The sequence below is a fragment of the Ceratotherium simum genome, chromosome 13, assembly GCF_057802395.1.
Source record: "Ceratotherium simum simum isolate JZ-2026a chromosome 13, ASM5780239v1, whole genome shotgun sequence".
Lineage (NCBI taxonomy): Eukaryota > Metazoa > Chordata > Mammalia > Perissodactyla > Rhinocerotidae > Ceratotherium > Ceratotherium simum.
Window position 1 is genome coordinate 27,760,416 of NC_141912.1, and position 69,255 is coordinate 27,829,670.

A 69,255-nucleotide genomic window follows, 5' to 3' on the forward strand; every position below is an offset into this window, starting at 1 on the left:
GGCAGTGTGAAAATCAGTTATCAAGTCAGAATAAAATGGTAAATTCTCTAATGCTCAGCTTCTTCGTTTTCACGTTTTGGTTCTCTTGGGCCTAATCAAATGCTCTCTAAAGCTATCTTGCCCACAGACTGCCCCCTTCCTCCAAGTGTAGAGTAGACTGGGCATCAAGACTTATACTTGCTAAGTGCAAACTGGCTCCCATCAGTGGAGTCATACCAAATATTTAAAACAAACATCACTTATGGTTTCAAAACTCCACTATTAGTGTGTGACCATCTTGGTCTTCTTATATATTGATTCCCAAACCAGCTGTGTGCTAACATCTCCTCCATTATTCATGATGAGAATTTTAACCATTAACTCCACAGGCTATCTACTTTTCCCTAAACACACTTTGTAGACCATCTTTTTTTTTTTCTTCATGGTAGTCAAAATTGCAGTCTTGTGAATTCAAGTAAGAAAACTTTTTTTAGTTAGCATAACAAAAAGTATTTATTTTGTATATTTCTAATGGAGTTACCTCTACAAAAGTATTTCAGGATGACCATTTTCCTGCAAATTTTTTGTTGGTGTATCACTGCTCTTTATTATAGAAATATGCTTTTGTTTTGCATCTACTCACACTTCCCACATGGTTTCTGGCTCCAGCAATCTCTTCTCTATTTGCAATATCATTCTAAGACTCTGGAATTCATATATGGCAAGGTTTTCTGGTCACCTTTCACAATAAACGGTTTCTCCATTGTGATATATTCTTTCTTGCTTATCTAAAATCCATTGCAAATCTAGCCAAGTCCCTGTTTTCATGCCAGTTTCCAAGGCTTGTACTTCAAAGGTTTCAGAGATCTAGGGGACACAAATCTAACAAATCCTAATATGAATTATTTGTGTTACAGTAATAAGCCATATGGTTATTTATTTTGTTTGAATTCTTAAACCCATAAAGATGTGTGCATGCTTTCCAAACTTTCTGAACATACTTGTATTAGTCAGGTTCTCCAGGGAAAGAGCACCAATAGGGTGAACATATAGAGAGATTTATCATAAGAAATTGGCTCATATTCTCAATGAATATGGAGTCTGAGAAGTCCCAAGATCTGGGAGACCCAGGAAAGCCAATGGTGTAGTTCCAGTCCAAAAGCCAGCAGGCTTGAGAACCAAGAAGAGCCAATGTTTCAGTTTGAGTCCGAAGGTGGGAAAAGACTGATGTCCCAGTTCAGTGCAGTCAGGCAAGAGGAGTTCCCTGTTACTTGAGAGAGGGTCAGCCTTTTTGTTTTATTCAAGCCTTCAAATGATGAGGAGGAGGACCATCCACATTAGGGAGGGCAATCTGCTTTATGCAGTCTACCAATTCAAATGTTAATCTCATCCCAATACACCCTTACAGACACATGCAAGATAATGTTTGACCAAATATGTGGGTACCCTGTGGCCCAGTCAGGTTGACACATAAAATTAACCATCACAATACTATAGTTTCAGGTATTAGCTAAGCCTTAAAGCTTTTAACCATGCTCTCCCATTTTGATCTCTAGTTCTTACAATTGACAGGAGGAGCCTAGGAAATATTTGTAGCCTTCCTACCCAGCTTACAGATCAGAACAGAGAAGAGCTGGTAGAGGCTGGGAGACAAGAGATAAATACTGGCTCACCATTGTATCCTCAGCACCTAGTAGAATTCTAAATGAATGAATGATTCTGAAAATTGGTTGATTCTCCTTGCTCTCTCATATTAACATAAAATCCTGTGGCACTTACTACTAGAGACCAAAGTGTTCACATTCCTATTTCCAGAAATAGCAAGTTTTCTTCCCTATTTCTAAACAAGGTATGTATTTACAACCATTCATTCAGCAAACGGCATTGTTAGGTCATGTACTAAGGAATCAAAGATGAAGAAGACATTGTCCTTGCCTTTGAAGAGCATGAGAACTGGACTCTCTTCTATCTTCTAACTTAAGATATTCTATCCATGTCTGTCCTCATTTTGTGAGGCTGCCTGGCACCTTGCATGTCTCCATATGTGCCACGTGGACCAGGACTTAACAGCAGCTGATCTAAGCCCTATAATCCACCCAGAATGTGAGAATCGAGTAGAGGACTTGTGAGAAGGTGCCACTTCCTTCCCTATCTCCCATGGCGGCTGTCATGAGATAGTTTCCTCTGATGAGGAGGAATGAGACTTTCTACCTCTCCCCATTTAGGGTATGACTTCAAGCTATAAAACTACTTAGCTGCAGCATGACACCAGCTCCTCAGTAACAGAATGTTCTACCACACGCATTGCCGTCATATGGCTTCTTTGGGTGCCATCCTGTGGGACCCAAGGAGCTGACACATATGGCTACTCCTGCCTTTGAAGTTTATATAAATTTTAAAACTGCTTCAATCTAAAAAGAGCTGTTTGTTTTCTGACCAAATCTTTCAGACTTTCCTTGACAAATTTGGTGCCAAACATGGCACTGGTAAGGACACAGTGCCCCTTTGGAAGAAAGATGTGGCCATGCAGAACAGGATAGGATATGTGATAAGAATTCCTGGGATCTGGTAGCACATGTTCTTGCCTAAGTGGTGGAGAAGAGGGGAGGAGTAAGGGTCTTCCCGCTGTTGTACCTATAGAGCACTGGCTGAGATGCAGGATATAAAAAGATTCTCTGGAAGCCAATAGCATATGCTATTTGCTGATAAATATTTAGAGGTTAAGTCACTGAAGGTAGGATTAAATCCAGCTACCTGATGCCTTGGTTGTTATTAAATTTTTGTTGAGACTGAGTAGATGGCCACTTAAAAATGAAAGTCAGTGCAAATCTTTGCTTACTGGTGTGGAGCTGATCCTTCCATGTCTCCTGGTCTCTCCCTGCCCTATATCCCAACCTCAGTTACTACAAGGAAAGAAGGCTCCCAGTGCTCCAACCACCTATGCAGGATGGACTCCTCTACATCACTCCTGCCCTCCCTGAGCTCCCAGCCAAGCAGACAACGTGCTCTCCTGGCAGTTGCTGTTGTAACTCTTGAAGGGCCTGTATTAAACTTCTTTCTCTGTGTTTCTGTTGGCGAAAAAAAGAAATGTCTAAATTCAGCTGATAGAATTTAAGAAAAACTTGTAATGAAGAGAAAAAAGTTAACCTTGTGAGTAAGGGGTCCTGGGAGATGAGATGGGGCAGGGATGGCCCAGTGAATGACACAAGTGCCTGCCCATTGTTGGGTACTCTTCGGGAAAATGTTTGTTCATGACTTTTGCCCATAGCTAATTGAATTGTTTTTTGTTTAACTGTTCGGATTTGGTGAGTTCTTTTTATATTCTAGATACAAGTCCTCTCTCAGGTATATGGTTCGCAAATATTTTCCCCTGTCTGTAGCTTGTCTATTAATCGAGTCTTTCACAGAACAAAAGTTTTAAATTTTGGTGAAGACCAAATTATTAATTTTTCTTAATAAATTATGCTTTTGATGTCAATTCTAAGAATTTTTGCCTAACCCTGGGCCCTGATGATTTCCTCCTATGTTTTCTTCTAAAAGTTTTAAGTTTTAGGTCTTATGTTTTAGCCCATGATCTATTTGAGCTGATTTTTGTATAAAGTATGAGGTTTAGGCTGAGGGTTTTTTTGCTTTGTTTTTTGGTTTTTGCCTATGGATGTCCAGTTGCGCCAGCATCATTTTCTGAAAAGGCTGTCCTTCCTCCATTGAATTGCTTCTGCACCTTTGTGAAGAATCAGTTGGGCATTTTTGTGTGGATTTACTTGTGGGTTCTTCAGTCTGTTCCATTGAACTATATATGTATATAATACCACACTGTCTCGATCAAGGTAAATAGCAAACCTTAACACCAGGCATAGTGATTCTTCCCACTTTATTCTTTTTCATACTTTAGTTATTCTAGGTTCCTTGCCTTTCCATATAAATTTTAGAATAAGCTTCTCTATAGCTACAAAAAATTCTTGCTGGGATTCTGATAGGATTTATGTTAAACCTATAAATCAATGTAGAGAGAATTGATACTTTTACTATGTTGTATCTTCTAATCCATGAACACAGTATGTCTCTCCATTTATTTAGATCTTCTTTGATTTCTTTCATCAGCATTTTGTCATTTCCAGCATATAGATCCTGTACATGTTTGTTAGATTTATATCCAAGTGTTTCATTTTCCTTGGAGTGATTGCAAATGGCATTGCATTGATTTCCAAATATTCATTATTAGTATATAGAAATAGGATTGACTTTTGCATGTTGATTTTGTATCTTGCAACCTTGCTGAATTCGCTTACTAGTCCTAGCGGTTTTTTGTAGATTCCTTGGGATTTTCTAGGTACACAATCATATTACCTGCAAATAGGGACAGTTTTATTTTTTTCATTTCCAATATGTATGCTTTTCTGTGTGTGTGTGAGGAAGACTAGCCCTGAGCTAACATCCCATGCCAATCCTCCTCTTTTTGCTGAGGAAGATTGGCCTTGGGCTAACATCTGTGCCCATCTTCCTCTACTTTATATGGGATGCCGCCACAGCATGGCTTGACAAGAGGCATATCGGTCCGCGCCTGGGATCCGAACCTGCAAACCCCGGGGCCACCAGAAGCGGAGCGTGCGGACTTAACCGCTACACCATGGGGCTGGCCCCCCAGTATGTATGCTTTTATATCATTTTTGGCCTTATTGCACTGGCTTGTACTTCCAGTATTATGTTGATAAGAGTTCATGGACATCCTTGTCTTGATCCCAATCTTATGGGGAAAATGTTGTATTTCACCATTAAGTATGAAGTTAGCTGTAGGTGTTTTGTAGATGTTCCTTACGAAGTTGGGGAAGTTCCCCTCTATTTCTAGTGCGCTGAAAGTTTTTATCAAGTATGGGTATTGGATTTTGTCAAATGATTTTTCCATGTCAATTGTATGATCATACAATGTTTCTTTAGTTTGTTGTTATGATGGAATACATTGATTAGTTTTTTGATATTGAAACAGCCTTACATATTATAATAAATCCCACTTAATCATGGTATACAATTCTTTTTATAAATACATAGATATGATTTGCTAATATTTTGTTGCGTCTAAGTCCATGAGGGATATTGGATTCTGATTTTCTTTTTTCATCTTGTCCTTGTCTGGTTGTGGTGTCAGAGTAATCCTTGCCTCAAAAAAAGAGTTGGAAACTATACCCTCTTCTATTTTCTGGAAGAAATTATGTAAAACTGGTGCCAATTCTTCCTCAAATGTTTGGCAGAATTCTCCAGTGAAGCCATCTAGGCCCAAAGATTTGGGTATTTTTTAATTATGAATTAAATTTCTTTAATGGCTATAGGACTATTCAGATTACCTATTTCATCTTGATTGGATTTTGGTTGCTTGTACTTTTTGAAGAATTGGTCCCTTTCTTCTAAGTTGTCAAAGTTATAATTATGAGTGTAAAGTTGTTCCTAGTGCGCCCTTATGAACTTTTTAATGGATGCAGGATCTGTAGTGATATCCCTGATTTCATTCCTGTTATTAGTGATTTATATCTTCTCTCTTTTTCTTTGTCAGTTTTGCTAAAGGTTTACCTGTTTCATTGAATTTTTTTTTGAAGAAAAAGCTTTATGTTTCATTGATTTTTTTCTATTGTTTTCCTATTCTCAATTTCTTTGATTTCTGCTATTATCTTTGTTATTTTCTTCTTTCTGCTGCCTTGGGCTTATTTTGCTCTTGATCTTTAGTTTCTTGAGGCAGGAACTTAGATTATTGATTTGAGACTATTCTTCTTTTCTGATATGAACATCTAGTGCTCTAATTTCCCCTCTCAGCTTCTTTAGCTGTGTCTCACATATTGTGATAGGTTGTATTTATTTTCATTCAATTCTATGTTTTTTAAAAAAATTTCCTTTGAGACTTCCTCCTTGACCTAGGCATTATTTAGAAATGTTTTCCTTAGTTTCCAAATGTTTGGAGATTTTTCTATTCTTTCTGCTATTGATTTTTAGTTTGGTTCCATTGTGGTCAGAGAATATACTCAGTATGATTTCAATTCAACCTAAATTTGTTTATTTATTTTTTTTTTTTACAGGGAAAGATTCACCCTAAGCTAACATCTGTTGCCAATCTTCCTCCTTTTTTCTCCCCTAACCCCCCAACAAAGCCCCAGTACATGGTTGTGTATAGTTGTAAGTTCTTCTGGTTCTTCTATGTGAGCTGCTGCCATAGCATGGCTACTGACAGATGAGTGGTGTGGTTCCGTGCCTGGGAACTGAACCCAGGCCACTGAAGTGGAGGGCACCAAACTTTTAACTGCTAGGCCATCAGGGCTGGCTCTGTATAGGTTTTTTAATGGTCCAGTATATAGCCTACTTTTGTGAATGCTCCATGGATACTTGGAAAAAAAAAAGTGTATTCTGTTGTTGTTGGGTGGAATGTTTGGTAAATGTCAATTAGATCCTCTTGGCTGATGGTGTTGCTCAGTTTTATATCTTTGTTGATTTCCTGTGTAGTAGTTCTATTGATTACTAAGAATGGTTTGTCAGCGGAAGTCTCCTTAAAATAGATTTAAATAAGATCCAAAGTGTCATAATGTCCAGGATATTTTAAGAAATCCAGGAGACAACCAAAAAGTACTCATCACTCCACTAACTACGAGAATCTCAACTTGAAGGAGAAAAAAAATCAACAGCTACCAACACCAAGGTGATACAGATGCTGGAATTATTTGACAAGGATTTTAAAGCTGCCATCATAAAAATGCTTCAATGAGCATTTAGGAATATGTTTGAAACAAATTAAAAAATTTTTAAGTCTCAGCAAATAGAAAGTCTCAGAAAAAATTAGAAGATATAAAGAAGAATCAAATTAAAATTTTAGAGCTGAAAAATACCATAACTGAAATAACTCTCTGGGCAGACTCTACTGCAGTATTTTTGAGTTGCAGGCCTTTTTTTTTTTTCAATTTTTTTTTTGTGTGTGAGGAAGATCAGCCCTGAGCTAACATCTGCCAATCCTCCTCCTTTTTTTTTTTTAATTTTTTTGCTGAGGAAGACTGGCCCTGGACTAACATCTGTGCCCATCTTCCTCCACTTTATATGGGACTCCACCACAGCAGCTGTGCGTCGGTGTGCGCCCGGGAACCGAACTGGCAAACCCCGAGCTGCCGCAGCAGAAAGTGCGCACTTAACCGCTTGCGCCACCGGGCCGGCCCCGAGTTGCAGGCTTTTAGCACCCAATTCCTGGGGTCTCTGCTGACACCACAGGATATGTGAGGCAAAAGAAAAAATAAAATAAAAATACCAAGGGAACTCACCTCTGTGTCTTTCTTTGGGTCCCAAGGTTCCTATCTGCCTTCTCTCCAACTTTCAGAGTCTTTTTATGTTTGTTTTGTATATAATGTCTAGGGTTTTTAGTTGTACTTAGCGGGAGAAATAGGGAGAAATGTGTCTACTCCATCTCCTCAGGAATTATAAGTCCACACATTCTTTTTCAATTGTTCATTTGTCAACTGGCTTACGTCTCAGAATGTAAATGCTGTGAAAGCTGGAAGTTTTGTCTGTTTTGTTTACCACTCTAACAACAATATCTACAACATTTTCTGGAACATAACTATTTGTTGAATGAGTGAATCGGAAATTCAGATTGAGTGGCTGCTGAAATGAGAAGAATTCCTGTGATGTGGCTGATGGATTGTTACTGTAGCCATACGTCAGGCAATGAGAGTAAAAGTGTTCCTGGACCCAATTCCAACGTGTGTGTGTGTGTGTGTGTGTGTGTGTGTGTGTGTGTGTGTGTGTGTCTAGGCTTCCCCACACCAGGGTATCTGAGAATTCAACTGAATTCTGACATTATCTACCCAGAGACAGAATCCAATTCCACAGGTTAGGAGGTCAGTCCCCCAGACCACCCTCCACTTCAGATGCCAGTTGGAATTACAAAGGCTATTAAAGGATACAAAGCACAGCCAGATGAAAAGATACATAAGGCAAGGTCCAGAACAAAGGAGCTTCTGTCCTTGTGGAGCTTGGGGCCCAGCATGGTGGCTCACGCAAGTGTTCTGGCTCCCTAGCATGGAAGGTCTCGAAACCCCTTCCTTTTGGGTTTTTATGGAGGCTTCATTACCTAGGCATAATTGATTAACCCATTGGCCATTGGTGATTGATTCAACCTTTAGCCCCCCTCTCCTCCCTAGAAGTCAGGGGGTGGGACTGAAAGTTCCAACCCTCTATTCAAGGTTAGTTCCCCTGGCAACCAGCCCCCATCCTTAGGTGCTTTGCAAACGTCGCCTTAATGCACATAAACCCAGTTGTGGTGGAAAGGGCTTGTTATGAATAACACAACACCCATTTCACCTTTATGGCTCTGAAGCATTTTCAGGAATGGAGAACTAGAGGCCAAATATTATAACAAAAATGTTCCCCTTGCTATTATTGCTCAGGAAATTCCAAGGGCTGTGGGAGCTGTAAGCAAGGAACTGTGGAAGAAGACCAAATATATCTGAGAATATACTGGGTCATCTGAATGATGAAATATATGTATTTCTTATAAATCACAATATCGTATAGTGACTGCATTTGTCTAGTCATGCTGTTCTTGAATTAATAAAAAGTAGGAAAATAAGTTAGATATATTAAATAATTATACTTGTTTATCAAGCACAATATTCCAAAAATAGGGTGTGGGGTGAGAATATCAGTTCTGTGGTGAAATGGATGGGAATTCTTCTACCATCTCTAAGGACTGTTTATGTCTAAAATGACTAACTTATACAGAATTTTTTGTGGGGGAAAAAATTAAAATCAGTATGTTCCAGGCTAGAGAGATTATGTAGATTACTCAACCAATACAATAAAATTGAACTGGAAACAAAAACAGATTAGAATATCTAAATACAATTAGGCTAATTCGCTGTTACAAATCTTTACTGTTATCTTCACTGTATGAGGAGCTCGATAAACGTTCCAACTACAAAATAAGTTGACCAAATAACTCAATGTCGTAAGATATATATGATAGGTTAAGGGTGAAAATCAAAAGCTTCTAAGAATAGATAAATTCAGAGCCCACAGTAAAAGGAAATAAAAAGACCAGTGCAGGAAAATAAGCTGGAAATATTTCACATTTCTACAGTGCAAATACTTGGCAGGGGGTCTGCTGATTGATAAAATTAATCCAAAAGTTCGCATAAGATGAAAATAAATACAGCAGTTTAGCCGTACAAATCAAATCAACAGAGGTCGAGCTGCGGTCAGCACAGAACCCAGGCTTGGATGGACGACGAGAGTTAACTTAGAACGTGATCCAACTGTAAACAATCACGAAGTTGAAAACGGACTCGGGGCACGGGGAGGGTAGGGTGGGAGGCTTCTCCCCTCAGGGACTTGGAAGAAGAGTCATTCAGGGGTCCCTGGACCCCCACCCCCGACCCCGAGTCCTCTGAAGCTACCAATCCTCGGAGATCCTGGAGAGTCTGACACGAAACGGGCCGAGTTGGAGGGCCCAAGGGGCGATACCACCCCGCTCCCGCAGATGCGCACCGCCAGCACCAGAGAGCTCGGTCTTGGCCAGGGAACGGGAACGGCCCAGAACCTAGAGCTCCCACCTCGCCTACCCACCGGGAGCTGCAAGCAGCAGGCCCCCACTGCCGGCAGGTGCCAAGCCTGCTGGCCGCGGCGTCCCCTAGGCGCGCTCCCGCTTCCTCTCTAGGAACCGGGGGGCTGTCTGGACTCGGTGATCTCCTCTCCCACTCAGGGCACCCCGCGACCTGAGACGCTCGCTCGCGTGTGCGCCTCCAGCTTCATGCGCTTCCTTCGCTCAGCTCGGGCACTCGTCCCCCCGGCAGCAGAGGGCGGGGCGACCCCGGCCCAGGTGCCCTCTGCTCGTCCCAACAGAAACCTGCTTCGTCCACCATCCTCCCTATCTTGGGGGTTCTCATAACGCCTCAGCTAGCATCTCTTCCCCTTACCTCCCATTGGCCTAAATGTTCTTGGCCAGGATAGTATTGGGCTTGAGGAGCACAGACAAGACCCATTAAGGAAATCGAGAGGAAGAAAATCCGTGGTGGGTTATTGAACTACTAGGACCACAGAAAGGGAGGATTAGGATGCCTTCCCATAAATGATCCTTTCCAGATGGAAGGTAATTGAGAACCACTGGTCTAGATGCTTCACTTGGAGGAGATCCTGGGGGACCCTCCCCCACCGGAATTTGTCATCATTGTGAAATTGAGGATGAAGGAGTTAAAAGTTTCCCGGATTAGGATGAAACTGTGCCTATACTCACAAGGTTAATGTAGGAAACAAAGTAACCAAGGTTTCTGAGCTTGCCTGGCAGAACAGCAGGAGGACCGCTGATAAAAGAGTAGCTCACTGACAGCTCCCCGCCTGACTAAGCATCTCGCAGGAGAATTGAGAAGCTACAACGACCAATTGTAAGCTTCATACGTCATAAGAAATATGCAAGACAGTCACCCCTGAACAGAGGACTCTTAGAACTTCAGCCCCCAAGGCCACATACTCCCTTCCTCATCATATTCTCACAATGTGCTTTGGAAAAATGCTTAGAACTGCACGAAGGCAAGCTAATCTGTAACCAGTAGAAAGAATAACTTATTAGCAGAAAATTTATTTCGTCTGCCCAAACTGTTCCCTTTGTCCCAGATAAGGAGGAAACTGAGGTTTTCTTAGATTCTTCAGAAATGTTGCATTCAGCAGATCTGCTACCTACCGAAAGGCACCCAACCTTCTGCAGTCATCCATCACCCCACACTCCTGAGCCCGCTCTCCAACCCCATTTGCCTTATATGTCATTTCCAAATCAGCTCCCTTTAAGATGGGTTTTTTAGGGTGATAGTCCACCATCTTCCGATATGCTAGTTTATCACTTATTAAAGTTCTTTCTCTACTACCACATGCTTGGCCTTTTATCTTGGGTGAGCAGGTCGAGCCCTTGCTCAGTATCAATTGGATTAACTCTAAAACACCCAACGTTCAAGTATTATATTACTAGAGAGGAATAATGGCTTAGTTAGCTAACCTTTTAACTAATTCTAATTCACTCAATACTCCCTACTCTTATTAACCACGATCTCAGAGGTTACATGTTGGTGGTTTTCACAGTTTAGTCTGCACACAATTGACCTATGTAGTGTTTTAACATTTTTAAAATTTACTTTCCACTTCATGGAAAAGTTCTGATTTCCTGGTCCTCTTGAAAAATCTTAGGATCTGGCTTCTAGAGGTGGATTGCAACTTGGCGTAATTGTGTAGAACTGAGAAGAAGCAAAGTGTTTTTACCAGTCTCCACCACTCTCTATTGTTTCCTTGACCTGGCCCGCTTCAGTCATTTTTGTTATCTGCCTAGATAGTACTTAGGAAAAAGTATGTGACCCTTCCTTATCTGAAGGAAGCTAGAAGCAGGGAAGGTTGAAGCCATGAAGGAAGGGACAATGAGGATCTTAGAAAGTCTAAAGACAAAAGCCATACTTTTGCCGGGAGCTGGCTATGGGGCTTCTCCCCCACCTTTATTTGGACTCTGGTCTTTATTTGGACTTCCTAATACCCAGCTCAGTAATCTTCTCTCTACTCCACAAACTCATTAAGCTTCTTCTCCTTCAGAGCCTTTTTGCCGATTCCTCTGAAAAGGCTGAAAACCTGTCTCCACCCCAACTCCCACTCCAATCATTCTTTCAGGCCTCAGCTTAATGTAATTTCCTCAGAGAGGTCTGATTCTCCAGATCACGTGAGGTCCCTGTTATAAATTGCCATCACATCATCTGTACTTTTCCTTCAACTCTCTTACCACAGTTTCAATTATATGGCTATTTGTGTAATTTTTTATTTAGTTGTTTAATATTTGTCTTTCTCACTAGGCTATAATGTCCACAGGAACAAGGGGACTATGTCTGTAATGTTCAATTGCCTACAACAAATAACTTTTGAATGAATTCCTTCTTAATTTAAGACGGAAATTGGCTTTAAGATATCTTTAACCAAAAGTCCCATTTCTAACTTGCTTCTCTTGAAAACCCATAGGATCTAGCTCTCTGAGAGTGGATGACAACTTCCAGTAATTGGCTGGAACTGAGAAGAGGAGAAATGTATTAGCCACACTCCCCAGCATCCCTTATTGTTTCCCTGACCTGGCCTGTTTTAGTCATATTTGTTACCTGATTGGATAGTTGTACAGTAAAGTGTTAACTTAGCACACTCAGGTTGCTCAAACTCTGCACATTCTAAGGAAAAGTCCTTCTTTAGGAGGACTGACCCTTGACTGGCTCCTGGGACATAACCTCTGAGCCCTTGGAAGAGCCTGTCTGATAAGTGTTTTTATAAGCCTGAGGCCTTGGGTTGCACTGTATTAGTTTGACCAGATAGTTTATGCTAATAATGTGACTTATGGTGAACACTTGCTTTTGTAAGCCTGAGGCCCTGGGTCATGTTTTATCAGTTTAATCTCTGGGGGCTGGAGAATTAGTAGCTAGGGTCATTCATTCAGGCACTACATGCCTATATAACTGACCCCCAATAAAAACCCTGGACACCAAGTTGCAGGTGAGCTTCCCTCATTGGCAATACTTTGCACATGTTGTCATACATCATTGCTGAGAAGTGCTTCCCCACATGATTTCACTGAGAGGGGACACCACCTGGAAGCTTGTGCTCGGTTTCTCCTGGACTCCACCCATGTGCCTTTTCCCTTTGCTGATTTTTATCTGTAGCCCTCTGCTGTAATAAACCGTAATTGTGAGTAAAACAGTTTTTCTGAGTTCTGTGAGTCCTTCTAGAGAATCATCAAGCCTAAGAGTGGTCTTGGGGGTCCCTGACACACATGGTGTCAGAAGAGGGATTTGTTAGAACAACCCCGACTCACTGAAACATGGCAAATGCATTATTTAGGAAAAGGAAAGAGGACAGGGCAGGGGTTGATGAACTTTTGATGCCTGGATGGCTACTGAGTCATGGTATGAGACAGCAGCTGCTCTGTGATCAGTTATTAGAGGTAAAAGTTACCAATGGGATTTAGAAATCATAGACCCAACTGCTCAGAAGTTGACTCACTGAATATATAAGGAAATGCAAAACAATGACAATCCCTTGAATTCTTGAGTCCTTCTAGTGAATCTTTGAGCCTGAGGGTGGTCTTGGAGACATCTCATACAATAATACTTTAGGAAAAAGCATTTCCTTCTTTACCTGAGGGAAGATAGGGGCTATGCTGGAGATAAGCCAGAGGAAACTCATGAAAATCATCTTGTGTATTCCAATCTCAACCTGCAACTAAAAAATAAATGCTTGTTTATTTTTCCCTCCTCAAAACTATAAAAAATTTCCATGCGTGAATACATATCTTGGGGGTAAAAACTTTCTTTGGAGTCTTAGAAAAGCCCAACAGTATATGTGTATGTTTTCTCTTGAAAGAAGTCTTTCAGAGTGTTCCTTTTGTTTTTGGGAATAGAAGGTGGGTAGGACTTAAACTTAAACTGCTTCTCCTTATCTCTTTCTTGTTTGAGTGGGGATCCAGACATTACTTTTTTGTGTGTGTGTGAAGAAGATCAGCCCTGAGCTACCATCCATGCCAATCCTCCTCTTTTTCCTGAGGAAGACTGGCCCTGAGCTAACATCTATTGCCAATCCTCCTCCTTTTTTCCCCCATTTTCTTCCCAAAGCCCCAGTAGATAGCTGTATGTCATAGTTGCACATCCTTCTAGTTGCTGTATGTGGGACACCACCTCAGCATGGCCGGACAAGCAGTGCGTCGGTGCGCGCCCGGGATCTGAACCCAGGCCGCCAGTAGCGGAGCGTGTGCACTTAACCACTAAGCCATGGGGCCGGCCCCCCAGACATTACTTTTTGAGTTGGCTTTCCATCAGCACTTCTTGTATATGGCTTGAGGGCTAGAAAAAATAGCTAAAGTTTGTCTTATGATATTATTCAAACTTCAACTCACATCCTAGAGAAAACAGGGAGTATCCCCAAATAGGAAAAGAACCTGAACAATCTTCAAGAGTAGGTTCTGATTAGAAGAAAATAAAAAGTATATTGAACTCAGAGATTAGTCAACAACTCATGCTTAACATCAGGCTCAGTACAGTCACGTATTGCTTAACAATGGGGATACGTTCTGAGAAATGTGTCATTAGGTGATTTCATTGTTGTAAAAACATCATAGTGTCCTCAAGCAAACCTAAATGGTATAGCCTACTACACACCTAGGCTATATGGTACTAATCTTATGGGACCACCATCACATATGCGGTCTGTCATTGACTGAAAAGTCATTATGCAGTGCATGATGGCACCTTCCTTTCATTACTGGACCCTTAACTCCAGCCTAGTATCTACATTCCAGCTTTCTAAGAAAAAATCAGATTTCCCCTTTGCACCTGCTGTCCCCATTCATCCAGGTTTCTCTCTAAATCCTCCAACACAGTCACCACCTCTTGCCCACTGGGTGTCCTCTCACCCAGGCCTGGAGCTCCTCGGGCAGGATGGTCAGGAACTGCTCCAGCACCAGCAGCTCCAGGATCTGCTCCTTGGTGTGCATCCTAAGAACTCCCAGAGCTGGGCCAGAACCCCACAAAGCCCAGTGGTCTTCTAATAGCAGAAATGTACACAGTGTGAATGGAAGAGCTCTAGCCTCTGTTGTGAGTCCTAAACTCCTCCACCTTTGTTATGACGGACTCCTCCTGCTCCTCTGAGGTCTTAGGCAATGTGATTGCAGACATTCTGGGAAGTAGAAACACAAGAAAAGGCTCACTCCAGCTTCAGATTCACAGTCATTTTTCAGAGCCATTCTCTTTTCTATTTCCTGGGAGATAACACTTTATCAGGGAAAATTTCCAAACTCTCCTTATCAGTTCCATGCATAAGAGCAAAGGCTTTTAACTGGAGCACTATTCTGAATATGAAGACATTGTGTGTCAAGAATCAAAAACAGGAAAGAAGTCAGTGTTTCAGCAAGTCTTTTTTCTTTCTGCCAGCCCTACTGTGATAGCTCTTGTATATCTTCCCAGCTTATTACAGTTGCTCCCTTCTATGTTAACCGTCTTTGCAGTGATCTACAAAGGATAGGCTTCTGGCAACCATACCGCAACAATCTTAATCCCTCCTCCCTGGACACAGCCAACTAGTTTGGTGTTAAGTTTTTGATCTAAATTGAGCTAAGCATAGTCCCTTTCCCAGCAGTTTAGATTTGGAATCGACTCTCTCTTTAGAAAGGTGGACACACAGCAGTGCCTTGGGAAGCACTGGAACCCTATTTTCACCATCACATAGACTGTGAAGCACAGAAAGTCAGTTGGTATCAGAAATATTGCAGTGGGCCCCCCAGAGGTGGATAACAGTAAGTCTGTTCTTGAGCTTTATGAGATATTCTGGTATCCTTATACTACATTACCAGGTCAGCTCCCATGGGATTCTCTTCCTTGCTACCAAAAGAGCCCTCATAACCAAAGTGTGGTTCTGTTGTATCATAGGCAGAATAATGCTCTCCCCGCAAGTTGTCCACATCATAATCTTTAGAACTTATGAATATGTGTTAACCTGGAAGAAAACACTAACAGAGCTTCAAGGAAAGTTGAAGTTTATTTCGTCCAGTTACAGTCTACAGGCTAGGGAAGCACTGACCCAAGGAGGTCCTGAGTGGGTGTTCAGGAGAAGGTAGGGAAAAGATTATGGGGGCTGAAACCACAGGATGTTGGCGTCAGGCCAAATTCCATAGTGACCATTGACATAAAACAGGATCTGCAGACATGGTCTGGTGATCCGACTACTGGTGTCAGTCTATCTTTGTCTTTATCTTAACCAGCATAACAGGACTATTGGTAAAAGGTCAGTTACGAAACAGAATGTCACAAGTTAGGGATCAATGGCTACATATACATTGCTCAAGTTTCCATTCGCTTGAGAAACCGACCTGGGGTCAATAGAAAAGAATTTAGGCCTCATATAGCAAGAGAGAGTCCATTTTCTTTTATAATATTTAACATATGTTATGTTACATGGCAAAAGGGTCACAGATCTTAAGATAGGGATATTATCCTGCATTCTCCTGGTGGGCCTAATCTAATAACACAATCTCTTAAAAGAGAGAGCAGAGAACATTCTTTGGTTGTCAGCAGAAGATGTGCTTTGGATGTGGCAGAAGAGATGAAGCAGAAGGGAAGAAGTCGATTCAAAGCATAAGAAGGACTTAATGTGCTGTTGCTATCTTTGAAGACGAAGGCAGGCATGAATCGGTGAATGTGGGTGGCCTCTAAAAACTGAGAATGACCTCTAGCCAACAGCCAGCAAGGATATGGGGAACTCCGTCCTACAACCACATTGAACTGAATCCTGCCAATCACTTGAATGAGCCTGGAATTAGATTCTTTCCAAGTGCCTACCAAGAAAAGCCCAACTGGCTGACACCTTGATTTTGGCCTGTGAAACCTGGAGTAGAGAAACTAGCTGAGTTAACTGGGACTTCTGACTTAAAGAACTGTGAGATAATAAATTTGTGTTGTTTTAAACCACTAAGTTTGTGGTAATTTGCTAAGGTGGCAATAGAAAATGAATACAAGCAAAATAAGAATCACTTGGGAGCTTATTAAAAATTAAGATCCAAACCTACAGAATCTGAACCTGCATTTAACAAGATCCCCGGGTGATTTGCTTACGCTCATTTTTGAGAATCATTGTTTGGTAATACTTTGCCTGCTGTGGAAGTGGAGAAAAGAGTTGAAAAAGAACTCATGATTTGCAAAGAAAAATAAAGGAAAGAAAAAGAACACCACGTAAGAGATGTGGGCCAAAGAGTCCATGTTAAAAGAGAGTCTTATTTTCTCCTGTATCAGTCAGAGTTCAACCAGAGAACAAGTCCGTTCTATCTCTGCGTATCTATTTATCTATCTATCTATGAATAGGCTTATGCACTTGGGGGGTATCTATCTATCTATGAATAGGCTTATGCAATTGGGGGCTATCTATCTATCTATGAATAGGCTTATGCAATTGGGGGGCTGGCCAAACAGTCTCCACAAGGCTCCAAAGTCCACAGGCAGGCAGTCAGGAAGGGAAGATCACAAGCCGGCTAGGACCTACATCTATTCTTGTTGCCTCCAACATTTGTGACAAAGGTATTCTGTGAAAGCTGGGGACCTTTATCACGGAGTTAAACACAAACACCTGGATCAGGAGTCAAAAAACCAGGAGTACCCAGCAGAAGGGAGAATAATTTCAAGCCCAGATGCTGCTTCACACCAACCAGGTGAGTCGGCCGATCAGCAACAACATGTGTACGCTACACAATGGCCGCTGCCTTTCTCTTGCTCTCTACTCACCAGAGAATCTTCCTGCAGCCCACCCTAACTGGAAACATACTAGAAAGAGAATTCTGGGGAATGTAGTTCAGTCCGGCCAAGTTGACACATCACAAGCCATCAAAGTCCATCCCTTATCGACTTGGTACCTATACACATTTCCTTAACCATACTTAATCTCCTCATAAAGACAGTTACAAAATTATACTTCCATCTAACAGGATACAACTATATCCCATAAAACCACAAACACACTAACCCTTTCCTCAGAAGAGGCTACAAAGTCTTTTTTTTTATCCTTGGCCAATCTTCATTCATCTCCTAGCTGATTCACACTCCTCCTTTTGAAATCCTTTAACTTAAATACTGAGATATAAAGTTAACTACCATTGATATGTCTTATGTTACATGGTAAGAGTGCAAAAGAGGGAGAAAAAAAATTTGGCTAATTTATACAAATATATTCATATAAAAATAATATAGAAATAGTCATAACTATTATTGTGCTCTTTTTTTTGTAACTAGTCACATGGTCATAACTGTTATTTATAACAACCCTCTTCCACTGACCATTCTAAATTCCCTTTGCCCTCAGCAAGCACCTCAGCTGGTTGTAGTTCTTTGTCTGGTAGGGTAACCCAAGCCTTCATTCCTGAAGAGTCTGAGCTATTAGTAGTCCTGCCTGAACTGAGTTGTAGTTGTCCACTGACATTAACCACAGGTAGTGGAGTACTAAAATATCCCCTAAGGGATCTCCTGCAGTCCAGCCTCCCTACTCCTCATTGTCTAGTAGCAACTCGTTTCCTCCTTATCAATTAGGACCAATCGCACCAGACAGTTTTGTAACACCTTTCTTTGTCTATGGATCCAGAGGCATGTGGAGTCTCAAGTGGCTAGGTCAGGGTCTCAACTTCCAGTTCAATGGTATCCTTGTTGTGTCATCTGGTGGAAGCATTCCTCCCTAGACCAGCAGAGCCCAAGGTCAGGGATGTGAAGTAAAAATTTTGCTACTGGATTTCTACGAGGGCTAAGAGTGAACAAAATAACTTCTATGTTCACCCCTGGATTCCTGGACTCATGAATCCTGGCTATGGGAGAAACAGCACCATATACTGGATGACAATTTAGAGTATAAACTGCATCCTGGAAGACAATGCCAACTCTGCACCCAGGGGAATATGGTAAGACCTATAAACTCCATGAATATGAGCCTATTATCCACTGCCCATTTCATTTGCTGTCAGATGAGTTCTCCAGTCACAAGTGATGCTATGTGGAATACCATTGTTACTGCACAAAGGGCACGATCTGCTCGCCGCAAGACAAAAGCCAAGCCGTCAAGAGGCAAGATGGTGGTAGAGAAAGGATTTTTATTAAGTGATGAGCTAGCTAACTGGAAGATGGTAGACTAACATCCTAAAGAACAATCTTAAGGGGAATAGAGAATCTTGAAGCAGTTATATATGGCTAGTGGGCTGCAGAGGAGGGGGTCAGGAAATGTTGACCATCTGGCATTGTAGACTAGGAGTTGCCACACCAGACCTTTCAGCTGTCCTTGATAATGGATCCCAGTATAGAATTTCTGTCCAGGGTCATCATATTTATAACAAACTCAAAAGAACAAAGTTATTGTCTCATTACAGCTAGGATGTATATAGCTAAGCAGGGGTCATAAATCACGATGCCATGCAGTTTTCCTTATGTTTCAGTTATTTACTATCTAGCCTACGTGCAAGCCAGAATATGTCCAGCCGGGTTAGTTACTTAGAGGTTATCCATAGTTACAACGTGGCTTCCTTTCTATGGTATGGTTTCCCCTATGCCGAACTTGTGTTGAGCTGGTATCAATTCCCCACTGTCAGCTGCCCATTCTACAGTCTTGTGGGGTCAGGGACGTCATCTCAAATCTGGCTACTTCCTGCTGTATTGGCGCGTTGTAGGGGGATTATGGAACAGAATAACTTGACTTGATTACTAAAGTAATCCTTAGTGCTTCTTCTCAGTGGAGTAACTGTACCGGTAACTGTCTCTTTGTTACCCTCTTAAATCCTGAGTACTCTTGGTTTATCCAACAGAAAGTTATCTTCACAATTATATAAATCCCTAAGATGATCATGAGTATGGTTAAACCCATATTAATTATGCCACCCAGCACAGAACAGATGCCTGAGGGTATCCAAGAAAACAGACCAGAAAACCAATCTGTGTCAAGGCTGACAGGGGACCTATTATGTTCTCTGGTTTTTTTGAGCCACATAGCCTGTTTCCTGATTTTGTTAATACTAGTTTCTATTTGTGAAGAGGTATTAATGTAAGAACAGCAGGAGGAATTGGCCACTACACAGACTCCCCCTTGTTCTGCTAGTATATAATCTAGGGCAATTCTATTGTCTAGCACTACTTTACCTAAGGAATTGAGGGACTTCTGTAAATTTGTGAGGGATTTGGCGGTCTCATTAGCTATAATCATAAGAGTATGGGATAAATTTCGTAACACATGCTGATGGGCCGCTACTTCCCACTGTGGAAGTAGGGTATAACCAAAGAAATAGGCATCTCCAACAGATATTCCTCCTGGAAGGTCCCGGCTTACCTGGGAAAACAATTTAAGGGAACTCATCCAGTGTTTTGTTTCACTTGAGTTATGTACAGAGAAAGGACTAACTAAATATTCTAATAGGTACCTCCTATGCGCCAGCTATCAAGGCAATTATAGGCCCAAGGTTTATGATTGGCCAAAGACAAAGACGTACCCTAAGGGGGCACAGAGAATACCAGTCATGTTGTTAAAATTTAAGCCTTCATTTTTCGGAATTTTATCTAGGATCCGGTCAAGCCAGGGGTCAGTGTAAGGCAGTGTCCAGGAGAAAAAATTCAGTCTGCAAATTGGCAGCGAGGTGGGTGACCCTTGAAGGTACACTTGATATTTTTCATTAAAATCTTGACTTAATTGGGTGCACCAATATTTTGAAGACATTTTCGCGCATCTTTCACTGACCAGAGGGTAAGAGACAGGAAGTGAGGGGTAAATGCCATCAAGTAAACAGGTAAATTCAGTTTGTCCATTAGCTAATGTCAGGTTTTTATGGTTATAGGATCGTTCATTTTTACAGTTTTTCCTAGAATGCATTAGAGGTTGTCTTGTGGGGGGTGTCATAAAGAAACAGGGGACCGGAGATCCCCTGTCAATTAACCTGACCCTATAGGTTACATCTGGAGGTTTTATATCATACGTTATAGTAAAATCAGGTATATCTGAAAAACTGACTACTGGGATTACTATAGGGTCACCATGATCATGTACTGCGTAGGGCTTTGGGTGACAAATCCAGCAGTCAGTTGCCTTGGTGGAAGAAGCTATAGCTTGGGAAATTCATACCAAGGAGTTATCTTCCCACCCCCTGGTGACGGGTACAAAGACCAGTATGTATAGATTAAGCAGACTTATGAAATACATATCTTAAATCCTTTATGGGCTCACACGTCCACACAGAGGTTTTTGGCGGCTCTGGCGCTTCTACTGGTGGGGCTTGCTTTATTTGGGTATGATGTATCCACACTTGACTCCAGCGAGTTTGATGGACAAGTGGGTGGTCAGCAGCACACCAAAGGGACCTGTCTATTTAGTTGTCAGTTGATTTTCTGGTCCTTGTTCTCTCCAGTTCTTTAGTAGGACTTGGTCACCAGGACAGAAAGGGTGCAAGGACACATCAGGCAGGTAGGTTGACCTGCTGGAAGCAAAATCGTGAATAGAAGTTAGTATAGAACTTAAAGATTTAACATAAGTTATAATTGTAATATCTTTTAGGGCCTCAAGAGATTTTCCTGTGAAAGACAAAGTCTGAAATGGCCTGCCATGTAGAATTTCATAGGGGCTTAACTTGAGCCTACTATGGGGAACCACCCTAATCCATAACAGGGCAAGGGGTAAAGCCTTATCCCTGGTTAATTGTGTTCCCTGACATATCTTTGCGATGCTCTTTTTTAAGGTATGGTTCATCTTCTCTGTTTTTCCAGTTGATTGGGGTCTCCATGTCAAATGTAGCTTCCATTTGATGTCCAGCATCTTAGATACCTGTCGCCTGATTTAAGAAATAAAGGCAGGTCCATTGTCGCTTTGTAGAGTGTTAGGCAGGCCAAATCTAGGAAAAATATCTTTTAATAAAATCTGGACTATCACTGATACTCTTTCAGTTCGAGTGGGAAAGGCCTCTACCCACCCAGAGAAGGTATCCACAAACACCAGCAAGTATCAAAAGTTTCCGACTATTCGCGGCATTTGTGTAAAGTCTATTTGCCAATCTTCAGTTAGGCCAGTCCCTTTTATGTTGGGTTCCCACATAGCAGGGTCCCGGAGTTGTCTTAGGGTTGTTTTTTGCGTAAGTCATACAATTTTTAGTCACTTGTACAGTTTTCAGCAAATTAGGTCTCATGATGTACTCCTGGACCCACTGTTAGGTAGCATCTCTCCCATAATGACTGCTTTCGTGCATGCATTTTAAAATTGGGTACAGAAGAGCCTCATGAATTAAAACTATTCCCTGGGTGTTACTTTTCCAGTCTGAAGAATACTAAGAGATGAAACCCCATTCTTTTGCCCGAATTAGGTCCTCTTCTGAGTACATTGGCTGGTACTCAGGCAAATGTACCTGGGAGAGCAAAGAGCCCATCATAGCTGGGGCTCCTCTTTTTGCTGCCCTTTTTGCTGCTTGGTCAGCCAGTTAATTTCCCTTCGCTATGGAGGTTTCACCCTTTTGGTGGCTGGGGCCATGTACTATGGCCACCTGAGAAGGTTCATAGATTGCCTCTAATAATTGTAATATCTCTGGAGCATGTTTAGTTTTCTTTTTGTCAGCGGCTAGAAGCCCCCTTTCTTTCCAGATCACTCCGTGGGCGTGGACCACCAAAAATGCATATCAGGAATCCGTATAGACATTTACCCTTCTTCCTTGTGATAAGAGTAAGGCTCTGGTGAGGGCAATGATTTCAGCCATCTGGGCTGAAGTCCCTAGGGGTAAAGCCTTGGCCTCTATGGTTTTCTGTAAAGTTACAACTGCATACCCAGTATGCCTCCTACCTTGGTCCATGAAGCTACCACAGTCTGTGAAAAGTTCCAGTTGGGGTTCTTCTTTTTGGTTTGTTTGTTTGTTTGTTTGATTTTTTTGTGAAGAAGATCAGCCCTGAGCTAATATCCATGCTAATCCTCCTCTTTTTGCTGAGGAAGACCAGCTCTGAGCTAACATCTATTGCCAATCCTCCTCCTTTTTTTTTCCCCCCCAAAAGCCCCAGTAGATAGTTGCATGTCACAGTTGCACATCCTTCTAGTTGCTGTATGTGGGACGCGGCCTCAGCATGGCCGGAGAAGCGGTGCGTCGGTGCGTGCCCGGGATCCGAACCCGGGCCGCCAGTAGTGGACTGCGCGCACTTAACCGCTAAGCCACGGGGCCGGCCCCTAGTTGGGGTTCTTCTAATGGCTGGGCCTTCAGGTCTGGCTGGCTAGAATAGACTGTTTCTATAACCTGTAAGCAGTCATGCTCCAAAGCTTGTGAGGTTTCATTGGGAAGCAAAGTGGCTGGGTTTAGGGTTGAAGTGACTTGTAACCTGACATTTGGATTGTCCAGAAGGATGGCTTGGCATATGCCCGTCCTTCCTGAGGTGAGCCAGTATCCCCCTTTTTGTTCCAGTAACGTGAGGACATGGTGGGTACATATACTGCGGTGGGTTGGCCTAGGGTAAACTTCTCAGCCTCTTGAAGAATGTCACACATGGCTGTTACTGCCCGGAGGCAAAAGGGCCATCCCCTCACCATTTGATCCAATTGTTTAGAGAAATAGGCCACCAGCCTAGAGGCTGTTCCCAATTTTTGAGTTAATACTCCTAGGCTTATGCCTTGTCTCTCATGCACATAGATGCTAAAGGTCTTGTCCAGGTTTGGCAATCCTAAGGCCGGGGCTGAGATCAGCTTGGCCTTAATAGCGTCAAATGCTAGCTGGCACTCTTTAGTTCAGTCCCAAAGTTCTGAATCTAAATCCTTCAGAGCCTCATACAGGTTTTACTATAAGCCCATAATTAGGAATCCAAATTTTACAGAAGCCTGCCATTCCTAAAAACCGTTGCAAGTGTCGGCGAGTTTTGGGAAGACTCGAGCAGGCTATTTATTTGCCTTCTTCTGATTAGGCAACAACTCTCTTTCTCCCTTGGATATAGTAAATCCCAAGTATGTGACCTTTTGTTTACAAATCTGAGCTTTCTTCTGAGAGACCTTATATCCACATTCTGCTAAGTGATTTAAAGTCTTAATTGTGTTGGCCAGACATTGTTCACAAGTGGGGATTGCTATCAACAAGTCATCCACGTAGTGTAATAACAGTCCCCCCCTGTAGTCTCAGATGACACAAATCTCTGGCCAATGTTTCCCCAAATAAAGTAGGAGAGTTCTTAAACCCCTGGGGAAGGACAGTCCAACAATAAGGTTGAGTCATTTGAGTGTGTGGATCATGCCATTCAAAGGCAAACAACTGTTGGGCCTCCTCTGCCAACAGTATGCAAAAAAATGCATCCTTCAAGTCCAACACTGAAAATCCACCATATTCTCCCGATATACTTGTTAATATGGTGTAAGGGCTGGGCAACACAGGTTGCAAATCTTGAACCACCTCATTTATGGCATGCAGATCTTGAATGAAGCGATATTCATTAGAATTTGGCTTCTTCACTGGGAGAATAGGGGTGTTATATGGACACTGACCAGGTCTGATTAATCCTGCCTTCAAAAACCTTTTGAAAATAGGCTGTATGCCTTTTGGAGCCTCCTGTTTTAGCAGATATCGTTTCACATTGCGCTTTATTTTCTTTTCCTTTAAGGGTATCCATACTGGCTGGGCATTCCTTGCTTTCCGGGTTCTCATTTGCCCATACGCCGGGCCTTGCCTTCTCATAGATTTCAGGCGGTAATAGTTCCAGTTGCAACTCCAAGATTCCCAGCAAGGCCATCTGCAAACTTAGGGACTGCTCTGGAGGAACTGGTATATCAAGTTGTCCCGGCGCAAAGGTTACTTGCGCATTCCATTTACAAAGAAGATCTCGGTCCAGAAGTGGGATGGGGCATTCCAGCATACAGAGAAAACTATGTTTCAGGGCCAAGTCCCACACCTGGCATTCTAGGGGTTGTAGGAAGGAACGATCTTGGATTTCACCAGAGACTCCAATGACTGCAGTCAATCTTGATGTTTTCTTTGCTCATTTAGTGTTCAGGACTGAATAGGTGGCACCAGTGTCAACTAAGAAGTCAATCAGCTCAATCTGTCAGTTGTACCCAGAGCTCCCGTGGGGAAATCTAGATGGGGTGTTTTAAGTCCAGAGGAGCCCCTGGACCTCTTCAATCATCATCAGAATAGTCCCCCCTCCCGACCATCTGGGCAGCTTCTTTTCTCGTACCATTAGCACTTTCTTTTCCTTTCTTAGGGCATTCCCTTTTCCAGTGTCCTTCCTCTTTGAAATAAGCATATTGGTTTCTCCCCAGGGGATGCTTACCTTCCTTGATTGGCCTGGTTTTCCTTTTGGATCGTTCGAATTCTGCCCACTCAAGGTGGCAGCCAGGAAAGCAGCATTCCTTTTGGCATCTTCTTGCTTTGTCTGACGTTCCCTGTAGTTGTACACCTTAAAGGCAGTATCTGGGAGGGATTCATCCCTAATGCTCTGTCTAGTTTTTGCAACTCTTTCTTGATATCCGGAGCACTTTGTCCTATAAAAGTCATGTTAACCATTCTAAGATTTTCAGGAACCTCCGGATCTGCAACTGTATAGTGCCTCTAAGCTTGGTAAATCCTCTCTAGGAACTCAGAAGGGTCTTTGTCCGGTTTCTGCTGAATTTTCTAGATTTTATGTAGGCTCCTTTGCTTAGGGACCCCAGTTCTCAGGCCTGTTGAGATACATCTCTTGTAATGTTCTAGTCTGCCTCTCCCTGAGGCATCGTTAGGGTCTCAGGCTGGTTCAGTTATTGGGACAGCTGTATTAGCCTCAAGTGTACCGGTAGGGTTCTCTAGATGGAGCCGGTGAGCTTCTTCTCTGGCTCTGTCTATTATCAATTTTCTTTTGTCTCTTGTTAGGAGCATATTCATTAAAATATGAATATCCGCCCATGATGGGTAATAGGTGGCCAAGATGGAAGAGAACAATTTTGTCATCCACGGGGGATCCTCCCAGTAAGGTGGAGTATTATTTTTCCAATTAAATAAATCAGAGGTAGAGAAGGGGCTCTATGAATCCCACAGGTTGTCTGTGGGTATTAACCCCTACTGGATACTGTCGTAATGGAAACTGCCCTGCTCCGGCCAGGGGTCCCTGGCCAAATTGGGTTCCTTGTCTAGTGCCGAAGGGTGAAACCCAACCCAGAGCTCCTGGGCCCATTTCAATTTTCCTCTCTTAGGAGGGTGGAACGTCTGCCTCAGGTACTGAGGGTGCCTCCAGGGGTGGTGGCACCAGTGGGGGCAGCTGCAAGGGCTGGTGCCTGTGCAACAGGGGGGTTAAGGGTTTGTAATGCCATTACATCATCATCATCTCCTCTAATATCCTGCATAACAGACCCCTTTTGTTCCTTCTCTGCTCTCTGTACCATGAGGAAATCCTTTCCTTCCATTTTTTCGTCTTGGTATAACAAAATAAAGTCTTGTACATAAGGAACTTCATCATCTTTTCCAGTTTTTTTACAAAACAATTCTAACTTCAAGATAGTATAATAACCTAGTGAGCTGTTAAATGGCTAGTGCTCGTTGGGTTCTAAAGAATATCGTGACCATGTAGTACTACAATAGAAAATTGTCCTTTTCTTAGACATAGGCTCATAACTATAATCAGACCATTTATTCAAAATCAGCTCCAATGGGCTCTGCTTGGGGACAGATGGTGCATTCCCCATTCCGACACACAGAGACGGACCAGACACAGACAAACTAGACACCAGTGAATCTGTTCCCAGATTCCAGGTAAAATCCTACAACTATTCCCACTCTGGCAGGGCACCCTATCAACCAGACAGTCCTTCCTCTCGAAGAGGGGAGGACCCCAGATGGAGGGGGAGGGGAGTTTTCCATTGTACACACCGGGGAGACTTATCCTACTCCAGACGTGAGTCCATTGACTCACCCAAAGCAGTCGTTTCTCTTTCCATCATGCAGTGTTGGAGGCAGCTGGCAGTGGAGGGAAGCCAACAGGGCCCGTCCCCGAGCCAAAGAGAGCCTCAGCAGCTGCTAGGGACTTTCCCAAGAATTTCTCCCGAAGTCAGCTAGCCACGGGAAGACTCACGGGCTCCTTCGTGGTTGCCAATTTCTGTTACCGCACAAAGGGCATGATGCTTGCTGCAAGACAAAAGCCAATCTGTCAAGAGGCAAGACAGTGGTAGAGAAGGATTTTTATTAAGTGATGAGCTAGCTAATTGGAAGATGGTGGACTAAGGTCCTAAAGAACAATCTTAAGGGGAATACAGAATCTTGAAGCAGTTCTATATGGCTAGTGGGCTGTAGCAGAGGGTGTCAGGAATGTTGACTACCTGGCGCTGTAGACTAGGGGTCACCACACCAGACCTTTCGGCTGTCATTGATGATGGATGCCAGTACAGAATTTCTGTCTGGGGTCATCATGTTTCTAAGGAACTCAAAAGAACAAAGTTATTGTCTCATCGAAGCTAGGAGGTATATAGCTAAGCAGGGGTCATAAATCATGATGCATGCAGTTTTCTTTAAGTTTCAGTTATTTATTATCTAGCCTATGTGCAAACTAGAGTACGTCCAGCTGAGTTAGTTACTTAAAAGTTACCCATAGTTACAATATGTCTTCCTTTCTATAGTATGGCTTCCCTTATGCCAAACTTGCATTGAGTAGGTATCACCATAATGGTGGATAAGGCAGAAGGCAAAAACAGAAGGCAGTTTTGGCAGAAACACTATGGGCTAGGAAGGCAAATCCATATCCAGAATAAGTGTCTATTCCAGTAAGAACAAAGTGCTTCCCCTTCCATGATGAAAGTGATCCAATGTAATCGATGTAGCCAGGTAGCTGGCTGAGCAACCCCAAGAAATGGTGCATATTGGGAGTTCAGTGTTGGTATCTGCTGTTGACAGATTGGGTACTCAGCAATGGCTCTAACTAGTGTTGACAAAAATAATCCATAATTAATCTATAAATCAAAATTGGGGTGAATTTATTATGAGCCAGGTTTGAAGACTATAGCCTGGAACCTTCTTTCCCCAAGGAAGGAAGGGCACCAAAGAAGTGAGGTGTACAGAGTGGTTATATACCATCTTGTAACAAAGAGCACACATCACATGTAACAGGAATATCTCTTTTACTACTGTCACAAGATGCTTAGCTGGCACAGCAAGTCAGTGTTTAGCAGGTCGGTGGTCATGAGGTGAACACAGCAGGTTGGTAATTAATCCTGAGTTTCCAGGAAGAGATGCTTATTCTTAAAGAAATGCTGATATGAGGGGAAGTTACATCCCTATCTTTAAGGGCATCATTCTTGTCTTTGGGACATAGTAAATGTTTAAAGCAGATGTACAATGCATGCTTAATAGGCCACGTCAGGCCCTTCTGGAAAAACAAGGTCAGGCTGAATTAGCTTTACAGCAAATGGCTTCCTCATATACTCCAGTATATCCTATTGCTTTTCATTTATTTATCACTAGGTTGGCCTTGGTGAGTGGAAGTAAGCCCTTGCATAACCTCAATCCCTGCATCCATGGCCACTTTGTTCGTGGTCTCATTAAGCAATGACAGGAGTGTCTAGGGAAAGGCTGACTGATAGCTACAGAACTGGTTATCCTAACCACCTAATTATTAAAATCCTCCTCTGTTGAAGTCACCTTTGGTAAACATCAATGGTACACATGTATCTTCTGCTTCTGTGCTCATTACTATCCACATACTATTTCCCAGACCTCCTTGTCACCAATATTCCAATCATGTTCCATCCAAGTCCTTAATCATTCAGCCAAACCAACGGCCATAGCCCATGATGTGTTATAGACACATACTTCTGGCCATCTCTTCTTCTAAGCAAAATGAACAACTAGCTGCACTGCTCAAAGTTCTGTCTCCTGGGAGGATTTCACTTTGTCACCATCCTTCAGGGCCGTTCCAGAGTAGGGCTCAAGTGCTGCAGCTGTCCATTTTTGGATGTTGCCTGTATGTCATGCAGAATCATCTGTAAACCAGTCCCTAGTTTTTTTCCTTCCTCAGTCAACTGGTCATAGAGAATTCCCCATGAGGCCATAAGTTCAGGCAGATAGAGAGGAGGTAATGTAGCAGGAATAGAGGCCTTGGGTACTTGGGTCACTTCCTCATGCAACTTATTTGTGTTGTCAGGGCCTGCTCAAGCCTGATCTTATATATACCAAGTGTTGCTATGCATGCCCAGTTTTATGGCTTGGTATATGTGACAACATTCAGTTCATGATGGGCAGGTCATCATGGCCATTGGTAAAGGCTGGGCGCTGCTAGATGTCTAATGGGAAGGAGAGTAGATGAAGAGATAGTTGCTAAATTCATTGAATATCCTCTCTGTGCCAGGCACTGTGCTAGGTAGGTGCTTATATTTATGATTTAATTCCTATAAGTGACCAATTTTGGATTATAATCCCTGTTTACAAATGAGGAAACTGAGGTTCAAAATAGTTCAGTGACATACTCAAGAGAAAAAAGGGGGTAAACTGAAGTTTTTGATTTAAATATAGGTCTCTAAGTCCAAAATTCATATGCCTTTCACTACCTCAGGCTAATTAACTGAAAGGAAAAAAGCAGTTATGGTCGGCAGTGAGGACTATCATTTAGGAACAACTAGATGGAGGAGGGAGGAAAGATGAAAAGGAGGGTAACAAGGGCAGATGGGCACTAAATGAGCAAGGTGACTGCTCCTCAAGAAATAAAAGCAGGGCAGAAGTTAAAAGGTGGTCATTCTGAGTGCTGGCCTCCTATACCTACATACGTATGTAATTTGAGGGAATTAGGAATTTTAAAAAAACAGTTAGGCATGCAAAGTTTTATCACCATAAAACTGAAAGGCAATGAATGAATCTAAGAGGAAAATCCATAAAGGATACTTCAAAGTATGATTTATATGTACATGCATAGTCAGACTTAAGAACGCACAGAATAAACAAGACCAAACAGGGCACCAACAAGGATACGCCTTCCCATTTGAATGCCATCTTTTAGGAGAGGTTTCACCTATATGGAGCTATAAAGTAAAACACATTGATATCCAGACCCCCAAATAAACACATTTTTGAAGATAGTAAATTTTGGACGATATAAATAATTGACTGAATCTTGTGATAAAGTATAAATTATCCTTATTTGAATATATACAATTGGTATAATTTTTTTAAACCCTCAAGGTATTCAGTGGATGTCCCAGAGTAACTAGATTTTATTCCTGTGAAGAGAAAAGGTTATGTCCTAGCAATAATCCTATATAATTAATGCTTTCTTCCATCTCTAAAAGATGTGCTCTTCAAAAGAAACAAGGGATTAAGGACTGTAAGTATGTAGAATTCCATCTTTGGTGAATAACACTGTAAAAATGTGAAGAGCATGAAAATCGAGTTGCTGAAATGTCAATAAATAGAAACCGTGAATCTCATCTATCTCATTCCACGTCCAAGAGCAAATATCCCATATCCTATATCCAAGTAAGTCCCAAATGCCCATACAAAAACAAAACAAAACCAACCAACAAACAAAAACAACCTAGGTAAGAGTGAAGTATGTATGTTACAGCTTTCTCAATGTGATTAAAAGCACTTAATTTTCCTTTTAATTCATTTCACATTTTAATTTATACCTGTATCTCTCAAGAGAACAGAGCGCTTCTTTCTCACCCCTTGAAGGTCTGAGATGTGGTTTTTGGTTCCATATTCATTGAAAAATCCAAAGAAACCTAAACTCATTTGGCCATTGATGTCTGTGGTGCTGAAGCTGGATACTGGATATCAATTAGAATTATAAAACAACCGAGAGTGCCTACTGGCAAGAACCAAAAGTGATTACAGAAATAGCACCTTCTGTCACTGCTAGCTATGGAGTTATTTCCTACGCATCCTATGATGCCTTTTTTTGTTTTCTTTAATCTAGCTATTCTTTCCTGTTGACTCAGAAGCCTCTCTCTGCCAGCAATCTTTGTATCTTCAGGGTTTCTCTTGCCCTGCTCAGAAGCATTTATTATACAGCTTAGCTAATCACAGAAAATCTGTTTCCTTCCTTTGTCACAAGGTTCTTGCAAGAACCTCATTCATTCGAGAAACACTGAGTTCCTGCTAACTGCCAGTCCTGTTTTAGCTCCTTAGGATGCTGCAGTGAACAAAATACTAACAGCAAACACAGTTATTAATGCGTGCCAGGCACAATTTTGGGCACTTTACATTTATTACCGATGAGTTAAAGAAAACAGACACAAATCTCTGCCCTTGAGGATCTTATAGTAATGTTAGGGTGGGAGTGAGTTGGCAATTGAAACAATAAACCTATGTTGAGACAATAAAATTAGGCAAAGAAAATATGTAAATTATATAGTGAAGCGATAAGAGCTACAGAAGAAGCAGACGGGGAAAGATGCTGAGGGTGTACGTGGCAATTTTAAATACGGTAGTAAAGACATGCCTCACTGAGGCGACATCCGAGTCCTGTCAGAGAAGTGAGTCAAGCTGGCCACAGAATCGGACCCAGATTCTCCTGCCCAGGGTCGAATCTTTCCAAAGGTCCTCCGCCTCAGCCTCCCAACCCAGAAAGGCCCCACCCACCACGCCAGTCGCCTATCTGGGCCGATTTTGCGGCAGAGGCAGGTGGGAAGAGACAGCAGGAGAAGGAATGTGGGGGAGGCTGCCCCGCCCAGAGAACCCGGCTCCGCCGCCCCTCCCTCCGTATCCCACCCGGTCCTAATCAGAGCCCTACCTGGGGTCTCGAGGACGACTCCGAGGGGAGGAGCGCAACAGTGGAGTCCAACCGTCCTAAACGGCCCTTCCGATCCCCTGCACAGCAAACCACTAAAGCTTGAGGTTTTCACGAAGCGCACCTCTGCGGGCACCGGCATTTCCCTCACCCCGGATGCACTTCCTGAGCCACTCTAGGATCGTAGGAAGGTCAGCAAACTCCGTGGTTGCTCTTGAGAAGACTGAAGGGCTTTGGCTACATGGGCCTCATAGACCGAATGGACCTGCGCTTCAAGCTGGCCTTCCATTTCCTTGCTGAAGGAGGCACTGGATACGCCTTATCCGCCCTACAGACCGATCTCCAGTATTGGTGGTGGTTATGAGCGTGGACTCAATTCTCTTTATCTGTAAAATTCAGACACTTTCCTTATAGGGTTGTTTGCCGACCTTACCGGACTTATATATATAGCATCTAGGGACAGGGCCTGGCTCAAGTAAGTACTTTGTATTTGTTAAATAAAAATAGTACCTTACCCCAACTGGTCTGACCCTCATCCCTCCGTCCTTTGATCACTGACCAGCCTGACGGTCTCTGGGAATGTGTCCGAGTTTCTGATCTCAGGGCTCAGGGCTCAGTTGAAAGAGGAATGCTATGTGGTAAGGGTGGGAGAGAGTGGCATCTCTTACACATAAGTATTTCTTGCCCTTATTCTGGGCGTTTTTTCCTGTTCTGATGACATAAACAGCAATTTTGCATGAAAATGAAGCTATCTGTTCCTACAAGGCTATGCTTACAGATAGCTCCTAGATATAAGGAAGAAAACAAAATTGTGCAAGTGTCTCACTGCCTATGTTTTAAATTGTTTTTTCATTCTAACTGTACCCAGGGTCACTAGTAAATATTTACTCTATGTGAACTGAGGTTAATTAGAAAATGTATATTAAAGGAAGAGTTCTGACATTCTTGTCCACTGCCACGTACTGAAAGAGTATTCTGAATACAGAAAGTCAGTGTCTACCTTCAGAAAGCAGCAGCAGGGCAGGAGGCATCTTGAGAAACCTGTACTGTCAGTATCCAGAAGTAGATTCAGGCATTCAGGACACCTGAAATGATCAGTGCCCAGTGGTATGCTCAGAGAAACACTAAGTCCAGTCCACCAGCAATCCAAAGGCAGGTTGAGGATCTAAGAAATAGAAGGTACTTCCAGATGCACCTGCTGGGGCTGGCACTAATCCACACAGGCAGCTGTTGCTATAGGAGGACAACATGGGGTTCTCTCTGCTACCAAGGCACAGCCAAGATCCAAAGGAAATGTCTGACTCTAGGAAGTGGGCAGACTGTTGATTTTTTTTTTTTAAGAAAACTTCCCACAGGAAAACTTTGTGGTGTGCTAAATTAATAACAGGGTGGGGACTTGAATCAAAGGATGACAATCTTGGCCCTTTATTTCCTGGTCAAGAGAATGAAGCCCAAGGATCAGGTAGCACATTTGAAAAGCTAATCTAGAAATGTAATGGAATTTCAACCAAGAAAACATGTATTTCATTCCTACTCCATTCCTTGTCAGTTTCATTTTTTTGTGTGTGTGAGGAAGATTAGCCCTGAGCTAACATCAGTTGCCAATCCTCCTCTTTTAGCTGAGGAAGATTGGCCCTGGGCTAACATCCATGCCCATCTTCCTCTACTTTATATGTGGGACGCCTGCCACAGCATGGTTTGATAAGCGGTGTGTAGGTCCACGCCCAGGATCTGAACCCAGGCCTCCGAAGTGGAGCAGGTGAACTTAACCACTACGCCACCGGGCTGGCCCCCAGTTTCCTTCATTTTTAACAAGGGTCTCTCAATTTTAGCACTATTGACATTTTGGGCAGAATAATTTTGAGAGAGGCTATTCTGTGCATTGTAATGTGTGTAGTAGCATCCCTGGCCTCTACCCACTAGATGGCAGTAGCTCCTTCCTCTCTGCCCCCCTGCCCATGCTAAGTGTGAAAACCAAAAGTCTCCTGACATGGTCAAATGTCTCCTCGGGGACAAAAATCACCCCTGGTTGAGGAATACTGATTTAAACCAAGCCTATTTATTAAATTTGAAAACACTTATCAAAGACCTACTTCATATAGTCTGCTCCCATCTGCATCTCATGGCCATCCTCTACCATCCAGCCAGTCTAAGCAGCCCTTTTTTCCTGACCATTCAAAATCTAGTAGTCCACATGAAATCTAAGTTACCTCATTTTTAGCACGAAGTCTAATGATGTATTACCACTCTTTACCTCCTTTGTTACGGCTGGCAGCATTGCCCACGGATCATTGGCCTTTCCCCCAAACAAGGGAAGGCTGTTATGATGAGACATCATTATTCTATTTTGCAGCGTAAATATAGTAGAATGAAACTATTAAATAAAGTGTCAGGGCTCCAAATCATGAGCCTACAGCACCTATAGCCCAGTAAATAAAATTATATCATGAAAGGCTGTAGGGAGTGAGGAAAAGATGGTCATTTCTACATGATAGCAGTAGCTCCATAGGTATTCTTGAGGTATAACTTATTATAAAGTTCTCTCTTCCCAATTAGTAAGTTCCCTGAAGGTTTGAAAGTAATTTTTTTTCTACTTGGTTTTTGCATTTAACAAATGCCTGATCCAGCACAATGTACCCCATCAAAGTTGACTGACAAAACAGTGCTTCTTTGGGACAAATATGATAGAGGGAAACTGAACAATAAAAAGTCTGTAAAGAGTGAGGGTTCAGAACCATTGATAGTACAAGTTGAGAGGGGCCTGGGAAATGATCTAGTGCAACATTCTTTAAACTATTTTGAATATGACACAGTACACACCCAAAAATATAATACTGAAACAAAAATATCATAAAACAATACTTATCCTCAGTATGAGTGAATTCTGATATTCTCTGTTCTAAATGCTTCTATTTCATTTAGAAAACCTACTGATGGAGGATAATGGTAACTGCTTAAATCTGTGTCTCTAAACATATCCTCCAAAAATAATAAAAGAACAAGAAAAACAAATAAAACTATACAAAAACTATGCCCTCAAGACTACTAGAAGACAGGAAATGCCTAAAGAAATTACCTGGAAGTACAAAATGACAAAACACCAAAATCTTCCTATGGTAAGCCTTTGTGGTGAGAAAGGGCAGTCTGAGAAAAAGTTCATAGAGAGAAGAGGGGAGCTAGCAGTGAGCCTAAAAATTGCTGTAAAACCACCAATAGAAGGAGGAAGTCTACCCTAAGTGTGCAAACTGGGAAAAATATACTGGTAGATGAGAACACTGATTACAGCAAGGGCCTTAAAAGGGCATGCAATTCAAGGTGGCAGTCTTCAAAAAACATAGCTTTTGAGGGGGAGGGGGACAAAGAAGAAAAAAGCAGCACTGTTTGGGAAACGTGTACTAAAAGGCATACAGAGTGAAAAAGGAAAATTTTCAATTCCTGCACGATATACACACAGAGAAATCTCAAAACCAGTAATCACACAGTCCACACACAAAAAATCCACTAAAGAAACTGGATTTTGCTACATTGACAGAAGGGACCATTGAATAAGGAATCTTGTACATACCCTAAATTCATAAATAGGAAAAAAACTTGAATAAGTCTAGGCAAAGTTACTAATGGAAATGGAAAATCAGAACCAATACACATCAGTTAATAAATGCCACCTAGCCCACTCCCCCTAAAATACTTGAAGCAAAAGAAAAATGAAACAGAATACTCCAAAGTGAACTGAAATCTCTCAAGTAAGCACTGGGGATATGAAAAACACTGTAGCTCAGAAACTCAAAAATTAAAAACAAAGATGGACAAAAAGCCAGAAAGAAATGAAGAGAGAGCTGATTGAACTCAGGAAATAAATAGAAGAAAAAATCATGTCAGAAATGAACACTATATGACAAGATGCCTAAGGAAGAGTACCCTAAATTTAAAGCTTAAAAGGAACACTGACAAAAGGCAGGACAACAAAGAGAAATAAAGAAAGAAATTTATCATGTTTATGTGTTAGAACACTCAGTATTCTTAGGATGTCAGTTCTCCCCAAATTGATCTATAGATTCAATGCAATCCAAAATAAAATCCCAGGAGATTTTTTGTAGAAATTGACAAGCTGTTGCCAAAATTCATATGGAAACGGAAATGACATACAATAGCCAAAACAACTTTGAAAAAGTTGGAGAGCTAATGCTACTTGATTTCAAGAATTTAATTATAAAGATCTGGTAATCAAAAGAGAATGGTATTAGTGTAAAGGTAGACAAATCATTTGGACAGAATGGAAAGTCCAGAAATACTCACATGAATATGAACTGATTTTCAACAAACATTGAAAGGCAATTCAGTAGAGAAAAAACTATAAAGCATCTAAAAGTAATCATAGAATAAAATTTTTGAGACTTTGGGTTAGGCAAACATTTCTTAGCCATATCACCAAAAATATGACCTATAAAAAGAAAAAAAGATAAATTGGACTTAACAATTAAAACTCTGCTCTTCAAAAGACACTGTTAAGGGCCGGCTCTGTGGCTTAGCGGTTAAGTGCGCGCGCTCTGATGCTGGCGGCCTGGGTTCGGATCCCGGGCGCGCCCCAAGGCACCACTTCTCCGTCCAGCGCGAGGCCGAGTCCCACGTACAGCAACTAGAAGGATGTGAACCTATGACATACAACTATCTGCTGGGGCTTTGGGGGGAAAAAAATGAATAAAAATAAAATCTTAAAAAAAAAAAAAAAAAAAAACAAACAAAAAAAAACAAAAGACACTGTTAAGAAAATGAAGACAACCCGCAAACTGGAAGAAATATTCACAAATCATTGCACTGATAAAGTACTGGCATCCAGAATATGCAAATTAAGAAAACAAACAGCCCAAGAAAAAAAATGGGCAAAAATTTCAGCAGATACTTCAGCAAAGGCTGATAGGGATGGCAAATAATCCCATGAAAAGATGCTCAATATCATTAGTCATTAGGAAATGTAAATTAAAATCACAATAAGGTACCACTGCACAACCTATTATACGTCTAAAATGAAAAAGACTGACCATACCAAGTGTTAGCAAGAATGTAGAGTGATGGAACTCTCATACACTGCTGGTGAGGATGTAAAAGAGAACAAACCCTGGAAAACAATCTGACGGTTTCTTTAAAAGTTAAAAATATTCTTATCATCTATATCCAACCATCCCACTGATAGGTATTCACTGAAGAGAAATGAACGCATATGTCCATACAAAGACTTGTACACAAATGTTCATACTAACTTCATTTTTAATAGCCCCAAAGTGGGAATAATCTAAATGTCTATCAATAGGTAAATGCATAAACAGTTTGTGGTATATCCACACAATGGAATACTACTCAACAACAGGAAGAATGAATTACTGATGCATGCAATATGGATGAATCTCAAAATAATTATGCTGAATGAAAGAAGCCAGACAAAAAAAACAACATACTGTACGATTCCATTCATACACAATTCTAGAAAATGCCAACTAAATTTATAGCAACAGAAAGCAGAGGTTGGATATGGGGGCAGGATGCAGGGAAGGGTGGGAAGGAGGAATTATCAAGGGACATGGGCAAACTTTTTGGAGTGAGAGTGATGTTCACTATTTTGTGGTGATTATTTCACAGGTGTGCCCATGTTAGAATTTATGTACAACTGTACACTTAGCAGTTTACTGTATATCAATTTCCCTCAATAAAGCTGTTTAAAAAGTCATAACAGATTATATTGCAGATTCTAGGCAAATAATTTGAAAATCTAGATGCAATAATAATTTGAAAATCTAGATGATAATTTTCTAGGCAGATAGTAGATTACCAAAATTGACCCCCATGATAAACAGAAAGCCTAAATAGACCATTTCTGTAGAAGAAATAGAGAAAATTACCAAGGAATTATTCCACAAAAAAGCACTCAGCCCAGAAGGTTTTATGTCAGAAATCCAATCTTCAAAGACCAGCTAATTCCAAGGCTTTATAAATTGTTCTAGAGCATTAAAAATGATCAAGAACTTAATTCTTTTTGTGATGCAAATAAAATACTGAAACATATACCTGAAAAATATAGTACAAAAAAAGAAAATTAGACCAATTTTACAGCAATATGGAAGAAAAATGTACTAAATAAAATATTAGCAATTAGAACTCATTAACAAAACATCATGACTAAGTGGGATTAATTCCAGGAATGCAAAGTTGTCCTAGTATTAAGAAACATTTTCATATAATGCAAGCCAATAATAAAGTTAAGGAAAAGAAATGGGATTTCCATAGATGCTGAAAACACCTTCTAGAAAATGCAGTCCATCTTTTAAAATAGGGACTATAATGCTTTTTCAGAAAAATCTAGGGATACATAGCAGATACAAACTCAGAATTCTGAAACAATCATTGCAAAGTTTTGAAATCTGTGGGTCCTACATTTAGTGAGCTACTATAAAATACACAAACCTTATTCTCCTAGAGATTGGGCTATATTACCAACTTGCTGAAGAAGAGCTTCTAAAAATTCTTTCCTCTTTTAGCCTGTAGGTTTTAGAACTGAAAAGGATAACAAGCAAGTCACTTAAAGTATTAGCCTTCACAATATTATATTATGTGTTATCTATAAGGGAAAATATCTCTAGCATTATCTGTCAATAGGCTATATGCGAAATATCTTTTTCTGTCTTAAAAAAATAATCAAACCAAAGCTGGAAAATATATACTCTCTGAAGGACACCTATATGGCCTTGTGTTGAACACAGAGGCAGTCCCAAATTTAGGAAAGTATCCAACAATTCAATGATGTGGTTCCTTTCTTTACATTTACCGAACATTATAAATGTGATTTTTGTGTCCCATGGTACTCATACAAGCTTATTTAGCCCATCAATAAAATATATTTACAACACAGTAAGACAATAATACTATAGTCTACATTTGTTGAATGAATTTAAGATAAGAGATTAGAGCAGGCATGGGGAAATAACATGTCCTCAATACACAGATAATCATCCAGGAGACAGTATCACAAGTCCAGGGGTGCAGATAGAGTTTATTTCAAAAGTCCTGGTTGCTTACACATAGACTCCCCTAGGAAATGAAAGAACTTCCGACATTACCTTTTCTTGACCTGAGACATTCAGTGAATGTTGTACTGGCTAAAATGGTCAATTTAGAATACTCATTCACCACACAACTTGCCGATTTACACTAATCATGTTAATTTTCCAATATTGTGGAGAGACTGTTGTTGGGGCTTGATCTCTGTCCATATAACTTCTCACAATCCTCTCATTTATAAGAGCTCCTCTGATATGGATCTGTTGATGTTGACCAAGATCCAAACTCTTTTTTGTGTGTGTGAGGAAGATCAGCCCTGAGCTAACATCCATGCCAATCCTCCTCTTTTTGCTGAGGAAGACCGGCCCTGAGCTAACATCTATTGCCAATCCTCCTCCTTTTTTTTCCCCCTTTTTCCTCCCAAAGCCCCAGTAGATAGTTGTATGTCATAGCTGCACATCCTTCTAGTTGCTGTATGTGGGACACCGCCTCAGCATGGCTGGACAAGCAGTGCGTCGGTGTGCGTCTAGGATCCGAACCCAGGACACCAGTAGCGGAGCGCGCGCACTTAACTGCTAAGCCACGGGGCCGGCCCCAAGATCCAAACTCTTATCTGAAGACTTTTCCATACTCATCACACTGTCAGGGTTCTCTTTAGTGTAAATTCTCCAATGCTGAACAAAGCTGGTGATTCTAGGGAAAGTATTTCCACATTCATCACGTTTATAAGATCTCTCTCCTGTGTAGATTCTCTAGCACACAGTCAGTCTTGACTTGCCTTCCTATTTCCTTCACATAATGTTCTATAAGATTTCCACGCTGAATGAAGGCTTCCTCACAGTCACCACATTTATGCAGTCTCTCACTTATATGGATTCTCTGATATCAAACGAGGCCACTATAGCTGAAAGCTTTCCCACATTTCTTATACTGATAGCATTTTTCCTTGTGGTGGATCTCCTGTTGGCAAAGGAGGGACGCATTATAAACAAAAGCCTTTCCAAACTTATTGCTCTCAAAGAGATTCTCTTCGGCGTGGACTCCCTAATGCTGGGTAATGACTCACCAGTACCTAAAGCTTTTACTACACGTATTGCATTGATAATGCAGTTCTATAGAGATTCCCCCAACATGATTTAGCATCTTGAGAATTTTTTTGTGTTGGAGACAAGTCCTTATTTTCATTCTCAGTAACACCATCTAAAAAAAATGCACAGACAATTCAAATGTCAGTTGTCTCTTCTGCTGAGATAATGAGACTTATGATGAGGAACACTGACAAAAATAAAACCCAGTTTTACCTAAAGTGCATGCCTTTTCTGCGTCTCAAAACTGCCATCTCAATTTTATAAAGTGCCCAAGAAGGCATGTGAAGTTCCAGTTTGAGTGAGAAAAAGAGATAGCTGGGCAGAAAGAGACTGGAATAGCGTGCAGGATTTTCTCACAAAATGTGACAAACAAAGAATCAGAAAGGTATAATCAAAAAAGTTAAGGGGAGATCAGTTTGAATCCAGAGACGAAAAACAGGGAATATCATGAAACCAAGAGAAAGTTTAATTTGCAAAGGATAGTTAAAAGGACCATTTACACCAACTGAAATGTACCTAGGCCACTCTTATAGACAAACAAAATGCTCCATAAATATTTGTTGAGTGGATCAAGAAACAATAGGATATGATAAAAGTTCTCTTGAAGTGATAGCGAGACCAGTTTCAAAATACATACTATTTTGATGTGGGGAATGAAATAGTATTTGATGCTATTGTGCATGGAAAAACTGCAGTGGGGAAAATAACTTTCCCAATAATGTGCAGGACTAAAACATAAGAAAAAAATCAATATTTGAAGCTAAAGGAGTTGGACAGGTCAAAACAAAATAACAACACAACAAAACACAAAACCCCCCACAAATATGGCTGAGAGTTTCTACCTAAAGAATTGGGTAGAGCCAGCCCTGACGGCCTAGTGGTTCAAGTTTGGCCCGCTTCGCTTCAGCAGCCAGAGATCGATTCCCTGGTCGTGGAACCACACCATTCGTCTGTCAGTAGCCATGCTGTGGCAGTGGATAACATAGAACTACAAGTACCTACAACTAGAACATACAACTATGTAGTGGGGCTTTGGGGAGGACAAAAGAAAAACAGTAGAAGATTGATAACAGATGTTAGCTCAGGGCAAATCTTTCCCAGCAAAATAAATAAATAAGAATTGGGCAGATAATGAGAAGGACATAGGCAGGGGCAACGTTTCAAGGGAGAGAACACTACTAACAAGAGTTCTAAAAAGCTTCCTTTCCAGGATCTCTTCTTTCTCTGCAGAAATCCTTTCTCATCAGCTTTCCATTTCAAAAGGCAATAATTCTGAGAGTTAAACTAAGATATGGTTTTAACAGGCTGGACCTGAAACCTCTGATCCCAAGGTACTATTTCTGCCATAAGCATATCTTGTTCTATCCTTTAGCCTGGGCCCTAAAGGCAATAGGATGAAGCTGGTCTTGGAAAACTGATTTTGAAGCTAAACTCTCAGTAAAAACACTCAAAAAACCCAATATAGAAAGAGAAGGTTCCAGAGGTGCACATGAATACCAGGGGGAATTAAAGGCCATAGTGGAGATGCTGGGTTATGGCTCCAGAGTTATCCGGTGGATCCTAAAGTCCAGTTTTGCTGCTTTCTGTGCTATTCCAGAAGGCTTTCACTAGTCAAGCCATAAGTGATCTCCCCAACCCTTCCCACCTGACGGCTTGTTCTTCAAGCTGTCTGTTCAACTTCTCCAGCATAACCGAGGCCTCTTCTCCACATTCTAGATGATGTTATCCTACCTATGTCTGCAGCTCTCCAGGCAGGGGTCAGGATCTGCTTCAACACCTGCTCCTTGGACTGTATTTCTAGTCTCAGCAACTGTGGGCAGAGCTTCCTGAGTCTTCTGACAGCCCTGTGAGGTCCAGGTTTCTATCTCCTGATAGTAACAACTTAAAGTTTGAAGAAAGTTTGAGTTCTTTGCCAGCCTGATTCTTGGTCTGGCACAGCCCTCTTCCTTTACCATTAGTCATTATTAGAGATCTTTCCTGCAAGAGGACTGCCATTCTGGAATGAGAGAGCTCAGGAGAAGATTCACGCCAGCTTGGGGTTCACACTGATTTTTCAGAAGTATTTCCCTGTAGCTAGTCTTCTTCCTAAGGCATAAAATAACACCGTTAGCAGAAACTCTAAATTTTGTTTAGCCCTTTTATCCAAGAACTCACTTACCTGGACAACGCACTGAAAGAAAAAGGATCTTTGTCAGGAGGCTAAGTAAATTAGGAGAGTGGGAGTGACTTTGCAAATTATTAGCTAGCACCATCTGCCAAAATCTCTTATTTCCTAAATGTTTATGTTAATAAAGCTTGAGAGAAAGACCATGACCCTCTTCCCTTTGGTTCTCCCCTTCAGAAAATCCCAAATAAAGGATAAAGAAAAGAACATCAGAGGGGGCCAGCCTGGTGGTGTAGTGGTTAAGGTCAGCGGGCTCCGCTTTGGAGGTCCGGTTCCCCGGCTTCCAATCCCTGGTGCAGACCTACACCACTTGTTGGCCGCCGTGCTGTGGCAGTGTCCCACATAGAAAACAGGGGAAGATGGCCACAGAGGTTAGCTCAGGGCCACTCTTCCTCAAGCAAAAAGAGGAAGATCGGCAACAGGTGTTAGCTCAGGGACATCACAGATGAGAAAATAATAACAGCTAATATTTATTTAAAATTGACTACAAATTTATTCATTTAAGTAGATACTATTACAATTCCACTGACAGATGAATGATACTGAGGCATCAAGGGATTAAGTAATTTGCTAACAGTCGCACAATCAGTAACTGGATCTATGTCTTTCCTTGCACTCACACGTCGTCCTGTCTGCTCTAGTGAGAGTCTTGGGTCAGATCACCGCAAACGAACGCAACTTCCCTCTTACCAAACCGTGCTTCCAGACTTTCCTCTTTTTCTCAACAGCCCCAGTATCCTAATACAACTCAAAACTTGTAAGCCCTCCCCAACTTTCCCCTGTAACTCTCAATCATCAGACCCAACTTCACCAGACTCCCTGAAGGGCCAGATCAGACACTGAGCCGAATCCGGAGGCGACGAACCTGCGACATCCGCCTCCAAAGGTACATCACAAAGGCTGTTAAGAGCTCGAAGTTCTAAGCCGGCCCTGTCACCAGCAGCCTCATCATTCGGTCTTCTCTAGGAATCTGGAGGTTTTCTGCTCTCTGTGGTCGCCTGACAGTATCCCGCCCCCGCCGAGCCGCGCTGGCGCCGTCAGGCAACTTCAGGCCTACGCTCTGAGGCTGGGGCGCCGCAGGCCCGCCCCGGGTCGCTTTCCAGCTGCAGAACATCAGAAGTGCCACTCCAAAGACAAAAAGCGAAAACCTGGGCTACTAGTTATCTCTGGTAACTAACAGGGGCGGATCCAAAAGATGGGGAAATCTCTCCTTGCCAGTTTAGGCAATATCTGATATCTGTCGCTTGCCGGCCACTGTTTATCAGTTCCCAAGGTAAGAAAGTAGTAGACCTGGGTGGGAGCTTTAATTCCAGGTCCTGGGGGACCATGCAGCAGTCCTGGGAAACCTGTAGCATGGTTGGTTACAGGTAACTTTTGGCCTGGGATGGAGCATCTAGAGCCAACACATTTGGGAGAGCCCATGGTAATAAAATAGGAAATGGCTACAAAGCACTTAACCATGTACTGAATACTGTTCTAAGCACTTTATATATAACCCATTTAATCCACATAATTGCCCAATGAGGTAGGTACTATTATTATTGCCATTTTACATTTTGAGGAAACTGAGGCACAAGGAGATTAAATTGCTTGCCCAAAGTCACACAGCTAGCGTTTGGCTACAACAAGCTGTCGAGTTCCTTATCAGGGATGAAATGGTGAGATACTTACTCCTCAATATTTCATTGAAGTAGGCAGAACTGAGACACTAGATCAAAAAGATATGCATATCAACCTTAGAGAGGAACAATGAAGATCTAACTATGAATTAGAGATAACAAATGGCCTCCACTTAGGAGTCTTTCTGGGAACACCTAGGACCAGGCCATTTGGACTTCAGATGATTGGTAGAGCATACATATATATCCCCCAAAGACCACCATGAACTGTGATGGGTGAAAGCTCTGGGAGCCTTGAATGATGGGTTTTCAGACCTGGAAATGGTCTTTTATAATGTGTGCAAAGACAATCAACTGTTTTCATGAAATCAAGGGAAAATTGCTGGCTCTCAATGACGGTCTTACAATGTGAGCTAGGGAGTTAACTTAGAAGTTTAAAATACCTATGGTTGGCTTTGTCAAAATCAAACTATATACATAAAATTAAATGTATAAAATAAAAATTACAACATATTTTATATAAAATATATTCAAAAAATATATTATATATATATAAAAATACTATATATGTATAAAAAATAATGTGCAAGGTAAGGACTCCTTACCAATTATACCCAGAAACATTTAGAAGGAGAGAGGATCCAAAGAAATTCTAATACATTCATGAACTGCTGGAGGAGCTGTGATATGTGAACTTTTCAGTGTGAAAAGATCCAAGTTGAGAAGATTCAATTAAAGGCTATCAAATGATTATCCCTAAGTTGAACAAGCACTTGTTGCTCAAATAAATTCTGGGCTTGTGGAGTCAGGAGGGACACCTGAAAGAACTATTTTATATAATTATCTATGATTTTCTTAATCCAAGAAGTGTTACTCGCTACAGATATACAATGACTTTTGAAAACCCTCATCAAAGATAGATCCATAATGAGTTATTGGATAGATTCATAATGGGGACATCTCTATAAATCTTCATGATCTGTATTAAAGATGGTGGCCAAATATCCCTTATTCTGTCAGAACAATGCAGAGTAAATTATGGTTCTAAGCGAGGAGGGTGATCCTTTCATATAAAGATCCCATTTTTAAACAGGAATGTCTCCAGCAGACACCCTCATTGTGCTTAGGGCTGATGTGTATGCTGACCCAACCTCATCCAAGATTTCTTAGGCAGAGAGGATGGTGATATTATTACTTTTGATGTTTGGACCCAGGACTCTGGGGTTTCTTAAGTATTTTCCAGAATAATGATAGAAGTTGAAAAGTTTCTAGAGATAATTACTCAAAACACTGAATACCACTGCAACACAGGGTTCTTTCAAGTGAAATAAACAGAGGAAGTGTGGGCTCTGGAACTGGGCTGCTTGGGTTCAAATCCTGGCGCCTCCACATACTAACTTTGTGACCTCAAGCAGCTTAATTCATCGATTTCAGTTTCCCCAGCTCAAAGTGAAATAACATAAGTAAAGCATTCAGTAATGTCAGGCCCTTAGTAAGCAGGTAATAAATGTTAGGTATTGTTAATAAATCCTTTTCTCGATTCCAAAAGATGACTACTACTAATAAGGGGTTTGTTTTAACTGTAACAACTTTATAATCAATAAATACTGGATATTAATGGAAGAGACTACTTCTGTTCTGAGTACAGGAGTGCAGAGCTTTTCTAAGTGCTTGTATCTTAGTGCTCTCCACATCCATCCTCACCATACAGATGGCATTTCTCACTTCAGAGCCCTGCTCAATCCCCCTCTCTTTCCTCAATAGGTGTATCTCATACCTCAAATTCCAGCAACCTCTTCATACAACTGGTTTTTTGTTTTGAGGGAGCCCATCTTTCTTCCCTTTGCAGTCCCTTTCTATTGCACTCTCTGGAACCCCTGTTTGTCAGGTTACTTTTTCACCCAAAGCCCATGTTTAAGCTCACTTCACTTTTCATTGTTTCATTGTTCATTCTCTTCCCACTCTCCAGGTGCTTTTTGCAATATCTTGTTTTAAACATGCAATATCTTGTTTACCTTGAATCAATTAGAAAAGAGAAGCCAGTCAATCTTATTCTCATCCTTAATGTTATTTCTAAGCTGCTGCTTCATGATTTATTTGAGTTTTACACCACTCTTATCTGGCTGTTGTTACTACTATTGGCTGCCATTACTTCTACCTTGGACTGACTTCACTTCATATTCTTCCTTTCCATCCTGCCTCCTGTTTTTGCTGGTGATTTCAAAATCCACGTAAATAAACTGCTTCAAAGGACTCTGATTTCCTAGATCCTGTCATTGTCATACCACATGCATCCTTTACACATGAAGATGTACTCTTGACTTCATCACAAGGCAGTCTCTGTTCACTGCTCCCCAATTCCATATCTAACATCTGTCATGTCCTCCACTTGCCCCGTAGGGCCTTCAACTTCTCTGTGTTGGCAGTTTAGTTCCAATTAGTAACCTTATTCCACTATATTTTCTCCTTATCCTGGATAACTAGTTTGATCCCCTTTGATGCCTACCTGGAAATTCCATGCCACCCCCTCCCCCTTTTTGGTACTACGACTGTATTTAAGCACAACCACCTGAACAAAATCCCCACATTTATTTTTAAACAAGTTATGAACTGTATCCTTATATGTAATAGGCATATCCGATTGTTTTGGGTCTTTGTTTATGGTTCCTTTATAATATTAGGTACTTAAGAGAGTTAGAGGCAAATGGAGGAAAAAGTGTGCGTTGAGAGAAGATGTTAAGCAGAAGATGAACTAGAGAGACTGCAAGTAATGGCACTGAGAGTAGAAACCAAGTAAAATAAGGATTGCATTCCAGACAGCAGTCAGATTAAAGAGAGAGGCTCTGAAGTTAGAGTAACTTCAGTTTGGATAACGTCTGTGAAATCAGATTAGATGCCAAGTATGGCGAGCATCAGTTTGGTAAAGAGGACATTCTCATAAAGGTTCTTGTCACTAAGTCCCCTCCAATGAGAAGAGTTTGCATGAGAGTAAGAAATTTGAGGCAGGATAAGCTTAGGTAGGGAATAGGCCTCACACACTTATAGCTCCAGAGCTCTCAGGCTCACTCTGGGATCCTTGTTTGTTTCTTAGACGTGAAAAATTAGGTTTCCAATCCCAGCTGCCTCAATGCCTTGTGTGTGCAACTCCAATTTTGGTCATGTGAAAAAGCCTAAATAAACAGTTTTCAACTTGTGAATGAGGTGTTTTTCAAATGATCACTTGCTTTCCTCTGTTGTGAACTCAGAACGTTTTCCCACACCGAGTCACGTAAATTCCAATCCCAAGAGTCAATTTGACACATAATTTGTCTAAGTTATAGTACTAAAACTATTATCATTTTTATGGGAAAATCTGTTCACACTTACAATTTAGAAAGCTAGGAACATATGTATTTCTATAGGACCAGGGACTCATCTGGTTCAAAGCCAGTGACGATATTCTTGTGTTCTATACAGGGATTATGGATAGAGGCACAAGAGACGGGGCACTAGGGAAATGGGGATACAGTATATTACAGGGGTGGGGAGAAGATGGGATAACGACAAGGCTGGACAGAAAGGTAGTTAGTAGTAGTTAAAGAATGGTGGTTGCCCCTTTTTTCTCCCCCTTCCCTTCTGTCACTGTCTCACCACTTCAAATTTATTGACCAGCTAGAGGTGAAGGGAGAAGAGGGGACTGGAGTTGGGGGTGGGGGCGGGGGTCGGGGAATGGAAAGGTAGTCCCAGAAATTGTGGTTTGGAGTGGCAAGATAGAAAGGGAAAGAAATAAGAGGACATCTCAGTAGAGATTTAAACTGATCTCAGTAAATAAAAAGATAAACAGACCAGGAGCCATGTATATGTCTGTGTGGCTTGCCTACTTTTTGACTACAATAATCATCATAGGTTCTCATCCAAAACAGAACTGTTTACTCAGTAATGTAGGGGTTAAGTCAACCAGTTGATTTGTTTTTTCAGAAGCCCCAAGGAAGAGAATCACTAATCTTTGGGTCTTTTATGTGCTCAAGAAGGTATACAAACCAAAAATTGTAAGCCAGTTCTCAAGAGCCATTTTTAGGGAATTCAGAACATAGTAACTATAGAGTTGGGAAGAAAGGGAGGTTGAGTAAAACAGAGAAGAGCACCAGCACTCCTCCCCTAACTAAACATGCACACACACACAAAGGGCTTGTACTGAGAAGACTCTGGAGCCTTGGAATGTAGGTCAGTCTCTTTTTTTGAAACACTTAAATTTGAAGCAATGGAAAGGCCATCCTGAAGCCCTAGTTTTTGGGCAGGATGGTGGTCTAATTCACTGTTCACTCTCAAGAGCTGGTGGCACATGTCCCATGTAGGGTTTTCCTTCTGCTAAAAGTCTGCAGTGGTCCCTTGTTTACAGGACTGTGTTCATGCTTCCTCACTTCACTGGCAACCACGAAGGCAGCTGTGACTCAATGCAATGTTTCTCATATTTTAGTCTAACATCAGGTGACTGTGGAGCTGTCAAAATGAAGATTCAAGCCCATCCCAGACCTAATGAAGCAGAATATCTGTGAGTGGGACTCAGGCATTTTAATCGAGCTCCACTGACGTTGAGGAATCACTATTGTAATGGAAAGGACCTGAATGAAGTTGGAGACCTGCACTTAAGTTGCTGGTCTTTTCCTTTGTGTGATATTGTAGTTATGTCACCATCTCCATAAACAAGAGTATCCTCAGTTTTAAAACGGAGAATAATTTTAATTTTACAGAGATATTTTAGGAATTAAATGAGAAGAGTGCGTTGTGTCAAAGCGTTATAAAGTATTAGGTAAAATTATTGGCATTTTAGCCCTTCCATAGTCTGTCCCCACGCTATTTCCAACTTAATGTCATCAACTGCCCAATTTGAACAAGCTCTCTACTTTAGGTTGGCCAGTCCTGTCGCTGATTATTTCCAAACCATATGCTTGCCTCTGCTTCCATTTTTTTTTGACCCTAAATGTTTTCTTCCTTTTGCCTTTCAAATCTGCCCATCAAACCCTTATCTTCAATTAAATCTTTCCTGACCACCTTAGGCAACAAGGATCTGTCCTTCAGAATTTATAGCACTTACTGTCTGCCAAGTGCCACTTTAATTCTACACTACTTTGAGCATCAATTCTACCATTCTGTAGTCTTATTTAAACATGTGGATCTTATATATTCCAACCTAGATGGTAAACTCTTTAAGAAAAAGAATTTGGTGTTATGCTTCTTGTTCTCCACAGCACCTATTAGTGGATTCTTTATAAAATATCTGAGGTTTCCTCATAGCAATAGTGACTGACATTCTGCCCCAAATCATTTCAAACCTAGTATTTCTCTCCAGCCTGCACTCGGTGAGATAGCTTCCCTGTAGTTATCACACAGAAAAAGATTTTTCTCCTTTGTGGATAGTCTGATGTTGAATAAGAGCTGAGTTCTGCCTGAACGATTTCCCACACTCTTTACATTTACAGGGACCACCTCTATTATGGATTCTCTGGTGTTTACTAAGATCTGACCTCTGTCTGAAGCCTTTGCCACATTCATCACATTGGTAGGGTTTCTCCCCAGTGTGGATTCTCTGATGCTGAATGAGGCTGGTGATTCCTCGGAAGGCATTCCCACACTCATCGCACTTGTAGGGCCTCTCTCCAGTGTGGATTCTCTGATGTTCCGTGAGGACTGATCTTTGAGTGAAAGCCTTCCCACACTTATCACATTTATAGGGTCTCTCTCCAGTGTGAATTCGCTGATGTCCTATAAGACTTGTCCTCTGAATAAAGGCTTTTCCACAAACATCACACTTGTAAGGTTTCTCCCCAGTGTGGATTCTCTGATGTTGAATAAGGCCACTCTGACTGAAGGATTTCCCACATTCCTTACACTGATAGCATTTTTCTTTGTGGTGGATCTCCTGATGGGAAACAAGGGATGAGTTATAAACAAAGGCTCTTCCACACTCGTTGCACTCATAGGGCTTTGCCCCAGTATGAACTCCTTGATGCTGAGTAAGTATTGAACGTCGACTAAAACTTTTATTACACTGAGTACAATGATACGGTTTGTCTCTTGTGTGGATTTTGAGATGGTGAAAGAGGCCTGCTTTTTGGCTAAAGGCTTTGCCACATTCATTACAGTGGTAGTGTTTCTCTCCTGTGTGAAGTCTCTGATGTTGATTAAGAGCTGACCACCGCCCAAAGGCTTTGCCACACTCATTACATTTGTATGGTTTCTCTCCAGTGTGTATTATTTTGTGACGAATAAGCACAGTTCTCCCACGGAAAGTTTTTCCACATTCTTCGCATTTGTAGGGCCTGTCTCCAGTATGGATCCTCTGATGTTCACTGAGGCGTGAGTGCTGACTAAAAACTTTTCCACAGTCATCACATTCATAAGGTTTTTTTCCTGGACAGATTCTCTGGCGTTCAGTAAGGTCTGAGTTCTTAGTCAAACTTACTCCATTTTCATCACATATAGGTTGTTTATCTTCACTACAGTGTCCAGAAGGCTCTTCTGTTTTTTCTTCAGGTTCATAAGTTTTTCCACACCTACCAGACTGGGACATTTCATTTTCAAATCTGCTAGATATACTCCCATATGGTTCCATTTCTTCAGAAACTTCTTGCTTTAGAGTTAAATTCCTGTACTCATTTCCAGTCTCAACATCTGAAACTACAAATGGATCACAAATTTAACGAGTTTCCTATGATAGCAAAGAGCAACTTCATTAGGCAACATAAAATTCTTCAAATGAAAAATACATAAGAACCTAGAGTTTCTGCATGGCTATAAAATGGCATTAGAATCTAGGACAGACCTAATATATAAAACATTCCAAAAACTGTTAAGGAAAAGACCAATAATCCAATAGGAAACCAGGCAAAGGGAAAATTCATGGTTTCCAGGAAAGGAAATACAATAGCTCTTAAACATAAGACACGATGTTCCACCTCAAAAGAAGAGAAAAGCAAATTTAAACAATATTGAGATATAATTTTAACCCATCAGATTTGCCATCAGTTTGATATAACACTGTATGCACAAAATGGATATTACACATTGCCAGTGTAAATTGATCCAAGCATTATAGAGGGCAATTTCACAATATCTATCAAAATTACAAATGTATATAATTTTTGACCTAGTAATTCCACATATAGGAATTTATGCTATGGATATACTCACACATGGTTATTCATCAAAGCACTATTTGTTATAGTAAAACACTGGGGACAACCTAAATGTCACCAGCAGGGGAATGGATGAGTAAAATGTGTAGTATGTCCGGACATTTTAATAGTAAGCTGCTGTTAAGAAATAAATATGCAAGATTGTACTACCTTAGTGATAAAGAGAGGAAAATACATTTGCTTGAATATGAAAAATGTATATGCATAAAAAAATCTCTAGAAGGACAAACAAGAAACTAATAACAGTAACAACCTATTTTAGAGCAGAGAGGAGGAGACAAGATGGCTGGGGGAATTGAGTGGAATGAAAACTTTTCACTGGATAACTTTAAATTTTTGTTTTTGAACCATATGAATTTTTACCAATTTAAAAAAATTAAATGAAAAAGAAAAAATATAGATAAAGTAAAGATAAGGAAGATACAGGGTCTTTCACCCATTCACCAACTTTTAACATTCTGCCACATTTGCTTTATTACTCCTTCTCTTCATAAGAGTACACACATATTTTTTTTCTCCTGAACCATCTGGGAGTTAGTTGCAGACATCATGGGGCAAACGCTTATTTACTGAAGGAGGAAGGATATAGTCAAAGTAGAAGATAGTGGTATTATCTGGTAGGATAAAGGCTAGAAATAGCAGGGAGGTCAGTATAAAGGAAAACAACTATCAGAAGGCCTGAATTAAGTGATCGCAAATAAAATAAAGACAGAATTTAGAAAAATATTAATATAAAGAGAAAAACACGATTGAAGAGTAACAAATTAGGCTGTCTGAGAGTCTATGCATGAGCCATAAGATTCCCAGAGAGACTTTCCTGACTTCAATGATGAGAAACAGTATGAAGTACAAAAGAGTCCCATGTCCTGTATTAGCCCTGCCTTCTCCTTCCCCCAAGATGGGTCTTTCTTCTTTACCTTGCTTCTGTTGGGCTTCAAGTTCTGGAGATTCACACTTTAGCTGGGCTTTCACACACTGGAGGGATGTACTGGGTTCTTGTTCTCTTCCTAGAGGTGCCATCTCCTGCAAGAACATTTCCTGTTCCTCAGCATGGACTGAGACCTGAGGTAAATGAGATATATGTGACACACTTGCTCTGACAACAGAAAACAAAAAAGTATATTATTCATGGCAGTGGCACCCAGCTCTCTGAAATATGAATGAACTTCTTTCCAGATATCAGCCGGCCATCATCCTACTTCAAGGCCAATATAAATGTCACCTCCTCTGAGAAACCTTCCCTTCCCCAGCTGGAAGTGATTTCCCCCATACTTAACAGCTAAAGTATGTTGGCTGTGCCACTTTTACTTCTTTGTCTTATGCTCAAAGAAGTGGAGAAGGAAAGAGAGAAAGAAAAAAGAGAGGAGAGAAGGAAAAGAAGGCTAAAAAGAGGAAGAAAGGAGGAAAAAAGAACTTAGGGGAAAACAGAAGAGAGAAAGAAGAAAAGGAAAGGGGATAAGTAAAGGGAAATAATGGAAAGAAATGAAGGCAGAAGGGAACAAAGAAGAGGAAGAAAAGAAACAGGTGGGAGGAGGAAGGAGAAAGAAAGAGAAAAGAAGGAAAAGGAGAGAAATCTCTTCCATATTCACTCCAGAATCTGTTTCCAAGACTCTGCTCTTCCAAGGTTTCCATCCCACTTCTCTCTGGGAAGATGATCTTATTTTCTGTTTATCCAAGATCACAATCATCTAAAAAATCATCTACCCACTCATACTCTTTCCTTCCCTCCTATCTTATAGGAAGATGTCTTTTCTTTTTCAAGGCTCATATCTCCACTTTTGCCTTCAATCCTATCCCTCAATTAACCCATTTATTCAGCAATTTCAGCTACTCTAGCTTCCATTCCTCCATGGGCCCATTCCCTCTTGCATTTAAAAATAACAGGTTTCCCCAGTACAGTACTGTAAAAAGCAGAATCACTCTACTTACTTACTATGTTTCTTAGTTTAGTAGCTCTGTGAACTTGGGCTAGTTACCTGAGAATATAAGACATCATGTCTATAAAGCACCGAGCGCAGGGCCTTGGCATACAACAGGCCCTCAAATTATTCCCCTATCCCCTTCAATGGCTAAATTTTGTAAATAAGAAATCACCATACACTGCTTCTATTTCCCTAACACAGTTTCATATCGTAACCTCTGCCTCCTGAGTAAGAGCCAAAATCAACAGAATGCTGTCTCAGATGTACAGAAAAGAGGTTTTGATGCTTCAAATTTTGAAAAAAAAAAAGGCTAGTACAGTGAGCTGTGCCCTCTATCCCTGGATCTCTGGCTAGACCTCAGAAATCAAGCTGTAAACTCCACTAGTTGCCTCCAGCACGCTGTAAGAGAAAGGACTGGTTGGCAACACAAACTCAACATGTTTAAAACCAAATTACTTTTGCCTGCACTCAAGAATCCCATTTTTCTTTTAGTTCTCTTCCTACCCGGCTGGCCACTTCTCAGCTACCACTGCTGGTTACTCTCCTGATGATCTCCTTTTGTCTCATAGCTTTAAATATCCATATTATGATAAGTGTCAAATTTATAGTTCTAGCATAGATCCCTCCACTGAATCCCAACTTGTTATATCCAATTGCTTGCTCAACTTTTCCAATTGGATTCTAACAGGAATCTCAAAATTAACAGATCTAAAACCTAACTCTTGATTCCTGTCCCTCCACTGCAAATCTACTTCTCACCCAGTCTTTACCAAAGGACAAATACATTCTACCTGATGTTCAGACCAAAAACCTTAGCATAAGCCTTAACTCACTTTCTCTCATATCTCACATCCTATATAAAAACAAATACTGTCAAGCTTTACCTTCAAAATATACCCAGAATCCAATCACATCTCACCACTTCCACTGCTACTACCGTAGTTCAAGCCACCATATCTCTTGCCTGGATTATTGCTTATAGCTATAGCCTCCTAAACTGGTCTTAACCTCTATGCTTTCCTCACCCCAATCCCCAATGTAGAACTTTCCCAGCATAGCAGCCAGAGTGATTATTTTAAAATTTAAGTCAGATTAAATCTCTCTTCTGCTCAAAACTCTCCAACGACTCTCCATCTCAGAATAAAATCCAAAGTCTTTTTAATGGCCTACAAGTTCCTACATGGTTTGATCTCCTTATAACTATTTGATTTCATCTCCTCCTTGTCAAACACAACTCCACCATGACAAGCATATTCTCACCTTAAGACCTCTCCACTTACTGTTCCCTTTGCCTGAATGCTCTTATTCTGGATGGCTGCATGGCTTGCTCTTCTAATTCAGATCCCTGCTCTAAATGTCACCCTATCTGAGAAGCCTTCCCTGACTGGTCTATTGAAGTTAGCACAATCTGCATGTCATTCACTATTACTTTTCTTTGCTTTATTGGTTTTTTTGTTTTTTGTTTTTTGCTTGAGAAAGATTAGCCCTGAGCTAACACCTGTGCCAATCTTCCTATTTTTGTATGTGGGTCGCCACCACAGCATGGCTGACGAGTGGTGTATGTCCGCACCTGGGATCCAAAGCCACGAACCTGGGCCACCAAAGTGGAGCGTGCCGAACTTAACCAATGCCATGGGGCCGGCCCCTATTGTGTGTTTTTTTTTAACATATATAATTTATAACCACCTGACATGTTTGTTCATTTTTTGTTTACTGTCTGTCTCTTCTCGGTAGACTAGAATCTATCTACACGAGAGCAGCAACCTTCTCTACTTTGTTCACTGCCATACTCCCAGTGCCGAGAATCATGCCTGGTACAAAACAGATATTCAATAAATATCTGAACGAATGAACTCTTCCCCAATCCACTTCTTCTACAGTCTTGAACTCTGTTAGGAGTGTCTTCATTACGCTAGTCTTTCAAGCTTGAAATCCCTAGTGCACAGCCTAGAAGAGATTGCTTAGTAAAGAGTTTTCCGTTCATTCTTCCTTCTTCGTACATCTAAGTTGTCATCATTTCCAGTTAATTCTTACCTAAGACATGCCTCATCTTTTGTAACCACACTTTCATAACTCTATTTCAAACTTAAGATCTTTTTGCCACAGGCTCCTTCCCTCTCCAGTCTATTTTGTACCCCAACGCTAGATTACACTTTTTGTTTTATTATCTCACTGTTTCATACTCTTTATACCAAGGGTTCCTAGCCTTGGGTCTATTGACAAGTTGGGTCAGATAATTCTCCTTTGTATAAGGCTGTCCTGGGCCAGCCCCGTGGCTTAGTGGTTAAGTGCGCGTGCTCCACTGCTGGTGGCCTGGGTTCGGATCCCGGGCGCACACCGACGCACTGCTTCTCCAGCCATGCTGAGGCCGTGTCCCACATACAGCAACTAGAAGGTTGTGCAACTATCTACTGGGGCTTTGGGGGAAAAATAAATAAATAATTATTTAAAAAAAAAAAAAAAAAGGCTGTCCTATGCATTGTAAGATGTTTAGCAGCATCCCTGCCCTTTAGCGACTGGAGGCCCCCATTATGACAACCAAAAATGTCCCAAGATACTGCCAAATGCCCTCTGGGGCACAAAATTGCCACTGGCTGAGAACCACTGCCTTTTATCAATGTTAAACCAAAACAAAAAGGTCCTACATAATTTGATTCTCTTTCATATCTTGGGTTTAGTAAAGCTCATTTAGACTCAAAGAGAAAAGGTTAGGAGTCTCTGTCCTACAGAATAAAATCTAAACTCCAGGGGCTGATATTCAAGGTCCTGGACTGTCTGTTTTCAACTCTTCTCACAACTCACCTTTCCAACCTAACTGGGCTTTCTACCACTCAAACAAACATGGATCCTCCACCCTGCCCCTCCCTCCTAACTTTCTACTCTGCTCCCATATCTCATTTCTCTGAGATGGTGATTAACTTCTCCACCTTTTATTCCTTTAATGGAGACAGAGCAGTGGATATATCTGCAAAACCTTATTTCTTAATTATTTGTATTGAGCAACAGAAGTGATGCCCCTTTCAAGAGGCTGCTGTCATCTCTCTAACATTTTCTCTCTGTCCTAGAAGACTTCTGTTTCTAAATCTTCTGTTTCTAATGTTTCTGAGCAGCATTTTATCAGAGACTTTTGTATCTTAGTACAGAAATACATGATCCTTCCACAGAAAAGGTATAATTAAGTTAGGACTACATTAACCAGTTTTTCATGACACTCAGGCCCCTTTCTGATGCACCAAAGTGTCAAGACCACACTTTACTGTACTTCACTCTGGCCTAGAAATCCATAATTCATCTTTTCTCAAACAGAAACCACATCTGTTTTCTCACCTGATATCCTGGCTCATCCAACTCTTTCTCTAAATCCTCCAGCACAGTCACCACCTCTTCCCCACTCTCTGGATGCTGTTCCTGCACCCAGGCTTGGAGCTCCTCGGGCAGGATGGTCAAGAATTGTTCCAGCACCAGGAGCTCCAGGATCTGCTCTTTGGTGTGGGTCTCCGGCCTCAGCCACTGACGGCAAAGTTCCCGCAGTCGACTCAAAGCCTCACGGGGTCCAGATGTTTCCTGGTAGCAGAATTGCCTGAAGTACTGTCGGAAGACCTCTCTACTATGCATGTTGTTCTTTTGCAGGTTCTGATCCTGTCTGGTGGTATCCTTATATTCCTCCTCCCTCTGCTCCTCCTCCTCTATCTTTACTTCCAAAAGTTCATCCTGGTCCTTGCCGGCCTGGAGAGCCCAAGTAGATGCCATCACAGCTTTGCAAAAGCTGTATCAGTGCTTCAAGCAAGATCTCCAGTGGTAAGTTTCTTCCTGGGTGGACTTGAGGAAGAAGCCATCATTGTTAACACAAATTACACCATAGTCAAAAATTGCCAATTCTAAGAATTTAAATACGTGCTTTGAAACCCGCCTCCAGGTTAATTGACTATACTCAGGGAAATACTTTGATAAAAAAGATTTAATAGACTAATTTAAAGAGAAAGATTAGGTAAAAGGTGTTAAGTTGTTTCAGGACTTTAAGAAGAAAGAGTAAGACTTGGTAGGAACATTTCCCTTTAGTTCTAGAAAAAGGACAATTAAATGGAATAAAACCAACATTCAGAGCAAATAAACAATGATAATAAAAAGTTGAGACATCCTTGATTAGTTGTTTTTATTTTTTAAATGCCCAGATGTCTGGTGAAAACCATGATGTCATGAAACAGCAAAGTCACATGAATTTACTCCCTCGGGAACTTAATCTCTCCGCTCCTCATTCTTCATTTATAAAGCGAAAAGGCTGGAGATGGTGATCTTTAAGGCCCTCCTCTACCCTCACGTTCTATGATTCTAAATCTGAAGTAAGGCAAGCCCAGGAAAGGGGCCCTAGGCCGCCGGTCGGCGTCTGAGACCCAGGAAGGTCCAGAAATGTCGGGAGGCGCCGAACTGAGAACGCTACACGGCCCCAGGCGCAGCCGGACTCCGCAGAGACCGAAGGCGGGCCCCTCAGCCCCGGGTTTCCGACCCACCCTCCGAGGGAGGAGGGATGGCCTCTGTGTTCGGGAGCTTCTCGCGGACCCGCCCGGGCCAGCGACAACCGGAGGGCGCCCCGCTCCAGCCTGGGCCGGCCAGAGGGGCCCAGGCGCAAGAACGCCGTGATATCCCGCCCCCCACGCCCCGCCGCGGCCGAGCACAGACTCGCTCACCAGCAGCCCCGGAGCCAGGAGAGGAGTCCCTCCTCCCGGGACTACGGGCCGAGGCCTCGAACCCCTTCGGAAGCCAGAACCCAAGAAGAGCGACCCACAAAGGCCGCAACGGCCCCCGAGCACGAAGGGCCGGCTAGCCGGGTCGGCGCGTAGTGCACTTCCGCCGCTGCTCTAAGAAGGAGGAGGGAGGGGCTCTCCACTCGGTCGTCGTCCCCCCACCCCCGCCCCGCCCTCGCGAGAGGACGGCTGAGGATTCTCAGGCCTGCGGTTACACGGAAGTGTCTTCTGTTTCTCCTCCTGTGTGCCTGGTTGTTATCCCCGCTTCGCCTGACCCGAAGGGTGGTCGAGGCTTGGCAAGTCGATCTGAAATAGGGAAATCCCATGCTGCTTCACTCTCATTTTTATTTGGGTTTCTGCACCTTTGAGGTTCAAGGTGCCTCAAAGGGATGTTCTCCCCAAGTCCTTCCCGACTCGGCAAGGCTTCACGATGATGAAGGGACCAAGATTTTCTACACACACTAATCAAGGGGCAACCTGATGGTTTCTGCCTGCTTTTTCACCTTCAATGATTCTCCTCATGTTCTCTTTTATGCGTTGATATGATTATATATCCGAAAACCCACGGAGTTCAATGGGAAAACTACATAAAAAAGATCATTTAGTAAAGCAGCAAGATATAAAATTAACATACTAAAATCAATTATCTTCATATACGCAAATGACCGGTGATAAACAGTTACAAGATATAATGGAAGACTGTATTTATAATAGCAACAACCAAAATTACTAGGAATAAACTTAATCAGAAATGTGCAAAACCTATATGGGGAAAACTTTTTTAAAAAACTCTTGAAAGGCCAAGTGTAAACTTAAACAAATAGAAAGCCATATGCTGTTCTTGGCTAAAAAGACTCAATAAAGAGGTCAATCTATAATAAAAGCATCAACACATTCTGTTGTAGAATTAGACAAATTAATTTATAAAGTTTGGGAAAATAAGAATAGCCGTGAAACCCCTTGAAAAAGAACAAAGGGGAGGGACAACCTTATCAGATGTTAGAACATATTATAAAGCCTCTACAGTTTAGAGCGGGGTATGGTGCATGAACAGACCCAAAATAAAGCCAGGTACATATGGATATTTAGTATATGGTGATGATGGGATCTCACATCAAACGGGGAAATGAAGGACATACAAATAAGTTGTATTGGGACAACTAATAGACATTTAGTCAAAGGTAAAATTAGATTAATATCTCCCACCACACATCACAATCGGGGTAAATTCCAAATGTGGAATTTATTTTACATTTTTACACAAATGTAAAAAATATGCTCAGACATGTATTAGAAGAAACATAATAATTCTAACACCTAGAAAAAGGGTAATCTTATCTAACCATGATTCAAAATCCAAAAGCAACAAAAAATATTGATAAATCTAACTAAATAAAAATAAATGTATTGCTTGTCAAAAAACATCATAAAGAAGTCAAAGACAAATGACAGGAAAAATGTTTGCAACGTATCACAAACGGCTAATATCCCTAATATATAATGAGCTACTAAAATATTTCCTAAAAAGAGAATAACCCAATGGAGAAAATGGACAAAAGAAATGAACAGTTGGCAGAATAAGAAATTGTAGCAGCCTTCAAACGTCTATAAATATGCTCAAATTCACTCGAAATATAGAAATACAAATTAAAAACTACACTGAGGTGCCATTAGTCATTTTATTGTATTGGCAGAAAAATCCAGAAGTTTGACAATATACTCTATTCATGAGAAAAGATGCACTCTCATACATTCCTGATGGGAATACAAAATGGTACAACCTCTATTTGGAAAAGTAATAACATATAGCAAAATTACATATGTAAGTTCACCCTTTTTCCCTGCAATATCACTGCTAGAAATCCACCCCAAAGATATATTGACAAAAATATGAACTGACATATGCACAACGTTATTCATTGAGGCATTCAAGCCAAAGACCGGAAACAAACCAAATGTCCATCAATAGCAGACTGACTGAATAAAGTATGACATTTCTACCCAGTAGAATACTAGGTAGCTATAAAAAGAAATGAGAAATATCTTGATGTATCGCTATGGAGTGATTGACAGGTGTTTATAGTATACTACCTGTGGTAGGCAGAACAATGATACCCCCAAAATGTATACTCCTAATCCCCAAAACCTGTGAATATATTTTGTTACATAGCAAGGGGGAATTAAGGTTGCAGATAGAATAAATGTTGCTAATCAACTGACCTTAAGATAGGTTTTCATAATTCAGGACCAACTTTTTGTTTGTTTCAATAAAACTTGATTTATGGACATTGAAATTTGAATTCAATGTAATTTTCTCATATCACAAAATATTATGCTTCTTTTGATTTTTTAAAATTAAATTTTTATTTTAATATAATTGTAGATTCACATGCGTTGTAAGAAATAATGCAGAGAGATCCTATTTACTCCTTACCAGCTTTCCACGGTTAGTAACATTTTGCGGAACTATAGTACAATGTTACAACCAGAATATTTACATGGATAGAGTCAAGATACAGAACACTTCCATCACTACCAGAATCCCTTTTATCAACACACTCACTTCCCTCTCACCCCCATCTTCTCATTAACTCCTGGCAACCAGGACTCTGTTCTCTATTTTTATAATTTTGCCATGTCAAGAATGTTATATAAATGGAATCATACAATGTGTAACCTTTTCAGATTGACTTTTTCCATTCAGCATAATTCTCTGGAGAATCATTCCGATTGTTCCATGTATCAATGATTCATTCCTTTTCATTGCTGAATTGTGTTCTCACTGGGTTGTTTCCAGTTTTTGGCTATTACAAACAAAGCTGCTCTCAACATTCCTGTACAGGTTTTTGTGTGTCTTCATTTCTCTGGGATAAATGCCTAAAAGTGCAATTGCTGGGGTCATGTAGTAGTTGCATGCTTAGCTTTTAAATAAACTACCAACCACTTTCTATATGGCTGTGTTATTTTACATTCCCATCAGCAATGTATTAGTGTCTCCTATTTCTCTACATCCTCACAGCATTTGGTGGTGTCACTCTTTCTTATTTTAGCCTTTCCGATAGCTGTGCTATTTTACTGTGGTTTTAATTTGCGTTTCCCTAATGGCAAATGATTTTAAACATCATTTTATATTTTATATGTTCATTTGCCATCAATATATCTTTGGTAAATGTCTCTTCATGTCCTTTGCCCAAGTTCTAACTGGATTGTTTGCTTTTTTACTACTGAGGTTTGAAAACTCCTTATGTATTCTAGATACTAGTCCTTTGATATATGGTTTGCCAATATCTTCTCCTGTTCCGTAGCTTGTCTCTTCATCCTCTTAACAGGGTATTTCACCGAGCAAAACTTTTTAATTTTGATGAAGTCCAATTTACCAAATTTTCCCTTTATGGATTGTGCTTCTAGTGTCAAGTCTAAGAACCCCTCGTTCTTAAACCCTAATATTTAATCCTATGTTTGTTCTAAAACCTTTATAGTTTTGTTTTACATCTTAGTCTGTGATCCATTTTGAGTTAATTTTTGTATAAGATGTGGCACTTGGATCAAGGTTTTTGTTTTTGTGTTTTTTTAGTCTATGGATTTCCACTTGCTCCAGCACTATTTGTTGAAAAACATACCTATCCTCCATTGAACGCTTTTGTACCTTTGACAAAAATCAGTTGGGCATATTTGTGTGGATCTAGTTCTCAGTTCTCCAGTCTGCTCCGTTGATCTATGTGTCTATCCTCCACCAATACCACATCCCTTCATTACTATACTAGTTATATGAAGTCTTAAATCAAGTAGACTGATTCCATACACTTTATTTTTGTTTTTCAAATCATTTTAGCTATTTTGGTTGCTTTGCCTTTCTGTGTAAATTTTAGAATAATTTTGTTTATATTTACAAAAAGTCTTGCTGAGATTTTGCTAGGAATTGCAATAAACTTGTATGTTAATTTGGGGGAAATTGTCATCTTTATTGTATTGAGTCTTCCAATCCATGAACACGGTCTCTCCACTTATTTAGACCCTCTTTGTTTTCTTTCTTCAGCATTTGGATTTACACTTAAGTAATTTCTTTTTTTTTTTGAGTCACTGTAAATAGTATTGTACTACTAATTTTAGTTTCCATGTGTTCATTGCTAGTATATAGAAATACAATTGAGTTTTGTATGTTGATCTTGTATTCTGCAAACTTGCTGAACTCACTTATTGGTTTAGGAGTTTTTTATAGATTCCTTGGGATTCTCTAAGTATATAATCATGTCATCTGCAAATAGGGATGGTTTTCTTTTTTGTTCTGTATGACTTTAATTTCCTTTTCTTGCCTTATTGCACTAAAACTTCCTGCTCTACTTTGAATGAGAGTGGTGATATTGGAAATTCTTGCAATGTTCCTTGTTTTAGGAGGAATGTATTCAATATTTCACCAGTAAGTATAATGTTTGCTGTAGGGTTTTTTTGCAGATACTCTTTAACAATTTGAGGGAAGTTCCCCTTTATTCCTAATTGCTTTTTATAAAAATCATAAATAGGCATTGGATATTGTCAAATGCTGTTTCTGCATCAATTGATACGATTTTTTCTTCTTTAGCAATTTCACGTGGCAGATTACATTAACTGATTTTCAAATGTTGAACCGTCTTTGCATACTTGGAATAAGTCTCACTTTGTCATGATATATAAATTATTTTTATATATTATTGGATTCAATTTGGTAATATTTTGTGGAGGATTTTTACATCTATGTTCATGAGAAATACTGGTCTATAATTTTCCTTTATGCAATGTCTTTATCTGGTTTTGTTATTAGGGTAATTTTGGCCTCATAGAATAAGTTATCCAGTGTTTATACTACTTATATTTTCTGGAATAGATTGTGGAGTATTGGTATCATTTCTTCCTTAAATGTTTGGTAGAATTCACCAGTGAAACCATCTGCACCTGATGCAGAGGTTTTCGGAAGGTTACTAAAGATTGATTCAATTTCTTCAATATATAGGCCTATTCAGATAATCTACTTCTCCTCGTGTGAGTTTTGGGAGTTTGTGTCTTTCAAGGAATTTTACCATTTTATCTAAGTTATCAAATTTGTGAGCATAGAGTTGTTCAAAGTATTACTTTATTTTCCTTTACATGCCCATGAGATCAGTAGTGACAACCCCTTTTTCATATGTGATATTGGTAATTTGTGTCTTCTTCCCTTTTTTTCTGGCTAGTGCTTTGTTAATTTTATCAATATTTTAAAAGAACAGCTCTTTGTTTCATTGATTTTCTTTCCTCTATTTTTTTCTGGTTTCAATTTCCTTGATATCTACCCTTTCTTCTGCTTGCTTTGGGTTTATTTTGCTCTTCTTGTTCTAGGTTTTTGAGTTGGAAGATTTGGTTATTGATTTAAGACTTTTCTTCTTTCTAATGTATACATTTAATGCTATAAATTTCTTTCACAGAACTGCTTTAGCCACGTCTCACAAATTTTGCTATGATGCATTTTCATTTTCTTTCACTTCAGTGTATTTATAAACATTTCCCTTGAGACTTCCCTTTGACTCATGGATTGTTTAGAACTGACCCACCAATTATTGAGATTATTTAAAACCCATGGATTATTAGAACTGTTATCTTTCTGCAATTGATTTCAAGTTTGGTTCAATTATTTTCCAAGAAGACACTCTATATGATTTCAACCTTTTAAGTTTGTCGAGGTTTGCTGAATGTGGTCCATCTTATCATATGTTCTACGGGCACTTGAAAAGAATTTATATTCTGCTGTTGTTGGGTGGAGTATTCTATAAGTGTCAATTGGATCCTGTTGGTTGGTGGTATTGTTGAGTTCTTCTATACCCTTGATGATTCTGTCTTGTTCTAACAGTTGAGAGAGGGTTGTTGAAGTCTCCAACTATAATTGGAATGGGTTTGTCTGTTTCTCCTTTCAGTTTTTGCTTCACATATTTGAAACTCTGTTGTTCAGTGCATATTTATTTATTATTTACATATCTTCCTAATAGATTGGCCCTTATTATCATTACATAATGTCCCTCTCTGTCTCTAGTAATTTTCTTCGCTCTAAAGTCTACTCTGATATTAATATAGCTACTCCTGCTTTCCTTTGACTAATATTTGCAAGACATATCTTTTACCATCCTTTTACTTTCAACCTGCCTATATCATTATATCTGAAGTGAGTTTCTTGCAGACAGCATATAGTTGAATCATGTTTTTTAATTTACTCTGTCAATCTCTTTTAATTGGCATATTTTACCATTTATGTTTAATGTATTTATTCATATGTTAGGGCTTTGCTCTGCTATTTTATTTTTTGTTTTATGTTTGTTTTGTCATTTCTCTGTTTTCATTTTCCTGCCTTCTTATAAGTTATTTGAGCATTTTTTAGAATTGCATTTTGATTTACCTATAGTATTTTTGAGTACATCTTTTTGTATAGCATTTTTAGTAGTTGCTCTAGATATCACATTATAGACACATAACATCACATTCTATTGGTGTCATCATTTTACTGGTTTGAGCGAAGTGCAGAAGCCTTGCTTTCCCTTACGTTCCTTACCCTCTCCATTTATAATATAATTCTCTTAAATATTTTCTCTAAATACATTTAGAACCACATCAGATAGTGTTATAATTTTTGCTTCAACAGTGAAACATAATTTAGAAAACTCAGGAGGAGAAGGAAAGCCTTTTGTATTTACCCATATTCCTTCTTCTTTCCTGATTCTTTTCTATTTAGAGAATTTCCTTTTGCCATTTTTAAAGGTAGGTCGGCTGGTGTCAAACTCTATGTCTTATTTGTCTCAGAATATCTTGATTGTCCTTTCACTCCTGAAGGATATTTTCACTGAGTATAGGATTCTGGCTTGACAGTTCTTTAAAAATGATGTGTCAATTCCTTCTGGCTTCCCTCATTACTCATAAGAAATCCACTGTCATTTGAACTGTTTTTATCCTATAGGTAAGATGTCATTTTTCCCTGAATGATTTCAAAATCTTTTCTTTGTATTTAGTTTTGTCATTCCTTGAGTCCTGAGGTCCAAGTGGGTCTGCCTTTTTCTTTCTACTTTTTAGAGTCTTATATTTGTTATATACAATGTCCAGGGTTTTAATTGTACTTAGCGGGAAGAAAAGAGAAAAGTAAGTGTACTCGACCTTCCTCAAAATGGAACTCCTCTTCAGGACCAATTTATATCTTGAAGTTCTAGTTTAGGGTACACTCATCTTGTCTGTAGCGTAAATTCAGACTTCACACTGAGTGCAGGCTCCAGGGTTAGCTCTCTCATGGAAGACATCCTCCTTAAGTGCACAAGCTTTGCTCTGTTCTGGCCTCATCACTTCTCTCTCACCTCACCAACCCAGCCATTTACTAAGACCAGATATCTTGCTGCTTCTCTGACCCAATAGGTGGAGTTTTCCTTTCATGGAAGGTGTTATCCTTCTAGACATCCCACACCACGTCACGGTTTCCATTTCAGCTATGGCTTTGTGTCTTGTAAACAGAATGTTACAACAGAGGAATGTGAGAAGCATTAAGATGGAAGAGGCACTGGTGGAGCTCTGGCTACTCAGAGAACGGGTAGACAGGAGGTCCTAGACATCCCAGAGAGTCTCTGGGAGAGCTGACACTTGGGTTGAGTTGTAAAGAAAGTATAGAAATAATCCAAGTGGAGAAGCAGGAAAAAGCCTTCTAGACAGAGAGAGAACCAAACCCTGGAAAGGGCATGTTGATATAAAGTATGTAGATATGTGTGGAATGCTGGGATATAGGGCTAAAGGGCAGGCAGGACTGGAAAAGGAAGGTGCTTCAAAGCCAGGGTAAGGAGCTGAACATTAACTTGAAGGCCATGAAAGGCCATGGAAGGAATTTAAGCCTGGCAGTAACTGGCTACAGGGAGACTAGTTTGTTTAGTGTTGCAACAAATGAGGGCAGGGTGGGTGCACAGGGAGAGGAAGTCTGATTAAGAAAGTGCGAAATATGAGGGGATAAAATTGAGAAATACTCAGGCGGAAAAACGGATCAGGGCATGGTAATTGATTATGCGGGAGGTAAGAGAACAAAAGATCTAGGTATAATTACAGGATGGTGGTTCCCTCACCAAGAAAGGGAACACTAAATAAGAAGTAGCATTTTGAGAACAGATTGAAGAGATCAGTTTGGTCATGTTAAGTTTGAGATCCTAGGAGGCATTAGACTGCAGATGTTGCTATCTGTTAATGGATCGGTTTAAGGATTTGTGGGTCTAGGACTCAAGGGGAGAGAGTTAGGCTCAAGAGCCATATTCTGAAGCCATAGACTTTTCAGAAATGGTTAAACTGATTACGATATTTTATGAAGTGTGTAGTGCTAAAGGATAGCCCAGGAGGGCTCCGGTGGAACACTCCTCATGCTCTTCACCCCAGCCACTGTAGACCCCTCTTCCAGGACATCTGGGGAAAAGAGGGAGAGGGATCCCTTCCCATACTTGCCAGGGCTCAAATCTCACCCCAACCATGGAACATCTCAGAAAAGAACAGACACACAGCAAGTCTTGAACAACAACTTGAATCCACGTGGAAGTGAACCTTAAGCTGACATTTGGGTCCTTTTCTAGGAACTTTGAAAGATTGTGCAATTCAGAAGTTCTTCAAGTCCCACTGAGCATGGCTTCCTTCAGGAGGCTAATATGAAAGTCTTCAATAAGGAGTCAGCCTGCACCAAAAATGACTGACTTGCCACAGGTCCCGTGGACCAAGGTGAAGCAGCTTCCTGTCACAGATGCAATGCAGCCACAAGAAACGAGCCTCTAAGCACAAAGAGAGAGCTTAAGACAGACAGAAGGCTGCGTAACTGCATTCTCCATATTTTGACACTGGAGAAACACAAGGATGTAGAGACAGAGAATAGACACAAAACGTAAAAATGGATCTCTAGAAAACTTCTATTTCTCACACTTTTTGTCCAAGTTTATTACTAACACTTCTTGGCCATTTTATTAACCTAATAACTCTAACATTTAAAAAGAGACGGTTTCTTGTGATATTTGATAAGCCTTCTAATTACTTCTAACATCAAAAGAGGGGAAAAAAGCAGACTTTGAGATCTAGCACTCAAGAAATAAGAAAAAAGGAGAAACACTAACATCAGAAGGTCACTTTGGGGCCGGCCCTGTGGCTTGGTGGTTAAGTGCGCGCGCTGCGATGCTGGCGGCCCGGGTTCGGATCCCGGGTGCGCATCGAGGCACCACTTCTCTGTCCATCCTGAGGCCGAGTCCCACATACAGCAACTAGAAGGATGTGCAGCTGTGACATACAACTATCTACTGGGGCTTTGGGGGCAAAAAATAAATAAAAAATCTTTAAAAAAAAAAAAAAAAGAGAAGGTCACTTTGTTACTTTGTGAAAATAAAAGCAGATATAAACTTGATTAGCTCTTAATCATGTTAGGTGTATTTGGGAAGTTGAAAAGGGGCCAAGAAACAATCAAGAAAAATGTTGAACAATTATTTAGGAAAAGAGAATCCAAAAAGAACTCCTTTATTTATTCATTAATTCATTTTCCAGACTTTAAAACTGGGTGGATAAGGGTGTAGTGGAAAATTAAAGATGGCTACAAATTCTTTGACACTTTTCCCATCGAGAGGTGGGGTCTTCATCATCTCCCCTTGAATCTGAGTGGGCTTTATGACTACTCTGACCAATAAATGCAGCAAAAGTTATGCTGTTTTAGTTTCCCAGCCTTTAGAGAGCAGCAGCTTTCCCTTTTTGCTTTTCGGAACAATTGCTCTTGGAGCCCTGAGCGACCATGGAAAAAGTCTGACTACCCTGCTGGAAAGAGCACAGGAGGCCCTGAGACTATGTAGAGAAGAAAAGGGGCTCAGCTGAGCCCACCCTTTTAGCTGTCCCTGCCAAGGCACTAGGATTTCTTGGATTTTCCAGACGAACCAGCTGCCAGATGAATACCACCAAGTGATGCTAGTAGATGCCACATGAAGTGGAAGAATCTCCTAGCTGAGCCCTCCCCAAATTCCTGGCCCCAAACCTCATGGGGTGGTTAATTCTAGGCCACTGTTTTCGGGGTAACTTTTTTTGTGCAGCAGTGGATAACCACATCAGGTGTTTACTAGACTGTATAACAGCTTGATTAGACTACTCCCTCAAAATATTACATTTCCTTAGTTTAAATGGTACAGTCTACAAGCAATTTTTAATTTGCAAGTGATTTCTTGATTTCCAACCAGGAAAAGGCTTGTTGAGGACTTGTGCTAAATTTTCGACTAGGTATAACTCCAATTGTTAATGGGAATTTTAAGTATAAGACAATCTTTTATGGGTAATAGTTACTAACCAATTTTTTTAAAGTGATTACACTGGACACTAAAACTAATCAAACCATGGGATCCTGAGGTAACTGTACTGAAAAAGTTGTTTTCAAATTACATTTTTGTACTTCCAATAGATATTTCTCATCTTGAAAAATGTTAGTAGCTAAACTCAATATAATAACATTTAACACATGCCAACTTTTTAAATTCTTGTATTTAGAAAGAAAATACTAATTCCTTAATCTAAGTCATCATGAGTAATAATAAAGGAAGTATTTCATTTGCACATTTGAAATCAGAAGCCAAAAGCAAAGCAAGGTTTGGTGATGTGAATCTTGTGAGCTTTTAGAAACTACATGGTTGAAAACACAGGTAAAATATGTCAATAAGGGAAGAACTTTCAGGGTTCACCTGGAGACAATGGAATGTTTTGCTTCCTACCCACCGTTCTAATGGGAGAATCCACAACCAGTGGTTTTTAAAAAAGTTAACTTGTATCTAATTGATGAACCATTGATATAGTTCTTTACTCAGGCCAAGAAACTCACCTTTCTTTAAAATATGTGAAACAGACTGAGAAAAAGGTTCACGAATATTTAGACACGTCTATGCTGATAAGCAAAAACTGAGCCATGCAACTAGGCACATGCTGTGAGCCAGAATACACAATGAGTAAACTCTTGCTTAAAAAATGAGTAAAAATTGAAGCTTTTTTACCCCTAAAGTGACAGTTACATTATACAGCAATATAAATATATTTGGGGGATTGTAAGTGACTTAAATTCCAATCTAACATAGCAAGTATTCAATAGGCAATGTGTAGAGTAAGTAAACCAAAAAAATAATAGAAGCATATTGCTGATAAGGAAGTGACTACTAGAAAAACCAGGGATAGAAAATGTGCCCCTCAGGAGTATCAGGGAGTGTGGTAAGTGGAATAGCAAGATCTGTTGCTTTTCACCACAAAACCTGGTGTGTGCGTATGTCTTGACATAAGTACAGCCGTGTTTGGCCGTTCCATTGACCTATAGCCACCAGCACACAAAGAAATATAAAGCTGCTTTCTCTGTGGCGGGAACTGGCCCTTCCCCCATGGAGAGAGTTGCAAGTTGTAACATTTCAAGGCTCTTTGGGCATCATAGCACAGGATGGACTGGCCATCTGTGCCGGGCTGGGAAGATAACCAGAGAGAACAATGCACGTACACAACTACTGCGCTGGGACGATAGCCAGGGGGCTCAGAGCACGTACGCCACTGATAACCATTTGTGCATGGAAACACCAAATGCTTGCTCTGCAAAACTCTGTAACTGCTTACTCTGGAAATTACTGATGTTATAAAAACTGCTGGAAACTGAGGCGTGGCGAGAGTTCCACCTGTGGAAGGGACACCTTGCCCAGGACGTGTGATCCCCGCCCAGCTGTGTTGATTGACAGGACCCTCCTGGCAGTGGGGTGTGGATGTTGTAATTGATTTATTGTGAGCAATTCATTTATTGTGAAGTAATTGATCTGATGTGTTCTCTTTTCAGTCAACCTGCTGTTTCTCTTTCCAGTTGATTTGTGTCATTCCTCTTCAGTCGATGTGGATGTTTTCCCTTTCCAGTCGAGCTGATGTTTTTCCCTCTTAATATTTGACCTATTCAGACCTGTTTGCAGACTATCGCCTTTACTATCCTCTATATAACAAAATATACCTTCAGTCCATTTGTTTGGAATGAAAAGTTTCTTTACGTCTCCGACCAAATCCCCCAAACCTCTCATAACAATGTAGTGGCCCTGAAGTATGGGAGCCTGATAAGTGAAGTGGTTGGAGTAGGGGCTTAGCAACCTGCCTGCGAAGGGGAATTGAGACTTTTTGGCAATGACTTCAAAACTGGGTCAAGACTGCACTTGTGAAATATTTTATTACAGTGACCTTGAGCAAATGACAACTCCATTGAGCCTTAGTTGCCTCACTAACAAAATATTTCATGTGCATATACTATATAGTATCCAATAGTA

At 40.8% G+C, this 69,255-nt stretch overlaps 2 protein-coding genes and 1 long non-coding RNA gene across 10 annotated transcripts in view; 1 reads left to right on the top strand and 2 right to left on the bottom strand.

Moving 5' to 3' along the window:
• LOC101389426 (zinc finger protein with KRAB and SCAN domains 4-like) overlaps window positions 1-51 on the top strand; it is a 7,345-nt gene extending 7,294 nt beyond the window's left edge. The window contains exon 5 of the mRNA XM_014796314.2: window positions 1-51. This exon is cut by the window's left edge and continues 1,948 nt beyond it. The gene's annotated coding sequence lies outside the window, so the exon portion shown is untranslated.
• Window positions 52-15,522: 15,471 nt separating this feature from the next.
• Window positions 15,523-32,496, bottom strand: LOC147915561 (uncharacterized). Its single transcript, XR_015554028.1, has 4 exons — window positions 31,712-32,496; window positions 31,200-31,582; window positions 26,397-26,608; window positions 15,523-20,983 (listed from the first exon to the last, which is right to left on the bottom strand). It is a non-coding gene; the product is annotated as an uncharacterized LOC147915561 (long non-coding RNA).
• A 3,947-nt stretch (window positions 32,497-36,443) lies between these two features.
• Window positions 36,444-57,056, bottom strand: ZSCAN12 (zinc finger and SCAN domain containing 12). Of its 8 annotated transcripts, none has more exons than XR_015554029.1 (6): window positions 56,900-57,056; window positions 55,542-56,033; window positions 51,210-51,354; window positions 42,364-49,774; window positions 37,653-41,419; window positions 36,444-37,256 (listed from the first exon to the last, which is right to left on the bottom strand). XR_015554029.1 is itself a non-coding variant. In XM_014796317.2 (5 exons), the coding sequence occupies exons 2-5, from the start codon at window positions 55,962-55,964 to the stop codon at window positions 41,299-41,301; spliced, it is 1,842 nt and encodes a 613-aa protein (XP_014651803.1). In that variant the 5' UTR covers window positions 55,965-56,033; window positions 56,900-57,056; the 3' UTR covers window positions 37,277-41,298. The 8 variants fall into 8 exon arrangements, 1 of the variants encoding a protein (XP_014651803.1); XR_015554033.1 differs by lacking the exon at window positions 36,444-37,256 and having other exon boundaries at window positions 37,276-39,206; window positions 41,066-41,419; XR_015554031.1 differs by lacking the exon at window positions 36,444-37,256 and having other exon boundaries at window positions 37,276-39,446; window positions 41,066-41,419.
• Between the last annotated feature and the right edge of the window lie 12,199 nt (window positions 57,057-69,255).

What these genes read in the sequence shown, in the direction of transcription:
- ZSCAN12 (XM_014796317.2), bottom strand. Translation starts at nt 55,964, where the DNA reads ATGGCATCTACTTGGGCTCTCCAGGCCGGCAAGGACCAGGATGAACTT. An exon ending in TGGATGAGCCAGGATATCAG is followed by an intron (nt 51,355 to 55,541) that starts GTGAGAAAACAG and finishes CATTTACCTCAG; the next exon opens with GTCTCAGTCCATGCTGAGGA. An exon ending in TGAAGCCCAACAGAAGCAAG is followed by an intron (nt 49,775 to 51,209) that starts GTAAAGAAGAAA and finishes ATCCATTTGTAG; the next exon opens with TTTCAGATGTTGAGACTGGA.